The sequence below is a fragment of the Heloderma suspectum genome, chromosome 6, assembly GCF_057233095.1.
Source record: "Heloderma suspectum isolate Gila_16-S chromosome 6, 16-S_ref, whole genome shotgun sequence".
Classification (NCBI taxonomy): Eukaryota; Metazoa; Chordata; class Lepidosauria; order Squamata; family Helodermatidae; genus Heloderma; species Heloderma suspectum.
In genome coordinates, this window is record NC_139463.1 from 63,027,995 (window position 1) to 63,082,385 (window position 54,391).

The 54,391-nt window shown below is 45.8% G+C and overlaps 1 protein-coding gene across 1 annotated transcript; it reads left to right on the top strand.

The window, feature by feature from the left end:
- Positions 1–17,146: 17,146 nt before the first annotated feature.
- Positions 17,147–33,184, top strand: CSF3 (colony stimulating factor 3). The gene is made up of 5 exons (XM_084804574.1): positions 17,147–17,283; positions 20,533–20,696; positions 24,419–24,526; positions 29,046–29,192; positions 32,016–33,184. Exons 1-5 carry the CDS (start codon positions 17,268–17,270, stop codon positions 32,172–32,174), a joined length of 594 nt encoding a protein of 197 aa, XP_084660700.1. The 5' UTR covers positions 17,147–17,267; the 3' UTR covers positions 32,175–33,184.
- Positions 33,185–54,391: the final 21,207 nt, after the last annotated feature.

Here is a 54,391-nt window from a genome sequence, read left to right on the forward strand (position 1 = left end):
TGCTGCAAAGCTCTTAATGACTTCTTTTACCTCAGGCCAAATTCCCTAAAATTCCACCCCAGCCAAATACACTCAGAACCAGGTCCAGCTCTTGGGTGCAGTCTTCCTCTGGCTCCCAAAGCCCTCCTGTTGTGTCTCTGGCTGTTTGGATAGTCTGTCTGAGTTTTTACTGCCTACTGTATAACCTTCTTCTGGCAAGCTTTTAGGGGAGCCTCCTGGCATAACTCAGCCATCTGCTCATCACACTTGATCTTCACCAGCCACATATGGTTATCCCACTGAGAAGGAATAGCTTAACAACCAGACCTTAGCTATTCACTTTCCCCTCGGCTTTCTCCTAGTCCTTCTACTATACCATACACCAGCCAACAGACCTTCTCACTCCCTGACTACCACAGACTCACTCTCAACTGTCAACTCCTTCACCATCATTTCCCAACTGCTCTTTTCCACCTAGCCAGAATCCCCAGCCAATCAAAATTGAATTTACCTGATACAGGCCCCATCTAACAATATTCAAAGAGACTGTCGCTGTCTCTCCCTTCAGAACATCACTAAGCAAGTACTACACAGGCCTTTGAAAGTAACAAAGCAAGGCCTCAGGCCTACTCAGATACATTATAGCCTCACAGAAGCCACACAAAGTAAAAATTACAGAACAACAGTTATAGACGTCACATTTCTTCACATCTCCCCCACCCCACCCCTTATAAACAAGTGGAACAAAGTCTTCCACTCTAGGATACTGTGTGGAGTGTTCTAATGGTTGAAGGCTAAAAAGACTCTTTCCTAGATATTGCCTCTGCTATTACATTCTGTTTACCTGCTCTATGTTCTGCCTTAAAATTAAACTCTTGCAGAATCCATGACTATCTCTGCAATTTTGTATTTGTGTTACTCATGGTCTGGAACCATTCTAATGTATAATGTGTTAGTACTACCAACACTTGTCCCCACACATAGGATTTTAACTTGCATAGTGCCCATGCAATTGCTCCCAATCTGAAAAACATATACAACCGTGTTGCTACAAGTACAACGTTTCCCATTGAAACCAATGTAACTGTTTCAGGATACCTGGTCATATAAGAAAGGTCAGTCCAACCTTTTTCCTCATTCCTCCTACATTTAGATAAAGGACCTCAGCCAATTCCCCTGTGATTAAACTGGGAAGATATGTCATGAAATCCACCTCCTGCATTCCATTTCTTGGCTGCCTTCTCAAATGTAGACAAACGGCTTCTTCACACAGAGCTTTTATTTGGCTTTTGATATTGGTTACTCACAGAAATTTGCAGGTCCTTTAGATGTCGTCGTTAACCACACCACCATCTAGCAGCCATATAATGAAACATATGGAAGACTCAGACAAGGGGGGAAAGGAGGGTGAAAATGAGGGAAGCATGTGTAAAAGGAGTCCGTTGTGATACTGCATTTTAAACAGAAGCAGAAAGCCCCATTTTAAATGCGGGATTTTAGGCTGGCGTAGAGATGCTCAAAAACTGCTGTAGATCCTGTCTTGCTACAAAGGAAGTGAAGTCCTTTCAGGGTCACTCTGTTGGGCTGCTGCCACGATGCTCCAACTCCAAGCTGAGACTCTTTTCCTCCAACTGTAGCTGCCTTTCCTCGAGATGTTGTTACTCCTTACGTTGCTCAGCCTCAAGCTGATGCTACTCCTCATGCTGTTGTGCCTCCAGCTGCATCTGCCTTTCCTCCGGTGGCCTCTGTTTCTCACAATCCTCAAACGCCAACTGTAAGTGCCTTGCTTCTATCTCCATCTCTTTCTGCAACCGCTTCTCCTCCAGTTGGATCTGTTCGGTACTCTGCTGTATAACTGGGCAACACTGGACTGACATTTGTCACTGTCAGATCATCACATCTAATAAGCATAACTCTGAAATCTTTTACTAATTTTCCATCATACAAAAGGTTCTCCTCTTCGCAAGCTTGGATCATAGCTTCTTTATCTATACGTAAATAGTTTGCCATTTCTATCTTCAGCTGCGGGGTGTTGGCTCTATAAACACAAGCCCCTTCTTTTCTCTTTAAAACTAGAATCTAAAATCCCTTTTTGCTCTCTCTTTCTGATTTTCTTCACACGGAGCTTTTATCCTGCGGTTGAGATGGCTCCTTCACAGACGTTTGTGGGCTCTTTACATGACACGTGACCTTCCAAGGCATCTCCTGCACTAAATGCCAGTGTTTAAATAGATTGCAGATAATGAGCTATGAAATTACCCCGTTGTGTTCCGCTTGAGTTTCCTCCTTGAAAAGAGGAAAAGTGGCAAGAAGAGGAGCGAGATCAACGAAAGATAATGGAAGACTCGGATATGGGGAGAAGGAGCGGGGAAGGATGGGGGATTTCACTCTATTGTCACCCTCTGTCTCAGTGTGGTTCCAATAACTTTAATCCCATTGCAAGTGCCACCACATATGGGGGATTTCCTCTCCCCAGCACTGCCACCACCTGTGGGGTTTCTGCTCCTTCACTGGCCAATCCCACCTATGGGGTTTTTTATTTATAACAAATGCTTCTCTTTCAGGGCCTAAAGAACTCTCTGCCACAGTAACTCAGAATTCCACAATCTCACCCTTTTGTGCTGCCACCAGTTCTGCTAGAATACCTCCTAGTAGCTGGTATAAGAGGCTTAGGCATGAGATGGGCACCTAGAGACAAGACGAACTGTTAAACAATTTATTAAAGGGATATTTTGTACATAAGGAAATACTAATATTTACTTTGGGCTTTTCACAAAACAGCTTAATGGCACTTCTTGAGGACTCAGAAGACACTGTTACTGCTACAAATCTCTTAATGACTTCATTTACCTCAGGGCAAACTCGCTCCGGGAGAGAGCGCAGGACAGGAAGGCCTGGCGTGCTATGGTCCATGGGGTCACGAAGAGTCGGACACGACTGAACAACAACAACAAAACTCCCTAAACTTCTGCTCCAGCCAAATACACTCACAGCCAGGCCCAGCTCTTGCATACAGTGTTCCTCTGACACAGAAGCTCCTCCTGTTGTGCTTCTGGCTGCTTGGACAGTTTATCTGGGTTTTTACTGCCTGCTTGTATAACCTTCTTCTAGCATGATCTTAGGGCAGCCTCCTGACATAACATAGCCACCTGCTCCCTACACTTGACCTTCACCAGCCACGTATGGTTATCCCACAGGGAAGGAATAGCATGACATCCAGGCCTTGGCTATTCACTCTCCCCTCAGCTTTCCCCAGTCCTTTTTTATATAATTAACTTTTATTGATTTTTTAAACTCCTAGTCCTTCTAGGACACCACAGGTCAACCAGCAGACTTTCTCCTTCCCAGACTAACACAGACCCACTCCCAACTGTCTTCTCAGTAACTGTCATTTCCCAGCTGCTCTTTTCTACCCAGCTAGAATCCCCAGCCAATCAAAATTGAATTCACCTGATCCTGGCCCCATTTAAGAAAATTCAAAGCATTGTATCTCTCTCCCCCTTCAGAACATCAGTAAGCAATTACCACACAGGCCTTGGGCAGTAACAAAGCAAGGCCTCATGCCTGCTCAGATATGTTATAGCTTCACAGAGGCCACACAAAAATATTACAGAACAACAGTTCTATGCATGGCAGTTCTTCACGTGGCTTCTTTCTGGTTGAAAGTCAATGCCCGCATAAGTTTTGTTCCTGAAAATCTGTGATAATTGTGGGTGCTCACACACTTTCAAATTATATTCCTGTGATGTAGGGATTACTAGCCAAACAGCAAAAGTGGACTTTGAGAACCCACAGGGCATTTCTACACCAACCTAAATCCTGCATTTAAAACGGGGCTTTCTGCTTCCGTTTTAAATGCAGGATCACCACTGACTCCCTTGACATGTGCTTCCTCCCCCCTCGCTCACCCCCCATATATGAGTCTTCCATTATCTTTCATTGATCTCGCTCCTCTTCTTGCTGCTTTAACTCTTTTCACGGAGGAAACTTAAGTGGAACACAACGGGGTAATTTGATAGCTCATGATCTGCAATCTATTTAAAAACGGAGCAAAGGGCATTTAGTGCAGGAGACGCCTTGAATGATCATGGCATCATGTGAAGAGCCCGCAAACTTCCGTGAAGGAGCAATCTCAATCGCAGGATAAAAGCGCTGTATGATTAAGCCCTTAGAGTTGCAAAGAGACTCATACTTCAGTCCTGGAAGGATAAACACACATCACTTATCATGCAATAGTCTGAAGGTCTTACTGCTCTTGGGACATTTGAATGTTGGGAATTTAATTTGGATGCTTATTTAGATATATGGACTGCTTATGTTAATGTATATATTGGAAACAGAAGTGTTGAATCTTTTTTCTTTTCTTTCTATTAATGATGTTGTCAATGATTATTGTGAATGGATATGCGTTTATGTCATGTTCTTTCTCCCCGCATCCCTTATTTCCCTCCCACCTGTCTCTCTCATTGCTGTTCCCCCTCATTTCTCCTTTTTGCTTTTGTTATATTTGCAATTTTTAAAAAAAAAATGCTGATCGTGATGACATCATGACCAGTGTTACTCTTACCAGGATTTGGGGGCGGGGGGAAAGACATGGGTTGTCAGCAGCCACATATCCCCTGTAACATCTAGGCTGTTTCTACATTAAGCAAAAAAATCTGCATCCTTATGGGGAGCTTTCTGCTTTTGGTTTCTTTGCAGGATTAGGAGAGGCTCCTTTACCCAACAGACACATGGTTTGAATCAAGGGAGCACCTCCCCTCCCTGGCATGTGTGCAAAGGGGGGGGGGCATCTTGTTTTCCTTGCTTAACTTGTGCCATACTGTTTCCTCGCAGCCCCCAGGGAAGCTACGACTTACTTCTGAGTAGACATAAGATTGTGCTGTAAGTCTGCAACCCTCAGCACACTTACTTGGGAGTAAGCCCCATTGAACTTAATAGGTGCTCTGAATCAACAGAGGATGCTGACTCTGAGCTTGGTGGGGTGGGGGATCAGATCTGTCTCCCTTCATTGCAGGGAGGCATATTTCCCTCTTCTCCCTCCAATCGGCCTGCAATGAAGAAATATGCTCAAGTCTTTACATGGCAGACACGTGGTTTGAGTCAAAGAAATGCCTTCCTCTGCAAGTTCATTGCGCCACGCCAGCATTCCACACTGCCGGTAATGGCGCCATTAACTTTTATTACCAGCTTATCTCCGATCATTTTGAAAGCAGGATAAAGGGGGAAATGCGGGAGGTTGATGATGCTGTGTAAAAGACCTGCAAACGTCTGTGAGTGACTGGTCACGAGCGTGCAATAAATCGCTCACGTAGTCATTCCCACTATAGCAGGGGCACAGAACCTCTTTCAGCCCGAGGACTGAATTCAGTTTCAGAGAAGCTCTTAGAGGCTGCATTCCAGTGCTGGGCGGGGCCAAAGGCAAAAGAGGCGGGGCCAAAAATACCAGCAGGATAAAATCAGATAAAACATACGTTACACGTTTTTAATCAGTTTGGAAAATCAAAAAATGTACTCTATAGCTCTGGGCTGCAAAGGCAAAATTGGCCAGTGACAGGAGAATTGTCTTATTATGAAATGTAAATAAAAGATTTATTCTGTCCGAGTCGGACGAGATGGACTTTTTCTAAAAAATGTGTCTAAATACTTGGTACAAATTTGGGAAAAGATAGAACCATAGAAAAGAGGCAGGTCTTCCACTTTGCCACTACGACAAGGGCAGGTCTGGAGGCACAAGGCGTTTATTAAAATGCCCTTCCAAAACTGCCATTTGCATCTGCTGCATCCTTAGTCGTGTTAGAGCTGATCTGAGATGAGGATTAGAAATAAGAATCAAATATCTTTCACGTTCAGAATTGTTATTGGTCTTAGCAAACCAGGGTGCTATGCTGTTACTGGAAACTGCACAAAGGTCCTATCTATCTATCTATCTATCTATTCTTTTTCTTTCATTTCTATACCGCCCAATAGCTGAAGCTCTCTGGGCGGTTCACAAAAATTAAAACCAAAAAGCACACAGTAAAACAATATAAAAACATTATAACCACAATATAACAATACAACCAGAATAAAACCTAGCAGCAATGCAGAGATTTAAAATACAGATTTAAAACACCAGAGCTAAAAGATTAGGAAGCTAACATACTAAAATGCCTGGGAGAATAAAAAGGTCTCCACCAGGCGCCAGAAGGGATACAATGTAGGGGCCAGGCGAACCTCAGTAGGGTGCTCATTCCACAGCCGGGGTGCCATAGGAGAAAAGGCCCTCTTCCTAGTAGTCACCCACCTCACTTCCTTCCAATTGGATAGTAACACTATAAACCCTCTAAAAATACCAACGTATTTTAACTTAAAGCTCTTAGAGCTCATAACTAGGCCTTAGGAGAGGCATTTCAACCTATTAGAATAGGCGGGGGGACTGCACAAAAGCCGGGAGACCACCAATCATTTGCATTTGGGGGGAAGGGGTAGGGGCCAAGAAAAGCATATATGGCCATCTGGGGAATCCCAGGAGGGCCAGATTTGGCCCCCTGGGCTGAGGTTCCCCACCCCTGATATAAAGCGAGGTGCTGCCCTCCCTGAGCATTCCACTATAGTAACCAATGTAGATCAAATAATCCTCCCTTCCTTAGAAGCAAAGAGATTTGTGCCTTTGATGTGTATGCTTAGTACGTGTGCCTGCATCATTGTTTATAGTCAAACATCTTATTGTACATGACTAATGGCCTTTACAGCGTCATTGTTTATTGCAGTCACCACTCAGGACCAAACCAAATGTCACACAAAATGCACAGCTGCTCGTGAAAATGATCGCTGTTCTCCCCCACCCTCCATCTAGTGCCTAGCAGACCTTTGTCCTGATGTTTAAGGGAGGCAGTGGGACTGCACCCACCAGCATGAAGATGCGCGTGCATAGGGTCCCTCCACATAAAGGGGAATCATCAACATGTGAGAGGAAGTAGCGACACCTCCTTAACGTTTCGTGTTTCCCCCCGGACACCACCCCACATGACTTCACATCAGCTGCCACTGGTAGGGGGCAAAGGAACACTGAATGCCATAACATCCCAGGACATGGGTAAGTAAATCAGCCTTCCCCAGATGTGTTGGACTACAACTCCCAGCATCCCCCAACCAGTCATGCTGGAGGGCACGAGGCTGGGGAAGGCTTTACTAGACATTCTCCCAATGCACAGCTGTCACAACTTTTACATGAGCCTACAGCATGTTGAACCAGTGACTGGCTGTAGACATAGGTGTTCCTGCAGAATCATCACATACACTCTGAAACGGGGGGGGGGGGATCCTGCTCTATCCTGACCACTCCTTCCTAAAGAGTACCCTTGAGTATGTGTGCAGAAGTCTTCTGAGGAGAGTAAGGGAGGGACATATCCAACAATGTGTAGTACGTGTGCAATTTTTAAAATCCCATATACTACACATTGTACTGCACAAATTTTGTACTTTATATTTTTTGACCATGGCAACAGCAGAAGACATTGCAGCCTCAGACTACTTCCATGGCTCTCTGGATTCAGGAAAGGCCTTTTAAAAATCCAGCCAGTACTTAAATCCCACTGAGTCCAGATTGTGCTTCTTGTATTACATCAGATTGTTATTTTCTCTTACTCACTAGCCTATGGTGTCCGACTTTTTTGTAATCTGCTTCCGTCATATCCTCTTACAACTGTGTCCTCTTGAAAGGAACAGGTTAGAACAGGAGTAAGTGGAACTTGACAGGAGAGTGGTTTGACTTCCAACAAAGTGCAAGATAGTTTCCAGGAACTACAGGACTGCAGGAAACCCCTCAAGTGTGTTACACTGAAAAGGTGTTCTTTAAGTTATTTCACCAAGAAAGGAGCTCTCTGATGCCTACTTTGGGGCTTTCTATTTGGAGGGGAAAGCAGGTGGTAAATTCTCTTATAAATACAACAGAATTAAAATATAAGTACAACATAAAAAATATAAAATAATTAAAATAAAACAGAAAACTTTCGCAAGTGCTTCATATTATTTCATGTTCCTCCTTTCTAATGCAGTAGTTCTCAAATTGTGTTCCAGGTTTTCTGTGGATTTCTCAGAAGCTTATGAGAGCTTATTCAGTGAGGGGTTCAGTCACTGCAGACGAGCTTCTCAAGAAGACCCACCACCAGTGCATGTCCTTTGCAATGTGCAGCCGCAGGAGAGTATGGGCCAACCATGGGGTCCAGCAGACCTGGTCAGTGCCTAAGGGAAATTGGGCATGCACTCTAGAACGTGGACCAGAATCCTTTGCAATGTGCAGTAGTTCTAGGTAGACACACAGGGGTTCTTCAGGGAAAGCATTCCCTGGAAGTAGAAAGTTTGATAATGGGATCAGTGTCTAGTAAAGAGAGATTGCTGTTCCCTATCTGTTGGTATGTCAGCCACAACTTTATATAGGAAAAGTGGACTGACCTCAGTTACCTCAGGATGCTACTTACATCCAGACTACTGTAATGCACTCTACGTGGGGCTGCCTTTCAGATGACTTGAAAACCAGCTGGTACAGAAAACAGACACTCAAGGCTGCTTCTAGTCAGCCAACTGCAAAACTTGGGCTTCTCTCTCATGTTTATTGCAGCCCTGCGCAAGCTGGTTAAGTTGAGAACACAAATTCCAGTGGGATGAAGTAGTCACCGGCCATCAAAGGCCATTAAACAAGCACCAGTTGCTAGGGAACGTGGGCAGGGGGGTGCTGTTGCACTCATGTCCTGCTGGTGGTTTCCTGGCTGACAGCTGGTCAGCCAGTGTGTGAACAGAATGCTGGACGAGATGGACCCTTGGTCTGATCCAGCAGGGCTCCTCTTATGTTCGCCTTTCACCATCAAGCTGTACCAAAGAGCAGAGAAAAGATCACTCTGCAAGACAAAGCGGTATGTACCACAGCATTGTGCCACGTAGAAGTTGCACTCCTCATTCCCCTAGTTGCAAACATGCAAAGTGGGCTACATAGATATCTCCTTCAGTTAGACCCCTGAACCCCAGATGACACCTGGAGCTCAGAGGGACACTGGGCAACAACATCCTCTAGCTGTCCTTGCCCCCACCCCCAACCGCCCCCCTGCAAAGTTCTTGTTGTGCCTGAATGAACTCACCTTTTTAGGATGTAAATCCCAATTAATCCCTCTACCAGGCATTTTGCTTGTCCCTTTTACTTTCGTTTTCTCTTTCTTTTTTAAATAAATAAATCATTTTCCTCTACTGGAAATGGCTGTTCCTTTCTTCCCCTTTGAGGCATGTTTATGGGGTGACCACTTACACATCACCAAAACTGAGGACAAAAGAGGAGACAGATTTGCATAAGCCAATTTATCTGTTGGATCTCGATTTACTCCTACTTAGAGTAGACCAATGGCAATGAAATGGCTAACTTAAGTCCCATTTACTTTAATGGCTCTTCTCTAAGTATGACTAAATCTGGATCAAACCCATAGATGCCGATTTAGAAATAATTACTATAATTTCAATAGAAATACAATACATCTCCCGTAGCGGCCTGTGAGCTCACAGGTAACCTGTGTACCTGCTGTCAACTGGCCAGGTGCAAACTGCTGATGGGCAACTTCAAGGCCCTTGCTCTGCCTCTCTGTTCTCATGGCTCTAGACCTTTAAGGACTTTGTCTGGACAGCCCTTCAAACAGAGGACTGCCTTCTGTAAAACAGGACACATGGCCACCCCAGAGTTCAAACAAGGGGGGGGGGAATGCCAACAGCCTACCTCTTAAGTCCCTAGTGGGTGCTGTTTGTTGGAAGAGGGAGTCTACTGAATCCTTGCTTCCTTCCACTTGAAGGGAAGCTGTCTGGTGCAAATAATGATAAGATTATTAAGTAAGGTAACAACAACAATTTAGGGCTGGAATACCTCAGAGACTACCTCTCCCTATATCATCTGGTCCGTTCCCTGTGGTAGGTTAAGGGCAGGCAAATTTCAGGCCTATCAAATCTACCTTCCTTCCTTCCTTTCTTTCCTAGATCCCCAAAATCCACTAACCAGAGCCAGGTGCAAAAGACATACACTTAGGCCGCAATCCTATGCAGGTTTAGGCAGAAAAACATCCTGCAACTCTGAGAGCTCCCCAGCCAGCGGCTGGGGAGCTCTCAGAGTTGCGGGACTTCTTTCTGCCTAAACCTGCATAGGATTGCGCCCTTGGAAAGAAAGACCAGGGTGCCTATTTGCACATTCAGAACCAAGGAATCTGTTGTCCTAAACTGAACTCAGCTCACAATCTTTTTACATCAGGGTAAGTGACTTGTGGCCTTCCAGATGTTTTGGCCTACAGCTCCCAGGAGCCCTAGCCAGCATAGCCAATGGTGAGGGGACTTGTAGGCCAAGCATCTGGCGGGCCACAAGTCCCCCCTGCCCCGGTTTTACACAAAAGGGCAGCCTGTCCTTGCTCCCCAAGCTTTCTTCATTTAGGAGGCCAAAGTCATTGTGGAGTTGCTATTGCCGTTAAACAAGTGGGAGTCAGAAATTCTTGCCAGGCTCCTGGCGTAGATCAGATTCAGCTTCTGTCCACCACCGCTGAGTAGAGAAGCCTTCTACAGATCCCACTACCACCAGCTGAGACGCGGTTGGGGGGAACAAGGCCTCACTCAGATTATAAAACTCCTCTCATGGCCTCTCACGTGTGATATTTCACTGCCAGCTGGGGCAAACCTATCGAACCGGCAACCACAACTTTTTGGATAGCTACTAAGGCCAGCCAAAATTTGTGGATCTTTGACAATAACAGTTATAGTGCAATCCTATGCGTGTCTGCTCAGAAGTAAGTCTCACTGAATCCAGTCAGGCTTACTCTCAGATAACTGGGTAGAGGATGGTAGTCTTAATTCTTTTCTCTTTTTTTTTTGTAATTAATATAAGTATCAAACCTGTCAATGATTAAAATATCCTTGCTTTTACAATACTTGACTATTGTAACTTGACTAAAAGTTAATGCTTTTAAAATACTTCACTATTATTTGATGATATTTGGCTGATCAATTGACCAAACTTTTCTTGACCAGGCAAATGTCTAAACTCTATGCAAGAGAGCCCTGATCAGCTATGGACCTTTTCCATGGCCATTTATTTATGTACTGCATTTCTATACCACCTAATAGACAACATTCTCTGTTGGGGTGATGATAGGTAATAATATTTAGGGAGCAATCCTACTGGAATAGTTGGCCACCTCCAGACTCGGAGGCGACCGCCTATCCAATGCAGGGCATTGTTTGTTTAGGCAAGCATGTGTTCTGCCTTCTGCCTGACTTCTTGAGGCTGCAGTCCTATACCCATTTACCTGGAAATAAGGCCCATTGAAGTCAGTGGGGCTTACTTCTGAGTAGGCACATATAGGATTGCATTGTTAGTCTCCCTGATCGCTTTGCTCTGCTGTGGCTGAGTTACTTGATTATATTGTTTCAGTTTTCAGCATATTCTCTTTGTATTGTTTGTAACAAGCTGCCTTGAGCATTCTCATAGAGTGGGAAGGCCAGGTAACAAAAAAAATATTCCTGTAAATCAATAAATTCATAATAAAGCCATTAAAAAAGATTCCCCGTGTAAAAAAAATCCCTGGACAAAGCAACCCAACAGGGCCACCACTTCCTGTGTGATGTGGTTTGCACCCCCAGGGTTGAAAGAGGGGAGGAACAGCCTTTCCAACATCAAGTAGCAGCAATTTTCATAGGGAAGTGTGAACCAATTTGTTACACAATTCAAAATGTGATCATCAACATGTCAAAATTCTAACATTTGAAACTCAAAGCCCTTGATCAAATCTCTTAACTATAAAACAAAAAACCCTGCTCAAATGCTTGTCAATGTTCCCAGTGCCTATGCAGTCATTCATTCATTCATTCATTCATTTATTTTATTGTCATTGTCTAGAAAAATGGAAAGGGAAGGAAGGTTTATTCCCTGCTGGGGCAAAGTTATGTGCCTATCGAACTGGCAACCACAACTTTTTGGATAGCTACTTGGGCCAGCCAAAATTTGTGGATCTTTGACAATAACAGATATAGTGCAATCCTATGCGTGTCTGCTCAGAAGTAAGTCTCATTGAATCCAGTCAGGCTTACTCTCAGGTAACTGGGTAGAGGATGGTAGTCTTAATTCTTTTCTCTCTTTTTTTGTAATTAATATAAGTATCAAGCCTGTCAATGATTAAAATATCCTTGCTTTTACAATACTTGACTATTGTAACTTGACTAAAAGTTAATGCTTTTAAAATACTTCACTAGTGTTTGATGATATTTGGCTATCAATTGACCAAACTTTTCTTGACCAGGCAAATGTCTAAACTCTATGCAAGAGAGCCCTGATCAGCTATGGACCTTTTCCATGGCCATTTATTTATGTACTGCATTTCTATACCACCTAATAGACAACATTCTCTGTTGGGGTGATGATAGGTAATAATATTTAGGGAGCAATCCTACGGGGATAGTTGGCCACCTCCAGACTCGGAGGCGACCGCCTATCCAATGCAGGGCAGGAGGAGCACGGAGGGGATCGTCCCCTCCGCGCTTCAGCCACCCTGCATTTGCGGCTAGACAGCCGATTTCGGGAAGGCGGATTGGGGGAAGCGGTGGCCGGACAACACATTGGATGTGTTGTACTGGATTTCCAACTTCCCCGCCCCAGAGCACGCCCAGGAACGCCCTGTTTTCTCCACTCCATGCTCCTCTTCCGAGTGTGGAGCACGGGGCCGTTCTGCACTGCCTATGAGGTAGCGAGGGGGGGGGGAAGGTTGGTTCTCAGGGAACCAACATATCCTATGGCTGTCTAGCTGCTGACTAGCGGCATAGGATTGCACCCTTAGAGACTGAAATTTTACTTTTGATTTTACTCTTGATGACCAGGGAACAAGCAATAGGGGATAACAAAAGCAGCAAATAAAACCTCTGACAGACTAAAACATACTTGCGTGTATCAATAAAATATGTTAATAAAATAGGGGCGCAATCCTATGCAGGTTTAGACAGAAAAAAGTCCTACAACTCCTAACATTCCCCAGCCAGCCATGCTGGTGGGGGAATCCTGGGAACTGTAGGACTTTTTTAATCTAAACTTGCATAGGATTGTGCCCTAGGTAAATAAAAATGGGTTTGCTTGGTGCCTAAATGATAGCAGTGTTGGCACCATACAAACGTCTTTGGGGAGACCATTCTGCAAGCAGGCCATCACTACCAAGGCTTGTAAATTATCTTTGTACTTCTAATGCCTGGATGTGGAACCTTTTCTGGCCCAAGGGCTGGATTGCCACCCAGGAAACCACCTGGGGGCTGCATGCCAGCAATGAGCATGGCCAGAGGCCAAAGTAGGGATGGTCACCCCTCTCTCACTCACCATTCACACAGACATGAATGCACCATTCATTCACGTTCTCTCTCACAATCTCTGCTTTCCAGCCCTACCTCCTCAGATAATCCAAGCAGATCAGATGGGCAGAGGACATTTTCCCTGTTCAGCATTGATCAGCAGCTAATTAAAGGGATCTGCTGTCAGTGCTGGTTAGGGGGAAAGTTGTATTTCTGATCAGCTGCGGGGAAAGGAGCAGGACTAAGGAGAGTGGGTGGGGAGCTGGATAGGGACTGTAGGTTGCCCATGCCTGCTCTGATTGAAGAGGTACGTTGAGAAAGGCCTCAGCAGTTGGTCTTAAAATACCCTTTCCCCAACTGATCCAGATCTTGTTGCCAAGGCATGCTGCCAGATGAGGTTTTCCTCATGCCATTGCCCTGCCTCATTCACAGAATTTTACAGGAGGTCCAGATAACATTGACCTTGTCCGCACATAACAAGCTAAAGTACAAGTTGTCAGTGAATCGTAGGTTGTCATTACGTGCAAACCCTACACTATGGTTTAACTCTGGGTTGTTAATCAGGAACAATCCAGAGTTCACAACCTAAAAAGAAACCATGGGTTCTCTTCCTGGGCTGTTCATGGTTAATAACCCATAGTTAAACCATAGTGCAGGTGTTTGCATGTAATGACAACCCACGATTCAACAACAACCCATACTTAACCCATACTCTGGGTGTCATTACATACAAACCAGATCTTCCCCGCTCAACCCTCCCATGTTGCCCACCATTTCTTCCATCTTTTTTCTTACCACAAAAAACCTGTTAAGGAAAAAAGGATGGAATAACTGTATAACGCCTTCTGATTGATAGGACCTCTCTGTTTGGAAGCACCCTACAACTCTTACTATCCCTGATTGGCAGAGCTGGGTGGGGATGATGGGAGAGGTAGGCAGGTTGGGGAAGGATTCTGCCTTAGAGAATCAGCAGGTTGATAGGAGAGTAGGTGCTCCTTCAGGTATTTGTGCCTCAAGTCATTTAGGGCTTTAAAGGTAAGTATTAACATCTTGAATTGGTTTTATCCAGTAAAGTAGTTCATATGTTCTCATGAACTTTCCCCAGCATTGCAGAGTTCTAGTCTTATATCATTTAGGGAGCAATCCTATGGCCCTTAGACATTGTCTGAGATCGGAGACAGTGCGCCAAGGGGAAGGGGGAGTTAGAGATCTGCCCCCTCGCAGCTGGCACAGAAAGAACGGCACCAGCTGGTCGCAGAGGTCAGAATATCAACCTTGGAGAGGAGGGGAGGGGAGGGAAGAGGCCAGGATACGAACTATGCCAGCCTCCTTCCCTGAAGCACTGTCACTAGATGGGCAAAAAACCCCATCTAGCGAAAAATGCAATGAAGGATGGAGAGGCGAAGATCACCTCCACTGCTCCTCCTGCCCTGCCGACTTCAACCCAGCAGGGCACCGGATACATGGAGACCTCCAGGTTCGGAGGCTTCCATCCGGCGAGGGTGCCGCCCATAGGACTGCACCCTTGATCTCACAAGGTGGCTGTGAAGCTGATATGAGAAAAGAACAAATCCTAAACTGCCCTATGCCTTTGACACAGGGTGGGCGCAAGCTCAGTATAGCTATCCCATTTTACAGATGGGAGGGCTGGGAGCATGACTAGCCCAAGGCAGAGCTTACTCATTCAACCCTACAAGAACAAGCAGTTTAGCACATGCCACTGAAAATGAAATCTGAGCTCCAGGCACATAGTTGGTCTGCATGTGTTGCTCATGCAGGATACAAAGGGAAAGAGGCAAGTTCTCTTTGGTTTGAATATTTTCAATGAAGATCAGGAGCATCTCTACACCAGCCTAGAATCCCACATTTAAAACAGGACTTTCTGCATCTGTTTTAAATGCAGGATCACGACGGACTCCTTTTACATGCGCTTCCTTTCCCCCCTCCTTTCCCCCCTCCTTTCCCCCCTTATTTGAACCTCCCGTACATTTCATTATACAGCTGCTAAATGGCACTGTGGTCTAGCTCCTCTTATTGTGGGTTTTTCTCTTTTCAGGAGGGAATTCAAGCAGTGTAATTTGGTAACTCGTTATCTCTGATCTTTGGGCTTCTTCACACAGAGCCTTTATCCTGCTATTGAGATTGGTCACTCACAGAAGTTTGTGGGTCCTTTAGATGACACTGTCAACCTCCAGGGTGTCTCCCACACAAAATTATCTTTATTCCGTTTTTAAGAAGATCGGAGGTAATGAGCTATCAAATTACAGTGCTTGAGGTCCTCTTGAGTTCCCTTGTGAAAAAGGAAAAACCACAATAAGAGGAGTAGACCACAGTGCCATCTAGCAGCTGTATAATGAAACATATGGAAGACTCAGATAAGGGGGGAAAGGAAGCACGTGTAAAGGGAGTCTATCGTGAGCCTGCATTTAAAATGGAAGCAGAAAGCCCATTTTTAAATGCGGAATCTTAGGCTGGTGTAGAGATGCTCTTTTTAAAAATGGACTAAAGGTCATTTAGTGCAGAAGACACCCTGGAGACTGATGATGTCATCTAAAGGGCCCGCAAACTTCTGTGCATGAGCAATCTCAACAGCAGGATAAAACCTCCATGTGAAGAAGCCCCATGCTTAAATACCTACAAACCAACAATCATATCAAAAAGGGAACAATTTCTGAGAAAATGGGATGGGTTCAGACTAAATCATGCTTAGAGTAGACCCATTGAAATCAATGAGACGTACGTTAGTTCACTCACATCCCACTGATTTCAGTGAGTCTGCTGCAAGTATGACTAAAAAACCCAATTCTTTACATGTCTTCTCAGAAGTAAGAAGAAGTAAGTATTGAGCTCAACAGGGCTTACTCCCAGGTAATGGGACTTGCAACCTAAGTCTGGATCCAAGTTATTTTGGCTAAAATATATAAATTACTCCCAAATTACGACTCCAAAATAGAGTAAGTAAAGAAGTTTATGATAAAATGGGCAAAGACATAGTACATAATATTCCTCTGCAAGTTTGGGAAAATGTATGACCTACCAATCATAATTTCTCTTTCAATTCACCCATGAGAGAGAGAGAGAACTGTTTTAAAATAGTGACTACGTGCTATGTAACCCCGTTTATTATCTATAAAATAAATAATTTTTATAACCCAGCCTGTTAGAAATGCCATAAGAAATGTGAATATCATTTTCATCTATGGTGGAGGTGTCTTTTAGTGAATAGATTTGGGAGGTGTGTTTTTTTTTTAATATTCTGCTCCCTTAGATCAATTTCTTTTTAATTGACCTATACAAAGAAGCAAATTTGATCTAAAGTAATTTCATGATAAATTATTGCAGCAGTCAGGATATTATATGCAAAATATTGGAGACAACCCTTTGTACCTTCTTTGAGAGAGTGTTTGGGAGGAATGGGGGGGTTCACACTAATGCCAGAATGAACCAGCTGTATAAGAGTGAGAGCAAAGACACAACTTTGAGATTCTGCCTTTTGTTAATTGTTTCATTAATCATTTGCTTCCGAAGGCTGACGTTTGCTTTACCTTGTTACAATGTGGGTGGTTTAAAAAAAACAAGCCAATTGTAATTATTGTCGCTCCAATAAAGATTTTAAAGAAGAAGAAAAGAGAAGACCCCCAAATCAAATGTACATTTTAACCAGTGTCGGTATTGCACCTCCGTTACAGAACCAGGAAATGCAAATCAATCAATCAATCCACTTAACCATAAACAGCCTAGGTCACTGCAAACCCCATTCATAAATTAGGAATTTAAGGCATTGCCCATTACACGGAAATTCCCCTATAAATACCCCTAATGGTGAAGGGAACCTTTCACATCTCTTTTGGACAAAGCAGCTGCTAAATCTCTCCTCCTGTTCGTCTTCTATTCTCGTCATCAGGCAACTTCTAAAAAGTGGGAGGAGATCCGAAGCTCGGTTCCCGGGTCGTAGAAGAATGAACTCGGCACGAAGTAAGTAGAACTTTGGTCAGTTCCGTCTTGTCGCCGCCGAGTCCGAGAGAGGGCTGGTAAGTTTCACGCCGACTGCTCCTTCGCAGGGCGGGTTTTCTGGCTGCTTTGGGACAAGCGCGCACCTGGATTTCTTTATGGGTACGGCAGAGAGGTCTGTTTTTCTTATCCGCTGCTGAAAGCCCGCCTCATAAACGTGTCGTGGAAAGGCAGGGAGAGTTTTCCGGTTAAATAGAGGGATCTATTTTCTGTTCTCTCAAACCGAGTAGCAAAAAAAAACACAGGCTTTATCGTGGAAAGACAGGGCGGGTCGAGATAACCATCTCTCCTGACTGGTGTTAAGGATTTAAGAGCAGTGAACGATGGTCCCGTTCGTTTGTTTAGTTTTTCTGAGCAAGGTGCTAGTCCCTGTCAGTTTAAACGCGTGGGTAGGGAAAACGTTCTTCGTTCGGAATTCCCAGCCTTCGTACGCCACACAAGCCGGGGTAGAAAAGCGCGTTCCTTCGGGGCCACGTACTCTGCGGTATGTCCTTTCTCCAAACGAGCTCGGAGAGGCTTGGGGACACTTTGCCGGTGCGTATCTACTCCGCAGTAAGCCGCACGGAGGTCAAACGGGGCTTTCTCCCAGGGTACCGGATTGCAGCCTCACCGCAAGGCGGAGACCATTAGACGGGCCTGCCCAAGGCAAGCGAGAGCCAGCACAACCACTCCCTTAACCTCTGGGGCTTACTGCCGCGTGATAGGGACGCCGCTGAAGGAGGTCTCTCACAGGTCTACTTGGGAGTAAGCCCCATTGAGTCCAACGAGGCTTCCACCCAGGTGAGTATCTAAGGGTGCAATCCTACGCACGTTGAGACAGGGGAAAAAAGTCCTCCAGCACCCAGCATCCCCCAACCGACATGGCTGGCGAGGGACTGCTGGGGATGGTAAGGTTTTTCTTCTGTCCAAACATGGATAGGATCGCGCCCTAAGCCCCCTCGACGATCGTTGCTCCGGTATATTTGCCAGGGTCCTGAAGCACTCGCGTTCTCATTGACCCTCAGGCCGGGTGGGCTCGATCCCACGCACGTTCCGGCGCTTTTCGCTCCCCTTCTTCCCCCCCCCCCCCCGCCGTTCGAGGATACCCAGATGCGCGTAGCTCCCAAGGGCGGCGACGGTGCGCGCCTGGAAGGGCGCTGCGCGGCGGGCTCGCTTCGCGAGAGTGGGACGCGCCTCCGCTCTTCGGACAGGGGAGGGGTCCTCGCTGTCGGATCCCGTTGATTTCCCCGAAGTTGGAATTCCCGGCCACGAGGCGGGACAGTCTGTGCCTACATCGCCCCAGAGAGCTGCCTGGAGAGGAGATCCTACAGCCCTGGGGGCAACTTAGTCCGGGGCAGGGCCGGATGCTCCCGATCTCGGAAGCTAAGCAGGGTCAGCCCCGGTTAGAACCTGGATGGGACACTGCCTGGGAATCGGGCTTCCTGCGTTGAGCAGGGGGTTGGACTCGATGGTCTTGCAGGCCCCTTCCCACCCTATGATTCTAGGATGTCTCTCATCCGATCTCGGAAGCTAAGCAGGGTCAGCCCCGGTTAGAACTTGGATGGGACACTGCCTGGGAATCGGGCTTCCTGCGTTGAGCACGGGGTTGGACTCGATGGTCTTGCAGGCCCCTTCCCACCCTATGATTCTAGGATGTCTCTCATCCGATCTCGGAAGCTAAGCAGGGTCAGCCCCGGTTAGAACTTGGATGGGACACTGCCTGGGAATCGGGCTTCCTGCGTTGAGTACGGGGTTGGACTTGATGGTCTTGCAGGCCCCTTCCCACCCTATGATTCTAGGATGTCTCTCATCCGATCTCGGAAGCTAAGCAGGGTCAGCCCCGGTTAGAACTTGGATGGGACACCGCCTGGGAATCGGGCTTCCTGCGATGAGCAGGGGGTTGGACTCGATGGTCTTGCAGGCCCCTTCCCACCCTATGATTCTAGGATGTCTCTCATCCGATCTCGGAAGCTAAGCAGCGTCAGCCCCGGTTAGAACTTGGATGGGACACCGCCTGGGAATCGGGCTTCCTGCGATGAGCAGGGGGTTGGACTCGATGGTCTTGCAGGCCCCTTCCCACCCTATGATTCTATGAGCTGGCCCTCAACATTGAACGTGTTCCTCCACCCCACACCCCCCATGTCTATCTGTGAATCTGTCTCCCGCAACTTGGAATGAGTTCTTCCCTTTATAGACTCGACTTTCATAGTGTCTGAGAAGTCCTGTGCAGATTTGGGAGCAACTGGACACAGAGCATCTGGATGTGGGGGGTGGGGGCATTAGTACATCTGACTTGTCCCACCTGAAAGCGGGGATCCTTGTGTGAGAATGTTGTAGCTCACTAGAAGCGAAAAGGGAGCCGCTTGGTCAGTCATGTGTGGCGGTGTGCTTCTACCACGCAGGGGTGGGGAACCTCTTTCCGAGGGTGGGCTGGATTCAGTCTTGGAGCAACTCTCTGGGGCTGCCTTCCAGGGGTGGGCCGGGTGACGGCAAAGGGGGCATGGCCAAAAATACAAAAGATACCAGGGTATTGCAGCTTAACGCTCTTCCTGCCAGCAGCTAAGCCTTAGGAGAGGCATTTTGACCTATTAGGATAGAAGGGAAGCTGCACAAAAGCCAGGACACCACCAAAGGAGTGGTGGCTGGGGGGAGGCAGGGGAAGGGGGCGTGGCCATCTGGTGAATCCCAGGAGGGCCAGATTTGGCCCCCAGAACTGAGGTTCCTCACCCCTGATGTAAAGGGAAGTGCTGCCCCCCCTGAGCTTTCCTCAAAGGTGTCCCTTCCATTGTAACATTGTAAGATCTGACCCGTGGGGTGCGTTGCACTGGGCAGCCCCCTTGTACAAGCCCATTGACCGAATGGCAGTCACGTTATAGTTCAGTTAATATAAATGAAGTTGTTCCTATGTTGTTTGTTCTTATGGGTAGGATTCAGGCTTGATCATGCTTGGAGCTGACCCATCAATGGATCTGCTCAAAGTATATCTAATTCTGGATCCAACCCATGCTTTTTGAGGCTTTGCCTTAAAAGGTGGGATAGAAATAAACATAGAATACACAGAATAATAAGCAGAACTTCCAGGGGGCTGGACCTAATATCAGTTAGCACCAGTGGATAGTTCAGTGCTCCAGCATGGCTGGAGCAGGTCTCTGTTGATGGGGCAGGCTAATTATTTTTAAGTTTTTGGTTTGACTATTATTTTTTTAAAAGTCACTATTCTCTTTCTGCTCCCAGGTGGTATTCTTTCTCTGATCAGTGTCGTGCTGTGGTCGTGGTTCTGCTCAGCTGTACCCCTGACAGAGTTTTCTGGGGACCTGGGATTCCAGCAGTTTATCCAGAAAAACCGGGAATTTGTCTTCAAGATCAAGAGTGATGTCACTGCACTGAAGAATCTTGTGGTGAGTTGCAGGCAAAGGAGCACGTGTTGGACAAAGGCTGCTGCAGAGAAGGGCAGACCGTTTGTCTGGAGTGGTTCTAAGGCTGCAACTTCTGCAGACTTGGGAATAAGCTCCCTTGAACTTGCTTCTGAATTAAACGTGCATAAGATTGGGCTGTGCATAAATTCCCTAGGTGGCTACAGAAGAAGGAAGCGACGCCTACTGCTTTCCTGGAAGCAACCTGGGGTAATGGTGGGTGCCATCTGCACCACGCAACCCCCTCACTGACCCACGCAACCCCCTCACTTTCGCAAGGAATAAAGCAGAGTAAAATATATAGCTGGCCAGATGTGGCATTTTCTGGTTCCCCTCCATTGTTGTGAAGTTTTAACTGTCTCTGTCTTGCCCGACTCCTGTCCAAATTAAGCTAAACTGGAATGAAACACAAATTGATTATTTTTTATGAAAATGTTTCTTTGTGCTGCCCTTCAGTTTCACAAATGCTTCAGAACAGCTCATGGAATCATAAAACATATATGAAAGATGCTAACGTGACATAGCAGAGCGTCAAAGCCACTGAAAATGATGAAACCAGTAGGTTGGGTGAGCCTCCATGGACAGGCTATCTCACCTGCAGGTTGCCACAGCTGAGAAGGACTTTTCTTGAGTCACCACCTGCCAAACTTCAGATGGTAGTGGGACTTGGAGAAGAGCCTGTGACTAGCATGACAGCAGTCTCATGGAGGAGGAGGTAGTCCTTGAGATGCCCCAGTCCCAAGCCTTCGGGCTTTTAAAAGTGAGCGCCAGCGTTTCAAAGTCTGCTCAATAAGGCAGGTGTCCTGTTCAAGAATGGACCAGATGCTTCATTTAGCCAGGTTAGTAGCTTAGCAGCTGTGTTCTGCAGCTTCTGAACAAAACCAACCCAAAGCATAATGCACTGTAGTCTAATTGGGTGACCAGAGAATAACTGTGGCCAGGCTATTTTACCTGCCATGTTGGGCTCTCCCACACTGGAGGCATTCAAAATCAAGACAAGGCTGGACAGCCATCTGGCAGGGATGCTCTGACCTGGATTCCTGCATTGAGCAGGGGGTTGGACTCGATGGCCTTGTAGGCTCCTTCCAGCCCTACTATTCTATGATTCTATCTTTGTTGAAGAGGGTCATAGCTGGCACGCCAGTCTTAGCTTTGGGGTCACAAAAGCCGCACAAGCCTCCAATGCTAGTGCTGGTTCTATGGGCACATATACCCCAAACCATGCATCTGATGCTGAGTTTAAGGGACGTGCAACCCCATCCAGAGCTGGTTGAGAATCACCTTCCCAGACACAGGAACCACCTACCAGTAGAGCCTCTGCCATGTCAGGACTGAGCTTGAGTTTATTGGCCCTCATCTAGTCCCTCTTAATCCCAGTTACCAATTCAGCACTTCACTGCCTCACCTGAACTGGATGAAAAGGGGAAGCAGAATAAGGTTCATTAGTGTACTTATGGCACCTCACTCCAGATCTTGAGATGACCTCATGCAGATGGTTAAAAAAACACACAAAAAGAACAATTAAGGATTTTGAGAAGCAGCTTAAATACTAATTACGGTGTAAGCATAGACTCTAGTCCATGAGTGCCATAATAAATGTGTTGGTCTTTATGATGTTACAAGACTCTTCAGATTGGTTCCAAATTTAGCCATACTTGGAGCAGACCCACTGAAATCAGTGGGGCTTAAGTTAATCACTACTAACTTAGGTGTAGTTGATTTCAGTGGGTTTACTCTTGGTACGACTAGATCTGGATCCAACCCTCTGTTTTTCTGCAACAGACTAATATGGCTACCCCTCTGGAAGTTGTTACCATGGGGGTACAAGAGGGAAACTCATGAGACCCTGTAGCATAAAAACCACAGGGCTGAATGGTGGTTGCCCAGACCATCTCCTGAAATACTCTGTCCTGGTAGGAATGTAAATACTGAAAGCCAGTAACACCAGTCTCCAACTCAGGTGGCCTATCCAGAAGGTTGCCAAAGCTAATGGTATCCAAAACCTGCTAAGAGGTCCAGGAGACCAACTCTCAGTATTCATAGCCTACTTGCACAACTTTAAAATGTGTCGACTCTTTGAGGCACGCGTGGTGTATCCCAAGGGACAAATAACAGTTGGAGATCATTCCAATATAGGGTTAGAACAGTCCTAAAAAACCCTCCATCCTCCTAAGTTATCCTGTAATAACATTTCCCCAGTAACAACTGAGAAAACAATTATATCCTGAAAAGTACTTCTATGCCACTCTGGACCATGTGCCTTGGCAAGGTCAAGTTAAAATAACTTATTCCCATCAGGCTGAGTTCTCAGATAAACAAAATAGTTGGCAAGTCATTCTGACTGGGGACTCCCTTTCCAGCATTTCTTATAAATTACAGCATGCCCTTCCAAGGAGTCTTAACCCCATACGGAGTGGATCTTTCTTTCCTAGCACTGTGAACTCAGTCAACGCCCCATTTTTAATCTGCACAAATGCATTAGTCTCACATTTCCCAGCATCTGCGAGGTTGTGCCAACCTGGAAAGGTCATCACTCGGTGACAAAAGGAGAAAATGTGTTTGCTAAACCTTTGCTTAATTGTTTGTATTCTCCTTAGCTTCCTCCTGGGGCCCAGTTTGTCCAGATCTGTCATATTAAAATGAACTGCATTTCCTCCTGCTCCTATCCAAGCTTCACTTAAATCGGAGGAAAAAAACACACTGCGACGCAAGCCACAGCTTGCTCCTCCTTCGCAACCTCTGAACTAGAATCAAATTCTGTAGTCTGTCTGGATTGTGCGGGTCAATCAAGGGGTGGCGGTGGATAAGTATTGGTGCCTTGTAGTGAACAGGGAGGATATGTAAGCAAGGAACTATGAATTCAGTGCTTAAAAATCTGACTTCTAGTGATGTTAAGGCTCCGCTCACAAAATGTGCCTCTGCCTGATTTGGGGGAACCCCCCACACTAGCTTTCACCCCATTCAGCAAGGTCCCCCAACTTTGTGTAGCATTTTCAGGGGGCTTGAGGGGCTGCTGTGGGCAGCATTGGGTGGGAAGATTGCTTGTGCCAGCCCAGTTGCCCACGCCTAAATCTGGATCCAATAATTCTTTGCCCTGACAATCCAAATTCCGTAGCCAGAAAGCTAAATCCTGCAACCGATATAAACTCTTGAAATGGAATAAACTTGCGTTAGTGCAGCATAATTCTGGTGTTAAGTCATCAGGAAGGCAAGGAGCTATGCATGGTGCTAGACCACTGGAAATAGTATTAATCAGTCCTCTCTGGCTTCTGAGATTTCAGTAGGCATTGCCCACCTTAAAGCAACACTTCCTGTCATGAGGACTAGGAAACTGGTAGCTGGTGTTTTTGCATTGCATAGACAGAGCCAGTCACTTGGCAAACACTTCTTCATTATGAACCCCTAGTTCCAGTGGAGGGTACTAAATAAGCGGGGGTGGATAGGTTCTGGGAAGGGTGCAGTGCTCTGTGTTAACAGAAAATGCAAAAATCTCATCTGCTCATCTGACTGGGGCATGCTGGGAGTTGTAGGACTTTTTTCTGTCTAAACATGCAGAGGATTATGCCCTTAAAGTATTGTAGAAGGTGCATAGTTGGGGTGGAGGAGATAATTTGTGGATTACTACTGGTGGAGGGAAGTAAGCTATATATACTGTACCAAGGAACGGTCTGTCCGGACTACATTTCCTTATTTCTCCCCACCCACAGCATAAAGACTTCAAGCTTGGCGGTGATGAGGAGCTGCTGCTGGTGCAGGGCATCTTGGGTATTGAGCAAGTCGATTTCTCCCATTGCCCGAAAGACCCCTGTGACACAGTGAGTAGCAGCCGCCATCCCTTTACACCAGAGGTGCAGAACTTTAGGCCCGGGGGCCCATTCTGGCCTGCTGGGCCCCCCTTACCCTGGCCCCACCACTTTTCTCCAACGGTTTGGTTTCCCGGCTTCTGTGCCGCTTTTTTCCTCGTGCTAAAAGGTTGAAATGACTCTCCTAAAGCTGAGTTACTTAAAGAGATTTAAGCTGCAACATGCTGGTATTTTCAGCCCCGCCCCTTTGCCTTTGGCCATGCCCCCTTTGCCTTCAGTCCCACCCATCACAGGAATGCCACCCCCAAGACCCCCTCCAAAGTGAAATTCATCCCTCGGGCTGAAAGAGGTTCTGCACCCCTGATTTATACACGAAGGTTATTTTTCCCATTACCCCCAAAGTTCCAGGGTAACCATTTCCAAGGTAACCCTCCCTTGTATGGAGAGACTCTCCAGCCGTTGTAATAGCTGTTTACAAATAGTACCAGTACAGGACGGCAAGCAAGCGGAAACCAAGCAGTGCTAGTCCCAAGCCAGCAACTGTGCCCCCCCCCCCCCCAGCTGACTTCCAAAACTGCTGCCTTTGGACTGGCACACTGCAGAAACCCTCTTGCCAGACTCTTCTTTTTTTCATCTCCTTCCCATGCTAACTTTCACACCCACAATGACAAGAGATTGCGAGCTGCATGTTAGGTTCTGGGAACATCAGCTGACCATCCTTGCTCATTCAGCAGATATCTTTTAGCGATAAAGCTATGCAATACCCTACTGAATTCAGGCATTCAAAGACAAAATAATGGCACAGCTGTAACATTAATAATGGCCAGTCCAGTTAGGTTCCTCTACTGCTGGTCATTTTAAACTTCAAAGGTGTGCTCCCCCCTCACATACATCATAGACTCATAGAATAGTAGGGTTGGAAGGGGCCTACAAGGCCATCGAATCCAACCCCCTGCTCAATGCAGGAATCCAAGTCAGAGCATCCCTGACAGGTGGCTGTCCAGCCTCGTCTTGAATGCCTCCAGTGTGGGAGAGCCCCCCCATCTCCCTAAGTCATGGGTTCCATTGTCGTATTGCTCTAACAGTCAGGAAGTTTTTCCTGATGTTCAGCCGGAATCTGGCTTCCTGTGACTTGAGCCCATTATTCCATGTCCTGCACTCTGGGATGATCGAGAAGAGATCCTGGCCTTCCTCTCTGTGATGACCTTTCAAGTCCTTGAAGAGCTCTATCATCTCTCCCCTCAGTCTTCTCTTCTCAAGGCTAAACAGGCCCAGTTCTTTCAGTCTCTCTTCATAGGGCTTTGTTTCCAGTCCCCTGATCATGCACACGCCCCTACTGAAGAATTGCACAGTGCAGTTTTAGTGTGTGTGTGTGTGTGTGTGTGTCTACCTGGGGGTGGGTTGTCCAGTGCAATGCCCCCAAAAGCATTGCACGAGACCCCTTGATAAGAGTGTCATTTACATGTTGGGAACTGGTGGCCATTGGGCCAAATCCAGTCCCAGATCTCTTTACCTTCTCCCCACCTCCACCCACTGCAAATCTCCAAGGCAGGTGGATGTCCAGCAACTGTGGCAATAGGCTGTGGCAGCCGCTTATTTGGTGCAGGGGGGGACCATGGTGCTTTGGCATGCCACGCCTCTCCTCTCCATCAGCAGAAGCACCACTGCTGGCCAGGAGCTTAACAAGATGGAGCAGGAGCAAAGGCAACCATTGATCTTTGGCTACATGGGTCCCTTGGGGTTGAACACACACATCACAGCTCCACGTTATGGGCGCTTTTAAAACTGTCCCCAGGCTGTAGCAGGGCAAACCCACCCACCTTCCCAAACAGATGCCATGCTCTTGCTAGCTGGCCAGTCACAGACTCTCAGCCCAACCTACCTCACAGGGTTGTTGTTGTTGTGAGGATACAGCGGAGAGGAGGAGGATAATGTAAGCCATCTTGGGTTCCTTGCAAGAGGAAAAAAGGTGGGATATAAATGCAATAATAAAATAAAAAACATAAGTGCACCTTATTGCAAATTATTGGGTCTTGCTTCCCTGAAAATTATTGGGTCTTGCTTGCTCCCCTACCAATAGGTGCGTCACAGTAAAAGCTGGGATGGGATTGGGGCGGGGAGAGGATCTCAGGTTCTGTTTTTGCAAGCCTTCATTCACATCCAAAAAGCTTTGGTTATATCAGGCAGTTTCCTGAGCACCCAGCTTAGCTGCTAAAAGCAGGCTTCTTGGTAGCTGAACTGAATGAAAACAAATCATTTGTTTCCCTGACTTTTAAATCCTGGCTCAGCACTTTTGAAAGTTAAGCAATGAGTGAGCAAGGTAAAGGTGAAAAGAATTTGAGTGGATAAGGTGAGGTATGTAAACAGAAGAGCTTTGTCATGAGGCAGGAAGGATCTGGATCTGCCTTTGCCTTTTCTACCTTGCTCTGGTTACAAGGGGTGGGGTGGGAACAAAACTTTAGAAGACTATAATATCTAAGGGTTCATCTAACAGGGCCAAAAACTAGGAGCTTCCCTTTTTCCAGAGGGACAGCTGTGATAGCTGGTAGCAGCAAAAACACCTTTAAAGCAATGGTGCAGTTAGGTAATCTCAGACTCAGCGGTCTTGCATTCCAAATTTGGTAAGGCAGCCCTGCTGAGAGTCCTCATTCTGCTCTGTGAGGCCCTCAACCTCTGCCCCAAAGTCGTGCTCCGATGATTCCACTGCTTTAAAGACTATCATGGAATACACTTTTATGGACTAGAGCCCATCGGATGCGTTTGATGAAGTGAACTCTGAAGCCTTACTATGTTAATTGATATTTTAGGTTGACCTAATATAAACCTATTTATCAACTAGGAACGACTTTTTAACTGGGCAGCTGACTTGTAGTGATTACCTTTTTGGAAGTACTTAAGCCAGTCGCTGGTGGTAGGGGGCTCCATCGCCCTATTCAGGTGTGCAAGGGGACAAGTGAGGGCTTAACCTGGAGAGGGGCAAGGGGTGTACACACAGCTCTTCCCCAGTGCCCCTGCTGGCACGGGCTCCCCTTCAGGCCTCCTTGTGTTCAGTGCTTAGGTCGGAGGGGGACTTCCAAGTGTGTTTGTCTGAGTGCCTCCCCGCAACCATTATAGCCCAATTCAGAACTACCCGCTGAATGAACGGAGGTCTGAAATGGAGCCAGTGCCAGAGGGGGGCTTGCATACGTGCCTCATCTCTTTCCACCCCCCAGTTTTAGGTCCTCACACAGTTGCTTGGTCACCTGAATAAGGCTTCTCATAGAAGGGAATGCCTCTTCCAAAGCGAATCCCTCTGTGGCACATGTATACCTTCCGTTAAGAACTAGTTTTACTCCTATGCTTGTGTAATTTATTCATTTAACATATTTCTTGGCCACCTTTCAGGGCAGAAGCCCTCCCAAGGCAGCTAACAGCGATAAAATACATAAATCGAGTGTGTACGATGGCTGTCACCAGATTAAAACTACCCTACCCCACTTTAAGGACAGGAAGGCCTGGCGTGCTATGGTCCATGGGGTCATGAAGAGTCGGACACGACTGAACGACTGAACAACAACAACAACAACAACCCCACTTTAAGGCTGACTTTTAAAAGATGTTAGGGCTCAAATATGTCTAACCTAAAAGCCCCCATCCATTCATTCCAGAGGCCGGTCATAAGTAATGAGTAGCGAAGGAATAAGACTCAACACATGTTCAAATGCTACCTCTCGTGTGTCCCTTGGCCTAATCCTAGCAATCAAAATGTGCTCTGAGGCTGGGCCTTGGTCTAAACTGGCATTTGTGAAGCTTTGCCTTATTTCCAGCGGATGTTTGACCATACCGTCAACATTGCAGTCACTTGTACTCCGACTCTCGAGGGGAGAGGAATATTACCAAATAGCTAAATACAACTGATAACAGTGTGCAAAGAAATTTCCCCTTCATGCATTTTCCCAGCAAATACTTCTTAACCTAGCTACTAACAGCCTAAAAAGTGGGTGCAGGGAGAACTGAGGAGATCCTTTAATCCACACCTGTCCAAACTGAGCCCCTGAGATATTGCATCCTAGGTACTAAGTGTGGTTGGTTAACTACTCATCCATTAACTCAGTTGCACTGTGTGTGTGTGTGAGACAGACAGAGACAGAGGCGAATGGTTTGAGAGATATTGCTTTCCATGGTATATTGCATGCGTCCGCACGCTCACATACACACACTCACACTCTTTTCTTACGGTCATCATCTCTGGTCAAAGTTGTGGTGTTTTTGAAACAACAAAAGCCTGTTCAGCGGACAAAGTGGGATATATGTATGTTAGCTGTCCTAGGAATTTTACAGAAGTGTGGAATATTAAAGCCCTAAATAAATATATTAAGTAATCCCTCTTTCAAACCATTAACACTCTGGAAAGAGGGAACACTCTGATCTCCAACCTAAATAACCCCCAAACTGGAGAAAAGTAAGTGTGTGTGTGTGTGTGTGTGCGTGTGTTCTAGCCAGATAACAAATTAACCTTTCTTCCTTCCCCTTTTAAATTTTTTTCTTGCAGGAAGGTTGCTTTAACCAGATACAGGCAGGCCTCCACACCTACAATGTCTATCTCTCGTACATTGGCCAGATCCTACCAAGATACGCTCGCCAAGTGGCCTCTCTCCAGCTGGACAGCTCAAACCTGTCCACCAACATCCAACACCAGGTGAGAAGCTGTCCTACAACTTGCTCAGATTGGGATGGGAAGTGGCTGAACAGATGGTGAACGTGTCATGAGTAATGAGGCAAAGTGGAGAGACTCTGGATCTAGTTAGGGAACAGGAAGTGTTGGGGCAGGAAGTCTGGAGGAGTGGCTTTTTCTTAAAGCAGCTTGCTAAGAACAGACTTGTATAGGCACGCCTATGCTGAGTTACACCCTAGCATCTGGTTAGGCCTCATCTGGAGTCCTGTGTCCAGTTTTGGGCGCCACACTTTAAGAAGGATGCAGACACGCTGGAGAGGGTTCAGAGGAGGCCAACAAGGATGATCAGGGGACTGGAAACAAAACCCTGTGAGGAGAGACTGAAAGAACTGGGCATGTTTAGCTTTGAGAAGAGAAGACTGAGGGGAGATAGGATAGCGCTGTTCAAGGACTTGAAAGGCTGCCACAGAGAGGAAGGCCAGGATCTCTTCTCCATCACCCCAGAGTGCAGGACACGGAATAATGGGCTCAAGTTACAGGAAGCCAGATTCTGGCTGAACATCAGGAGAAACATCCTGACTGAGCAATACGACAAGGGAACTGGTTCCCTAGGGAGGTGGTGGGCTCTCCCACACTGGAGGCATTCAAGACGAGGTTGAACAGCCATTTGTCAGGGATGCTTTGACTTAGACTCCTGCATTGAGCAGGGGGCTGGACTCGATGGTCTTATAGGCCCCTTCCAACCCTACTGTTCTATGATTCTATGATCTCCTGCCATGGCACAGGAAACCCATAGGTCAAAGAAACAGGGTGCAACTTTTAAAGAATAATAAAATAAACACCAAATGCTCAGTTTGCATGTGGTGGTGGCAATGCTGGCTGCAGTACTTTCCCATAAAAGGAACTCCCATAAAGTTAATTTAGCATGAGAATATGGATCAAACTGCAGCTGACGAGGCATCACATTCCAAATCTCTATCCCTTAAATTGTTAGTGGAGCCATTCCTTTCTTCTTAATGTAACTAGATCTTAACACCATCCAGCCAAAAAGAGGTGCCAAATGCTTTGATTCCAAAACAACTTATGGAGGAGTATTAAAAGAAAAGGTTGTTTTCCAATCGTTAGTGCGGGTTAACAAATAAGCTTTATGATATAAATTAATATCTGGAAAATTATATCCCCCATCCTTAATTGACAACTGCATCCTCTAGAGTGAAATTGCTGCGTAAAGTTTTTGAAAATATGTTTGTGGACTGTATAAAGGAATGCTACTCAATACACAAATTACCCGTGGCAGGACATTCATCTTAAATATGTTAATCTTGCCCCAAGTACTTAAATTAAATAATGCCCATCTTTCCAAGTGAAGAGATATTTCTTCCAGTAATACATTTATGTTCAGTTAACTCTAGGCACCAATATACCAAGATACTTAATCACTTCTGGGCACCAATGAAATGTCCTTTTAGTAACTACTTTGAGTGTCTTGATACTACCTACAGGATTTTGACCAATTAATAGTATAACCTGAAAGTATACCAACAGTATCAATTAATCTTATTAACTTTGGTATAGAAGACTCTAACCTACTGATGAATAACAAGAAGTCATCAGCATATAAAGCTGTTTTATATTCAACCTGCTCATGCACAAAACCATAAATGTCTCTATTCTGCCTAAGTGCCCATGCGAAGGATACCAAGCACAAATCAAATATCAAGGGAGACAGAAGACAGTCCTAGCTTGTGCCGTGCTTCAGTCCAAAGCAACTCGAAGGAATTCTATTTGTCAACCCTCATGACACATGGGGGGGGGGGAGAGAGAGAGAGAGAGAATTCTAATCCATCTTTATAATTCCTGTGGAAATCCATATTTTTCCAAGGTCACAAATATAAACTGCCAATATAACTTGTGAAACACTTTCTCTGCATTGAGTGAAATAATTGCAACCCAGTCTGTTTTTTAGAATTCAAAGCAATCAGATTTACTGCAAGCCTTAAATTATCTGCTTCCTGTCTCTGGCAAATAAATCCCACTTGATCAGGATGCACTGAAGTATATATCACATGCTGAAGTCTATTAGCCTGAATTGCCGTTAATATTTTAGCATCCACATCAGTTATGGAAATTGGCCTATAATTTGCAGTTGGTATGGTTTTTGCTAGGTTTAGGGATAACTGGCCTATAAGCATCATATAAAGGGACTGGCAATGTTCCTGATTCAAGAGCCTTACAATAAAGACAGAAAAGCTTAGGAGTCAAAAAGTGAGCCTTATACTAGTCTATCTATTCCATCTAGTCCCGGAGCTTTCTCATTCTAACTTTTTTTATTGTAACTGTTCGGGTAACAAAGTGTTTCTTATTAGGACCATTCCTGCTTATGGAAATTAATGGATTGGATCCAGATTTAGTTATGCCTGGAGTAGACCCACTGAAATTGAAACTTCAGTTGAAGTCCCACTGATTTCAGTCGGTCAACTTCTAAGGATGACTAAATCTGGATCCACCCCAGTGATCCGTGATCCATACTCCCCTTCCTTCCATGGAATAGACACTCCTTTGAAACCTCTGTTCTTCTCCCCTTTCCAGTGACTCCCTCACGTTGTGCAAATGTTTATAGTTCCCTATATTACTTCATTTTCTTAAAATAGAAGATCAATATTTAAGGTGTGTTTGACCCCTCTTTAGAGAGCTGTTTATCAAACTTCAACAGTTCTGGGGTTGATAGGTATGGCTAGGTAGGATAAAAGATAAAGTTAAACTTGTTTCCAGCCTTCAGGTAAGATGGGCCGTCCTCAGCCTCCTGTTGTTAAGTTGAACTTTTCTCTTTCTACCCCCCTCCCTTAGATGGAAGAAAGCGGGCTGGCCGTTGTTACCTACCCACAGGCAGAAAACCAGCTTTCCTTTGTGCAAACTCAAAGAGAAATTGGAAGCTACCTTGTTCTCCGCAATCTCCAGAAATTCATGGAAATAACTTTCCGGGCACTAAGGCACTGCAGTGCATAATACAAATAGTAGCATGGAAGATTCTCCCACAAGGAAACATCTGCTGCCCCCTATGAGGGTGCAGTTGGCTGCTCTGTTCTCTAAGATAGATGGAATGAGGGAAGATACTCTCTTCCTGATGGAACTGTTTCAACTGACATAATTCCAGCGTCTTAATTTTCATTATTTATTTTAACTATTTTATTTTAACTATTTTAACTATTTTAATATTTATAAGCCACTCATTGTTGAAAGTGGAATATAATAAAAACTTAAAAAACAACAACACAGTAGTGGAATGCAACATTCCCCATCCGAAAGAGTTCGATAAAAGGGCCAGTATTGTCCTTTGGTAGTGCTCTGCTACTTCCCATCAGTGGGAAATATTTTGGATGATACGCTTGTCACTGAACTAATCTGGCTTTGTATAATCTCAGTCAAACTTTGGTACTGAATCTTACCCCCAAGTTGTGAGGTTCTTCTACATACCTGTTGTAAATTTCCATAAACTTGGCGAAAATGCTCAATGGACGAAACCGAACTTCCTGGGATTTTCTAAACCCTGATATTTTCCTGGAACTCTGTAGCAACTGGTCTTTAATCAAAGAATGTTGGCTTGAGTCTTCCTGTAAATGCTCCAGTAATGATCAACTGATCAACATGTCAAGTACTTGGAACTGGCTCATCTCCAAACATTAAGAAATTACCTCTTAAAATATTTTATAAAATGGCAACTTTGGATATGAGTTTTCTGAAAATGCACTCTGCTTGTGATGGCAACTAAACAGTTGCACAGAAAAAGCTTACTTTAATTGCCAGATGTCTAGTGAAATATCCTTGTGGTTCATTCCTAATGGGTTGTTGTTGGGTGCTTCCAGATAACACTTTTACTGTGCAATCAGCTTGTCTTAATCATGGAATTTTAAGGGCGGGGGTGGGGCAGATGATGTCTTTCATTTATAACCCTCCTGTATTTTCCCAATGCTCCTTCTAGGGAAAAAAAAAAAAATCTATGGAGAGAGCAATCCTTAGAGTGTCCCAGGGAACATAGGATTGTGTGGAGTCCCTCTCCTGAGACCGTAGATCCTGCCTTGGTCTTGAGAGGTGGACACCCCCTTCTCCGCCCCTTCACAGCCACAGCAGAAGGAACCGCACTGGCTTGTTCCCAAGGTCTCAGATGGGGCCTCGGAGGGAGGGAATAGGGGTGTTCTGCGGGGCAGGGAGGGGAGAGGCTGGGATATGAGAAATCCTATGGCCTCTCCAGACCCCGCCCAGATCCCAGCAGTGTGCCTTCTCTGAACGGGCTCAAAGGCCCATCTAGAGGAACATTTTGTAGAAGGAGGACAAAGAGGTGAAAATCACCTCTGTCACTGCTCCTCCCTGCCAACAGCAGCCCAGCAGCACGTTGGCTACTTGGAAGTCTCCAAGCTCAGGAACTTCCTTCTAAGGGGCGTATGTTGCACTCTTAAGTTAGACAAGAGAGGACAGCTGCACAATGCTTTGTTGTGGCTGCTGGGAATCCTCCATCTGGAAGCACCCATTGTTCAGTTTTTTGTGTTTTTATTTATTGGGCTTATTTATTTTTATTTATTTTTTGGCTCCAGATTTAGCCATACTTGGAGCAGACCTATTGAAACCAATGGGACTCAAGTGACTTGAGTCCCATTGATTTTAATGGGTCTACTCGAAGTATGACTAAATCTGAATCCAACACATAGTGCCTAAAAAAAAAAAAAAACCCACTTTGAATTTTAAATTTGGCCTTTACAACTTTAATTTTGTTGGAACTAGGTTAGCTATCACTTATTTAATATTTATACCAGCACTGTCAGATTACATGTGTTATGGAACCTTTGTTTAAAGTGATTATCAAAGACAGTGGGGTCTCGGCAAGCATGCAACAGACACCTGCACCCTTGCTGTGGGCACATATGTTGAGATATGTACAAAGTTAAACTTCTGTTTAATATTTAAACACCAGAGTACTGGCTGTTGGTAGCTGAACGAAACTGCGGGGAGGTGAACAAGGACAGTTTCTACTTCCTACCTCTAGAAATCTCTTGGGCACACTGTGCAGTAAGATTTTGTCATAATTTGTAGTAGACCCAATAAAATGAATGGGACTTAACTTCATCATGATTAACTTAAGTCCTGTTGCTTTCAATTATTAACTTAAAGGCCTATTGCTCTAAGTATAATGAAATCTGGATCTAGTGAATGGACTGCGAGTTTGCATAGGGCTTCTCTCAGGCTTATTAGAACAGGGTCAGTAGATAAGAATTCTGAAACTCTGCCAACATTTGCAGCAATCAACAGATCCATTTACACAGTTTTGGCCCAAAACATTTTACTGCCTGAAGCCAAGCACCAAATGGTGCCCCACCCCTCCTGCTGGGGGCCAACACTTAAAAGTCTTGCTGCATCATTCATATATCAGTTCCAGCCCTCTAAATTATGCTGCTTAGGGTCTGCTCAAGCCCTGGGCAAATTGCCCTCCGGTGGGCCCTCTCCTCAGCTGAAGGGTCCTGGCAAGCTTACCTAGCAGTGGGGGCAGGCCACACCACACTGGTACAAGGTACAAGGTGCCTGGATGCTGCCTGTAAATTTCTCAGAATGGTACTCTGGGAGTTGTATTTCTTAAATAGCTCTTAAAGGGCACAATACATCCACTGCGTGAATAAATAGGGATATTCTGTCTCAAGCTGCTGCATTTTACACAAACCTACAAAAATAACTAGAATACGTGGTCTAAGTGAAAGTTCAACACAGATGTATTTGTACTGTATATTTATACTGTACATCCATGTCCAGTATAAGCCCTGATACTGGGCTTCCTGGATCCATGCTAAGGCAGGAAGTGGATGTTCTGCAAATTGGTCTGATAATTTACTACTGAAAAAGACTTCATGGTTGAAATGTATCTGGCAATTGGCAAACAGCAACATTGCTTTAAAAGCAGATTTATTATTTGATGTTGACATATTGTAATAGTCTCTCAGTACTTTTTGTACATTGTGTATGACTTATTTTGAAGTAATTCATCTCACATTTATCAAGTTTTACATGAATGTACCCTTTGTGATTTTTTGTGTGTTATAACTTCGGGTGTAAAATTTGACAAGTTTTCCTGAGTTGTTCTTGGTTCTAACTGGTCAGGAAACTATTTGTCCTGTTTTTCTTTTCAGTATAAATACACCTCCATCATGGCTAACTTATTTATTACATTTCTATACTGCCTGTTGGCTGAAGCTCTCTGGCCAGTTTATAAGACAAAGCTTAAAACCATGAAATACAATAGCATAGTAAAAGAGGTTGTGTTTTGCTGGAGAGAAACAGTGCTACTCGTAGATTTCAGTCCACCAAGGGTAACTGTTCTTCTGTTCATAGTTTGCACAAAACGCTGTTAGCTTTAGATTCTCCTGCTCCAAGTGCCTGCAATAGAAGCCTGCTAGAATGATACCAGTTATTGCAATGCGGGAATTGCGAAATATCTGGAAATCTTGCTCCAAACAGCAGCTCAGCTGAAGCATTTCACAACCTTTTTCCTGCATGCTGTTTAGTTTTTGTGCTGAAATACTGTATGAATAGTTTCATTTTGCATCAGATTTAGATTCTAGACCTGTCTAATTCAGTGCTAATACCAATCAGACCTCTTAATTTTCTTTTTGTTTTTAATGTTTGTGTCTTTTTAGAAAATGGATTTGATTTAACATGTGTTTGTATGTATAAATCTACTACTTGTATATTTTTAACAGTGGAAATAAAATTTGTCCTCTATATTAAACGTGGTCTTGAAGCTTATTGATGAGTCAGGATCAAGCTGAAGCAAGAATGAGAAGCAACCAATTAGTAACCAATTAAGAAAAAGTGGATGTTTTGTGAATTGGTCTGATAATTTACTACTGAAGAAGACTTCATGTGATTATGAGTGTCAGCTAGAAGTCCCAAGCTGGCCACAAACTTAGGAGAGCTTCTCTGTCTCATTTCTCCAATCTATAATACAAGGACAATAGTGGGAAAGCTTTGCTGGATTTCATTGGGGAGACATGATAACGGGATCCAACCCGTTATCTCAGGCTCCAATGAAATCCATGTGAAAAGTTAATCATGGCTACCTTAAGTCCCATTGATTTCAGTGGAAACAAAGTATGGTGACCAGCACAATTCTATACATGTCTACTCAGAAGTAAGTCCCACTGAGTTAAATGGGTCTTCCTAGGTAAGTGGGTTTAGCATGGCAAGGTTACTGAAGATGGATCCAACTCAGTGTATGTAGGGCTCTTTAAATGCTATGTTACTGAGCTATGGGTTTATTTTTTTACCTCTGCTTAATACAGCTCCTTAAGCACTGATCAGAAGATGGAATGGAGACAATAAGGCATTTCTACACCAGCCTAAAATCCCGCATTTAAAACGGGGCTTTCTGCTTTTGTTTTAAATGCAGGATCACCACTGACTCCCTTTTTCGCCCACTGCCTTTCCCCCTCCCCTTCCCCCTCCTTCTCCCCGTATCTGAGTCTTCCATTCTCTTTCATTGATCTCGATCCTCTTCTTGCAGCTTTTACTCTTTTCACAGAGGGAACTGAAGCGGAACACAACAGGGTAATTTGATAACAGGTGGAAATGGAGATAAGGCAGAGCTGCAGTGGCATTTTCTAAAGCAGCAGCCTTGGAAAGGTCCCTCAGACAAAAGGGTGATGTAGCCTGAAAGGGTAGGGGAATGCGGGAGGCCCTCACCAAGAGAGAAGCGGCAGAGATGGGATTACTGGGAGGCGGGATGGGCAGCGTGCGCAAGAGCAGAAGAGCTTGTCTAGAGTGGACCGGGGAAGCGCTGACGGAGGAGGGCCGCAGGTCACCTGTGTATCAGTGTTTCAAGCGGGTGGGTACGTTTTAGCACTTAGCACAGTGCTAACATCACACACAGTTCTTCGGTTGGCCAAGTCATGGCTCTGTTTTCTCTCTAGTTTGCAGTGGTACATATAGTTTATATTGGACTCGAGCCTAATTCTTTAAGTTGGGGGGGCATACCTGTCATGGAGGGCTCAGAGGACACACCAGTCAGAAGACACTACAAAAGCTTAATTGTCTCTTCCCCAAAGAACAGCAACAGGAGATTTCTGACTCCACTCAGATACAGCCACGTCCAGTGCCACCTCGTGTGACTAGACGACACAATGATGCTATGCGCACCAGACCAATGCAGGACCACCCCAAGTAGCTCCACCACTGATAGCAGATGTACTGAGTAGCGCCACCACAGCAGCCATGGATACAACATGAATGGCTGTGGAGTCAGAGTCTTTGCCTGTGCAAGTGTACACGTGAAGGCTTCTGTGCGGTCTGGACTCTGTGTGACTGGCATTCCGGATGGCATGGGAGCCTTCCCATGTATAACTGTGCCTGCAAAGGTGCCATCCATGAAAGCACTCATGCTGAGCGGATGTCAGAGGCTGTGACTAAGTCGCCACATGCGCCGTCATGGGCAGCGCTAATCGGTGCCGCCCCACGCGTGCTGGGAAGAGCGCCCAGGCTGTGGCGCCGCAACCTGGATTCCTGAAGCTGCTCGTTTGCATGACACATGGTGGATGCTGGGACAGGGCCTGGGGAGGGGACTTGTTCTTCCCCATTTTAAAGTGGACCCTTCTTATTGCACTTATTGCACTTATTGCTGGTGCAATATATGATATATACATGAATATATGGTTGAGGGTAGGGTCTCCTTTTGCTGACTGGCCTGACACAGTCAAAATTGGTTCTCCCGTGCTCTGGTCAGGGTGAGAAAAAGCCATTTGCCACTTATGAACCCAGCTCTTAGGTAGCCCAAGGTTTACACAGGCATATGTGAATAGGCCCAAAGTAAAGTCAGAGACGGAGAGCTCTGAAAACGAGGGCTAGATGGTTGTAGAATCACCAGATGTTAGAGCTGGGGTTGAATCCAGGATTTGCCTTCCATTGATGGGATGGCTCTGCTCACAGAAAGTGCCTCTGCCCAGTTTGGGGGGATCTCCCCACACCATGGGTCACCCCATTTGGCAGGGTCCCCTGATTCTCCTTTCAGGGTGTTGGAGGGGCTGCTTTGGGGAGGGGAGGGGTGGGGAAGTCCACTTCTGCCAGCCCAGCTGCACATGCCTAGGACTGGATGCAATCCCTAGAATGGATATTGGAGGCCATCTAAGTTCAACCCCTGCCAGTGGAGGCTGGTGGCTCCAATGTCGGTGGGGTGATAAATCCGCTCCGGGTTTCAGTCACATCCAGCCAGAACTCTAAGGGAGCTCTCCAAGGTGCTTCCTGCCCAATGCAGGAAACTTGCAACTGCAGCATCCATGACAAATGGCCATCAAACCTCTACTTATATACTTCTAGCGAGGAAGAGCCTACCACCCGAGGCAGCCTGTTCAATTACTGAACAGAGGTTCCTCCTAGGATTTAGCCAAAATCTGCTTCCTTGCTATTTCCACCTATTTGTTCTAGTCCTATCCTCTGAAGCAACAGAAAATAAGTCTGCTCCATCTTCTCCATGATGGGCCTTCAGATATATGAAGACAGTTATCATGTCTCCCCTTAACCACCTCTACTCCAGGCTAAATATACCTCCAGTTGATGTGAAGCATGATAGGCAGTCAATGGGAGGCTAGGAGAAGAAGGAAATGACAGCATTCAGAACAGCTTCATGTACTGCATGGTTCGACAGACTTGTCCTCCATCAATATTTCTAATCTTTTTAAAAGCAATCTAAAGGGGTGGCCATCACCACACCTTTGGTCAGGGAATTCCATAACTGAATTGTGCATTGTGGTGGTAAGCCCATGGTTACTTTGAGAGGTTGCCTGGATTTGTTTTCCTTTTTGTTTCCGCAACCACGGGAAATCAGAGCATGGTATACCATAGAGCAGGAGTAGGCAGAAGGCTGATCTCCATTTACTGGGTGATGTCCAGTAGATCAGCAAGGAGCCTTTTCACTGAGATTGAGACGACAGAACCAGAACGGTTACTGTCATTCTGGGTTCCAAGATGCACCTCAATGAGTAAAGCTGAGCAAGGTCCGCAGACTCAGGATTGTAACTGGAACTGATTAGACAGCTTACTGAGATACAATGACAAAATAAATAAATTATAGTGCAAACTTAAATGGCCATCTAAGAACATAAAGGAAACTCGATTAAGGCAGTACAATATAATAAGCACGGAAGAGCAATATGAATTAAAAATAACAGCAATTGGAAGAGAAATATTTGACAAAGCAACTACTAATAAACCATTTTGATATTTTTGTTGGAGACTTTAAGTAGGATTGCCCAGTACATGCAAACATTTTCATGGTCACAACATATATATTGCCAGGCCCTGCACTGGATCCTCCCAACACTTCCTGCCTCTTCAGTCTGGAAGCATCATGTTTCCTAGCTGTCCTAACTGCATAGCAAGTTAGCACTGAATTCATGACAAAGGCATAGCTGCCTGCCAAGCCATTGTAGTGAGTCTAATGATCCCTGTTGCCAATGTTGTTCAGTCATTAAGTCGTGTCCGACTCTTCGTGACCCCATGGACCAGAGCACGCCAGGCCTTGCTGTCCTCCGCTCTCTCCCGGAGTGTGCTCAAGTTCATATTCATTGCATCGGTGATGCTGTCTAGCCATCTCATCCTCTGCCGTCCCCTTCTCCTTTTGCCTTCAGTCTTTCCCAGCATCAGGGTCTTTTCCAGGGAGTTTTCTCTTCGCATTAGGTGGCCAAAATATTTGAGCTTCAGCTTCAGTATCTGTCCTTCCAATGAGCAGTCAGGGTTGATTTCCTTCAGGATTGACTGATTTGACCTCCTTGCAGTCCAGGGGACTCGTAAGAGTCTTCTCCAGCACCACAGTTCGAAAGCATCAATTCTTCGGCGCTCAGCCTTCCTTACAGTCCAACTCTCACAGCCATATGTCCGGTTGCCAATAGACCAAAGTAAAAGCAGGAACAACAGAAAGAAAGAAGGGAAGAAAAAGGAAGGAATCAGGGAAAAGGAAACAAAAGGAACTCCAGTGTCTTAAATTAGGGCCTGGTGCACTCAGGCCCACACTAACCAGACTCGAGGACACCTGCTTGTGTGAAAGAATGATCAAATTTATTGATGGCAAACAGATGCAGAGAATAAAGAAAACAAAGAAAGCTTACACACATCCTTAACTCTCAGTTCAGTCACTCTGGTTCCCAGGTGAGTGACGGGCGCTGTCCTGTGGGGCTGGTTATCTGAGCAGGTGGCGCGCCTTCCCCCTCTCAGACGAGAACAGGTAGCAGACCAATCTGCTCAGGATTTTATACGGCCTGGTCTCATCATCTAGTTCAGACTGTCAGAAAACACACTCAACCCGCTCTTCACACAGAAAAGGGGGGGCCTTTCTCTCTTGTCAGAAAAATAAGTTTCTCACCATACAGAAAGAGCATCCCTTATCAGTTAGGAGGTACACAGTGTGAAAAGTAGGGATGTTGGAGAATTCCGCCACGGATTCCAGTGAGCCCATGGCACGGATTCCCCTGGAGCCCGTGGCGGAATGGAGCAATCCCTCCCGCCACCCCGCAGAATCCCCCTGGGATGGAGCCTGCCGGGCGGCGGATGCGGCGGCAGGAGCTCCGGCAGCGGAGCCACATTTGTGTGGCTGCCTTTTGCCGCGATAGGCTACGTAAATACTTACGTAGCCTATCACGGCAAAGAGCAGGGGCACAAATGGCGGCCACAGCAGCCCGGCAGCGGCTGGAAGTCCAGCTGCGGCCAGCCCTGGCCGGCGGCTCCGCAGAGTTGCCGCAGAGCAGAGCCGGCCAGGGAGGATTCCAGGGGGAGGGATGGAGCGCCTCCCCACCACTGCGGATGCCCCAGAATGGAGCCAGGTAAGGGATTCATACATCCCTAGTGAAGGACAACTGTTTGTTTGTTTGTTTATTAAATTTCTTAATCGCCCATCTGGCCAGTCAGCCGGCCACTCTGGGTGATGTACAATAATACAAACAGTTTAAAAACAATAAAATTACACATTAAAACATTGTTTTCTAAAATTTCCCTAACCCACCCCAAATGCCTGCCTGAACAACCAAGTTTTCAACACGTGGCAGAAGCTCATTAAAGAGGGGAGGGGAGGGAGGGAGGGAGTTCCACAGAGTGGAGGCCAACACAGAGAATGCCCTCTCCCTTGTCCTCACCAGCCTAGCTGTCCCGGTTGATGGGACAGAGAGAAGGCCATCCAAGTCTGATCTTGTTGAACAGATCAACAAGTGTCGCTGTCTGGTGTTGCTGGAGGCGCTCCTTGAGATAGGCTGGGCTGGAACCGTATAGAATTTTAAAAGTCAAAACCAACACCTTGAATTTGGCCTGGAAAACAACTGGTAGCCAGTGCAATGTGATCATGCCAGCTGCTGCCTTTAATCAGGCAAACCACCGCTTTCTGCACCAGCTGCAGCTTCCGAACTGTCTTCAAGGGTAACCCCACATAGAGCGCATTGCAGTAGTCTAGATGAGAGGAGACCAGGGCATGTACTACCGATGGGAGCAGATGGTCGGGAAGGAAGGGGCGCAGCTGCCATATCAGATGGAGTTGGTACAACGCTGTCCAGCTCACGGCTGACACCTGAGCCTCCATGGACAGCGGGAGTCCAAAATGACCCCCAGGCTGCGGACCTAGTCTTTCAAGGGTAGCCGTACCCCATTCAACACCAGGTCAGCATCCCCCAACCTCCTCTTGTCTCCCACCAAAAGTACCTCAGTCTTGTCAGGGTTCAGCTTCAGCTTATTCCTCCCCATCCAGCCACTCGCTGTCTCCAGACATTTAGACAGGAATTCTATAGCCAACCCTGGTGAAGATTTGAACGAGAGGTAGAGCGGCGTGTCATGCGCATATTGATGACACCGCACCCCAAACCTCCTGATGATAGCATTGTTTTAGCTTCTGTTAGTAGCACAAAGAATGGCCTTCACTGCTTGTGACTACAGCTATGAGAACCAACTCTAAAATCATGGAAATTGCCGACTGCTCAATCAAATTAGTGTACTTATGCCACTGTACATTGCATATGACTCTGAGCAAATTCACACCTGGCTGCCCACCATTCTTCTGAAACCAAATCCAATACATCCAGAAAGACTGGTTTTTACTAGTATGAAAACAGAGGGAAAAGGTAACAGGGAACAAAACCTCAATGCATAGTGGCTGTGTTCGGACAATTGCAATGGGGAAAGAAGCCACTGTGGCTTCTTCCCCCACCCGCATGCATGCCACGGGTGTGGCCATCATTTGCATAATCCCCCATGATGCAACATGGGCTGGGGTGTTGTCTGAACCTGGCACGTGCCACAGTGGGGGGTCGCTTCGTACCCACCATATAACTTCTACTGCATGTCTTGGGTTGTAGGGTAGATACGAAGCCACCCCTGCCATGCTGCAGGCCCAGTTCGGATCATACACCAACCAGCACTGCATTGTGGGGGATTATGGAAATGGAGGTCGCCCGCACAAGGGGCGGGAGAGCCATGATGGCTTCTTTCCCCATCGCGATCGTCTGAACCCAGTCAGTGAGTAGAACCCTCCATAGAGTGAGATGAGACCAGAGCTTTACGTCAAATTGTAGTTGAACCCAGAGGTGGACAATAGAACTTCTCTACCCTTTATACACAGTTACAGTTTCTCAGAGGAAGATGTAAAATCCCTGCAGTAGCGATATGGCCACTCAAGTCACGTCAACATATTTTACATCAGCATCTTTTCAAAACAAAAGCGAGAACATTGTGGTTTCTCCAGCTACTGTGCTGCCTGACAATATTCTTCTCAGCCTCTTATCGAGCATGATGCTGTTTCTCATCCTTCCAGTTGCCAAGGTCTCATGCCGGGAGGCTACCACCTCATTTTGGCAACCTTAGCAAGCAGCTGGTGCGGAGCTGGATATTTCCACTGCTGTCACCCATTTTAGTCCACCTGGTGTTTGCTGAATTCAGGGATTCCTTGGGCCTAGCAGGGCCAGATCAGAGGTTTAGAAATTAAGGGCACAATCATATCGATTGAGCCTTTGATGATCATAAGCCTCCGAACTCAGAAGCTTATGATCCTCCAGCGCAGGGCGGGAGGAGCAGCAGAGGCTATCTTCGCCTCCCCGTCCTCTGATGGCCGAATGTTTGGCTAGGCTGGCTTTTTTGCTTCAGAGGGGGAGGGAAGGAGGCTGGGAGAGGCTCAGGATCGCTTGTATTCTGCCCTCTCCGGTTTCCTCCCCTCCCCACCCACCAAAACACCCCCTTTCCACCCTCTCCAAGGTTGCGTTTCTGACCCTGGAAAGCAACTGGCTGTAGCCCAATGCATTTGGCCAGCACGAGGTTGAGGAAGTCTGGGTTAGGAAGTTATACAGAGGTGACTCCAACATACTAAGTGCTTCAGGCAGGGGATTTGGGGGGCCATTAACAGCGGCAGAATAGGAGGTACTTCTGCCCCATAGGGGCACCTGCAAATAGGCCAGATAGTTCCTGGAACAATGGTCTTAAATTAAAAGCTGATTAACTTGGTTGATAGGGAGGGCCCATGGTTCCATGGCAGCAGGGCACATGCTTTGCATGCACAAGAGCCCAGCGTCAGTCTCTGGCCTGAGGCCTGTGTGTAGTCAAAAGGATCTCAAGTAGTAAGGCTGGCAAAGACCTTTGCTGGAGGCCTTGGAACAGGGCTATCTCCAGGGGTTGGTGAAGGCAGGCAGGCAGGCAGGCAGGCAGGCAGAGGTCTTGGCACTAACAGCACTTACTCACTGCCAAAGATGACCAGAGACAGCGTGCTTGAATTCCAGGTGGCACGCCCAGCGGTATGTACTAAACTAAAAGACAAGGATGTCCACTGGAAGCCATGGGAGGAAGAGCCATCCAAAAGCCCATACGAAGCAATGGGAGCGGACTATTGACTGGGCTCCCTGAAATCAATGCAAGACACAAATAAGATACTGATAAAGCAAGGAATAGATCCTGAGAGGAAACAGTTAGTTTCACAGAATCATAAACTCATAGTAGGGTTGGAAGAGGCCTACAAGGCCATCGAGTCCAACCCCTTGCTCAATGCAGGAATCCACGTCAGAGCATCCCTGACAGATGGCTGTCCAGCCTCGTCTTGACTGCCTCCAGTGTGGGAGAGCCCAGCGCCTCCCTAGGTCATTGGTACCTAGGGTCACAGGGATAGAAACGTCACAGGGTCACAGGGATAGAAACAAAATGAGGTGGTTTGCATTGCCCTTTCTGTTTTTTTATTTTAAATGTTAATTTTGATGACTGCTGATGTCCAGAAACTTGCCCACCTTCCTGGTTAAGGCCTACCCCTGCCCCCCAAAAAACTCTTGGAGCTGGCACTGCCTTGCGGGGTGTTTCCACACTATCACCTTCACTTCTTTTCCAACTTTGTTACGCTGTTTCCCCAAGTGAATTTTCTCTCATGCGTGTTTCCATGTCCCAAACGGACCCGGCCTATCATCCTTGTACCCTGGCAGGCTGCGATGTTTCCACAGAGCCTGAATCACGTTATTCTCTTGATGGCTGGGTGGAGCCTTTTTGGAGTGGGCTGGGTCTGCTTGCCCTGTCTGTTTTCCCGCCTCCTCCTGTTTCCGATTCCCCCCTCCCTTGCCCCCTCTGCCCCGCTGAAGTTTCCCGCTCTGGCCAGTTTCCTCCTTGTATTCCCAGCCCTTTTGTTTTGCTTTAGAGAAGGAGCGAAAAATCAAAGCGCTGTGTCTGGAGCATCCCGGCCCCCTTTAAACCTTCCTTGTTGCCCCTAAAACGGAGATTGAAACCACAATTGTGCATTAACAAAGGGGCAAAAAATCGAAGCCCTGTGTCTGGAGCATTCCCCCTCCCCTTTAAACCTTCCTTGTTGCCCCTGAAATGGGGATTTAAAGTGCAATTGTGCATTAATGAAGTGGCGAAAAATCAAAGCGCTGTGTCTGGAGCATCCCACACCCCTTTAAACGTTCTTTTTCGCCCCTAAAATGGGTGCTTGTGTGTGCATCTTTTCATCTCTGCCTGACTGCTCCCTCCAGGATCATCTCCCCCTCTCCTTCACACGACTTTGGTGTTCCCACCTTCCGGGGCGTGTTTCCAGGACAACAGAAGGAGAAGCTAATGGAGGGGGGCGGGGTAAAAAGGTCTTCCCCTTCTCCCCCACTTTCTCCTTTCCCCTGAAAGTCCAGATGCACCTGCATTTCAGGAGCAAGCCTCATTGAGCACAGTGGGAGTTACTTCCAAGTAGACACTGCCTGTCAGAGTAGACACAACTGGGTTAGATGACTCAATGGTCCATATAACCAGGGTGATGCTTTCCTGCCCAAGCCCTGCTGAAATGGCCAGGACCTGTGGACAAGCGCAGCAGTTTATTCAGCTCCGATTCATTCCAGCAAGGCTGGCACAGACAAACTTATGGTGGATCAGGTGTCCGCCGCGTTAAGTAGTAAGAAGGTGAGGGATGCCATTTGAATTTCTACTTTCCAGCATGAAAAACGTAATGGTCTGGGCAGGCCCAGACACGTCTTGAAAGCTGGGGGGGCAGGTTAACCAGAAGGGATTACATTCATCCACAGGGACCATCCTCACTTCCTGGGCCAAGGTGGAGTGGCAGAGGGTAGCAGGTTGTGCTAAGGAAGCAGGGATATATTGGCTAGAAACGGGGCAGAAGGTGACAAAGATGGTGTTAAAAAGTCCTTTCAAAGTGGGATACTTTGTGTGTGGTCCCTGAAGCCAAAAAATATTCACACTGAGGGTTGGATCCAGGATCTGCCTTCCGCAAGAGGAAGGGCTCCACTCCTGGAAAGTCCTTCTACCCAATTTTGGGGGATCCCCCTCCCCTTCACACCTCCCACGTTCAGTAGAGTCTCCTAACGGTGGCCCTTTTGAAGGGGTGGAGGCGCTGCTCTGGGAAGACGCGGAGTGGGGAAGTCCGCTTCCATCAGTACAGTTGATTCAGATCTAGATCCAATCATGCGATTTCCCAAACCAGCCGTGGTTGCTCGGTCACAGGGGTCAGGGCTCTGTCGAGGCATGCTGGTTCATATCTGCTTTTCCACTTCCCAGGCACCTTGCCATGACGCATGAGCCCTTCACAGGAAACATTCCCAAAATTGCCACGTTATTTTGTAGAAATTATTGTTCCTGTTCGTGGTCTTCCTGGGTGGCAGGCCAAAGGCATGCAGAAAAAGAGAGGTTAAAAAACTGGTGTTGCAATGAGGATATAGGCAGGGCAAAGTACTGGGAAAACAGATTAAAAGGTGTCTATAAAAGAGAGTGTTAGCAAGAAAGAAAAGACGAAAATTGCAAAGCAGAGAGAAGGGAAATGAAAAAATCAGACATCCTGTTTTCAAACATCAGAGATTATTCAGAAGTTTGAACATGCTAAAAAAATGTAATCCAGGGTCCACAGAGTTTATTCAGAGGTTTGAACATGCCCAAAAATGAAATCCAGGACATTTTGGTGTCTCAGGAGGAAAATCCAAATGGTACCAGCACTTCCAATAATTATCAGAAACAATCTACCAGAAAGATCTTTTCTGCAAGCTTCATTTTTAAATAAGTGGGAGCTGTGCTCACGAGTTACTCATTGCATATGAAAATAAATCAAAGATATTCAAAAATGGGATGGGGAATTTAATCTATTAACATGATTCTCAAATAATTCTTTGCAAGTCTCTCTCTACTTCTGTACAGATGGTCAAAACTTTCCAAGTTTAGACCATTCTATTAATCCAAAATATGTAATAAACCCAAAAATGTGTAAAACAAATATACAGGTAATTTTTGAATGTTTCCCAAACCATTAGAAAGCTGTGCTTTAACAGAGGTTCTTTCTGGTGCCAGTTAGCAAGATTTTAGCAGCTGATAAATAACATATAACTTCTGCCAGGGATCTATTTCATATCCTCATCTGGAATCCAATCAAAATCATCACAGGATCTAAGGGTAAGATAATGTCTCATGCTTTCCAAATAGTCTTGAGAGTTTCCTTCTAGATTTTTTCAATCATAGGGCAAGCCTGCCATAAAGGTCAGGTATCACCCATAGAGCCCAATCCTGTGCTTGTTTACATGGAACGGAACCAGACTGAGTTCAATGAGACCTTCAGTGCAATCCTATACATTTCTGCTCAGAAGTAAGACCTGTTGAGTTCAATGAGGCTTATTCCCAGGTAAGTGTATAAAGAATTGCTGCCTACTCTCCTCAGGAAATATCTGCATACAATTGCAGCCTCAACGTTGTCACACTTCCAGCACTTCCTATCTGCCTGTGCATCTTCCTAATTTTCCAGAGAGTATTATACCGTTGGGTGAAGGTGTCTCAGCTCCGAAGATTTCTGGATATTATCTGGATCCATTTCAACCTGGTTTCCAACCCTGTTTTGGGACCAAGTTGGCTTTGGGTGGCTTGGTCTAAACCAGGTAGGAGGCACTTCCAGATGAGGCTCTTATTGTGCAAACACATTGCCTCATTCATGGAATTTTGCAGGGTGTGTGTCCAGATGACGACGTCTTCAGTTCGTAGCCCTCCCATGTTTTCCTACTGCTTCTCCCATCTTTTTTTTTTTACAAGAAAAAAAATACAGAGGAAAATACAGAATAGCTGCACAATGCCTTTTAGTTTTTAGTGATAGGAGCCCTCCATCTGGATGCACCCTAGCAATATGTCCCTGTCAGTTCTGCTTGGTGGTCATTTAATTAAACATTCCAAGCTGTCCCAATAGTTATCTCATTTTCAAAGAATGTAGGTGCCACCCAGTTTTTCTAGGAGCCAGATTAAAGGGAGAGAGACAGGGAGACCTGGATGTGTCAGATGTGAGATCCAGAAAATACCAGCAAGAACAGATTTATTTTCCCACCTCCCCCCTACCCACAGAGATGCCAAGGCTCCAAGATGTCCGATTGGAGGGTCCATATTAGCGCAATATCTTTATTAAGCCAAACAAAATGTCACAAAATAGTGTGCAAGCTTTCATCTTCACTGGAACTTCATCAGGCTAGATGCTTAAACAAAGCACACTTACTTGGGAGTAAGCCCCATTGAACTTAATGCGGTGCTCTGAATCAACAGAGGACATTGCTTCTGAGCTTGGTGGGGTGGGGGATCAGATGTGTCTCCCTTTGTTGCAGGGAGGCATTTTACCCTCTTCTCCCTCCAACTGAGAAATGTGCTCAAGCATTTACATGGCAGACACCTGGGAATCGAGAAAAGTCCTTCCTCCGCAAGGCTTGAGCAGAGGCAAGAGTTGCAGTCGGCAGGCGATTCTTGCCCTCGCGCCTGTCAAATCTGCTCCTGCACGCCCCGCTCCATCCTCAATGCCTTCGCCATCCTGACCGCGCTTGCCCCCAGCAACTGAAAACAAATGCCCACAGCAGGCAGGCAGAGCGGTTTCTCCCGCTATTGGAGAATTTGACGGGGAGGTCATGGCGCTCCTGTTCCGTGGGCTGGAAAAGATACCACATTTATTGCATTTGGGGAAAACACGGGATAGGCTGGGTGAAATTGCGGGAGACACCCTGGAGGGTAACGGCATCATCTAAAGAGCTGGCAAACGTCCGTGACAGAGCCATCTCAATAGCAGGATAAAAGCTCTGAGTGATGAACCCCTTAAAATGGAATGTGGGAGAAGGTAGCAGATATTCAAATGAGGCTCCACTCCGTGCTGTTATGGTTTCAGGTTGCACCAAGGGCTGTTCTAGGATATTAGATATTGCACCTAGGACTGTGCAAGGCTATTGACTTTTTTTTTTTTTTTAACCTAGTACAACACCTAAAATTAAATCCGTCTAGTTTCTCTCTCATTCTGTTTTCCGCCTACCATAGAACCTGTGTTTCACCCATCTCAAGGTTGGAGATGAATCTGCATAACAGCCTGGATTTTGTATTTTTTAAAATGGGGGGATCAACCAGTGCATGATTCTTCATCCCAGCAGGCAACTTTAAAGGCCCACAGTTCCAAGACAACTTCATTTTTAAGGCAGTGGTGTTATCTCGGGCAAAAAAGCCTCTATCAGTTTGAAGAAACTGGGAGAAAACTAACAATTACAGGTGTGCATCAGATTCAGCCAGATCTGAATGAAATCAGGCTGGTTCACACTGGGGAGATGGAACCAAAGCAGGGCTCCACTGAAGCAACTGAATCTGATTCTGAAATCTCCAGAAGATTCAGGATTTGGAGGGACCCAGTGCGTCGCCCCAAACTGATATATTTCTCCCCAAGCTCTCCATATAAAAAAAAAAAAAAATGCCAAGGGCGAGAGCAGGGAGGAAGAGGGTGTGTGTGTAGCTTTGTGACCAGCAGCTCGAGTTTCTGAGCAAGGAATAGTTTTACACTCCTGCACTCCAGTCCTGAGAGGGGTGAACTTGCAGGGGCTTCAGCACTTACTCAGACTTCAGTTACCTGGAAGGAGGGCACTGGAGACTTGTGGTGTTTCTTTTATAAAGGTTTATTTACACTGTGCTCAGGATGAAGGCCTGCAAAGACAGAACTCCAAGCAAACCTCGCTTCCTTTCAGCTGCCCAGCGGATCTTCACCTGAAAGACAAAGCTTCTCTCCCTTTGTCTACGATTCAGCCTTCCCCCAGATTCATTTCCTCCTACCCCCTCAGGCCTTGTAGGACAAAGGGTACCACTTCAAGAGGCAGAGGTGTTGGGGGGAAATCCTCAGTCTCTTTGTACTCAGCAGCACTGAATTGTAAGGGATCCCCAGAGGTAATTTAAACTGACCCTGAACATATAACACTAGTTTTACAAGAGCTCTTCAAGCCAAGTACTTTGGGGGAGGGATGCTGAAGTAATATATTGCAGGACTGATCTAGTGTTCAGTGCGAGCTTGCTGGTTCCCTCTCTCGCAGGAGCAGGAATAGTAAAAGAGGTTTGGTGGAGTCTGTGGAATCTGGAAGGGTGTAGCAAATAGGTGCTTGCTTGGAAAATGCTGGATGTTCAAATCCACCTGCCACTGCCACTATATACTCCACATCCATAATCCATCCCTGTCCAATTGTACTTTCTCAACTGGTGTTAACTGAGCAGAAAACAAAAACAAAATCTTAAACTGTTTTTCATTCATCATAACTCCCTGGCCCTTGCACCTAATGGCTGCAGATTTCTTGCCTCGAGACACCTTTGTAACACATGCCATTTTCATACAGATTGCCTCCCCGCAAAAAAAACATGTGGTAAGGGGAAGCGAATAACCTCCCTGCCCCCCATTTGAACACTCCCTTTCCACAAAATGCTGTACATATCTTTCTGAAATTTTGCATTTGTTTTTTAACTAGGTCCACCTCTATGCAGAAGTTTCATTTTCATAATTGCCTACAAAAAAACCCATAGTGGGATAAGAACATCCTTTTTTGGAAACCCCCAAACTGTAAAAAGGCTGCTCTTGCACAAAACCTCCTGAACCTATCCTTCTGAAATTTGGCAGGTTTTGATTCCTTCAGAAGGGGCAACTAACCCAGCAAATGTAATCCATTTCTGCCAAGAAATGAATTTATTGACAGTTCCTGTAAGAAAAAATTCAAAGGCATAAAGCACACAAACCCCTTCACCTATTTATCTGAAATTTGGTAGACATGTTCTACCTTACCTACAAATTTCATCCAATTCTGACAAACTGAGGAAACCATGTACAGAGTGGCCCAAAAGTAGGTATACAGTTGTTTAGAATGTTGATGGGAGGGGGAGAAATTTTCAGTCTTCCAGTACTGCTTTAGAATCCACGTTCTTTGTTCTTGACTCAAGTTCGCTGCCATCATTCACAATATCAGTAAAAAAACAACAACTAAACAACTGTATACCTACTTAAGGGCCTCACTCCCCTCACTCTCTATACTTAACTGATTTAACTGTCACTCCCTCTTCCCAACTGTCATTCTGACTCCACCCACACATCTTCTACTCACACATTCTCTCCCCCTCCCATCAACATTCTAAACAACTATATACCTACTTTTGGGCCACTTGGTATATGGTTATAAAGATTTGATTTCCCATTACAGTCAGTGGGAGATGTGGAGAACCTGTCTTGGTGGGACCCTGTACACCAGGGCAATCCCTCCTCTAACACCAAATATGGAGGATCACCCCTCACCATTGGGCAATCCCTCCCCACTTCACTTCCACTGCCACCATTAAAATACACCACTTTATTTAAAAATACACACACACACACACACACACACAAGGTAGCTGGTCATTAGATGTGACACAAAACTGGTCAGAGGTACCAGGAAAGTAAATAAAGATATACAGTATTTTATTGAAAAGGAATTAAACAAGAACGCGTATTAAGATTGCTGTTGTATAGGGTTTCTTTGCAGTTACTTTTACCACTAATCAGATGTGACTGAACACTAACCAGTTCCTAACCCTAGCCAAACGTACGCCAATTCCCCAAGCAAACTCCACCCCAGTTGCCTCACAGGCCTTGCAAGGCAGGGTTGGACTTCCTCCTGGAACCTTTAAAGCAGTTCGCCAGGCTTCCCCGGAAGTCTCCACTTTGGTCCAGCAGCTGCTCAGTCTTCAGACCACCACCAGCGGTCACTCGGGCTTCCGCTCCTTTCCTCCAACAGCTACTCCAAGAGCGTTCCTCTCTCCTCACTGGCAGACCTCCTTCACCTTCTGCCTCACGTGCTCTCAGTTGGCTTCCCAGTCTTGCAGCTGCTCTTCTTCCTGGCCAATGTCTCCCTCCTCCTGATGACCCTTCCTAAGGCGAAACTGCCCAGGCAAACTCTCTCAGAAAAACTCCCCCTGATGCCTCTCAACAGCTCCTTATATTTGCTCCGGTCCAAACCCTCCAGCCAATCAGCTTTTGTGTGGCCAACCTCTGTTCAAACTCAGGAGCAATGGGCGTCTTTAGAACGTTCAGCTGTTCTCCAATCAGGAACCAAGTTCGATCCTACCTTCCCACATATAAAGGCGGTAGTTCTGTAACATGGCACACTATTTACTTGATTGTCACCTATACTCAAGTTGTAGGGAACACTATTTAGCCCTATTCCTGACCCACATGAGAGATTGGTCAGTGAAGGATAAATTTTATATCTCTTATGAAGCTCTAATTTCTTTGTGTCCCAGAGGGTTGCCCTTTTATCAGTCAAGGCAGCCAGTATAAGGGAAAAGGAATTGGAAAATGGTCTGGTTGATAGATTCAAACGAATGTGTGGGCCTCATGTATTGTTGGTTTTATCCTGTGTTCGTTTTGTCTTTCAGGGCTTTTTGGCATAATGTAATAATGTTAATATAATGTATTAATGTTTAACGTAATGTTTAATTCTAAGGTAATGTTTTTAAATTTAAGATTTTCAATTTAAAAGCATTAAATTTAAATTCTTAAATCTAATGTAAAGTCTTTTTTCCTATTTTTATTGTCATGCTTGAAATGGTCAGACGACTTGGTCTATAAAGTTTATGCAATTCAATTTATATATATAAAGGCAGAAACTAGGCTTCAGTTCCCATTTCGTGGTAGCTGTGACTGCCACTTTACTCTCCTCAGGCACAAGCCTTCAGGAAAGGGCACACATTTTCCTTCTCCTGTAACACATTCAGTCCTTCAGTGATGGAAATAAAACACAACAGTTACATTTTTTCCTCAGTTTTACCTCAGGTTCTTTACGGAGGCATGAAGATGTGGATTTCCGAACCAAGATTTGGATTCGGACCAGAGTCGGAGCAGGTGGCATCTGAATCAGTCTGAGCCAAATCAGGCTGTTTTCTGTATCACCAAACTGGGGTCATATTTGAATCTACACACTCCAACTAGTAATGATGGCAGACCTTGGAGGGCACTCCAGTTTGGCTTTCTCCACAATAGGATGCAGGTTCATGTGGACCATCATCATCCAGAGAACAGTCAGGAAATGGGATTTGCAGCAATGTTGCTCCCCCTGGAGCTCACAATCAGGGACATGGCCGCAATAACAGCTTCCAAATTTGCTATCAAATCTTAGGCCCAAAGACTCCTGGGCATGGTCCTATGCCTCTATTTCAACAGCCGCCACAAAGATTTGAGAGATTCCAGGCCCCCTCCTCTTCTTGCTTGGAACCACGTACCCCATTCCCAGGAGCCACCAGATCAGCAAATACCAAGGTCCAGGTGGACCCATTAATTAATTACCCAGAAACATCCAATGATCAGAGGGAACAAGGCAGGCAGGGTTATGGAAAACCTTACCCATTGCCACCCTCTTCTGGAAGATACAGTTGGACTAGTTTTCAGATGATAAGCTTGGTTTTAAACTGTGTACATTTTTACTGAGAAGGTTTGATATAACGTTTATGTTGCTTTCCAACTTTACCGCAGGGTACGAGTGAATACTTATTGGCTTGTGTGAAATATCTAATGAAACAGGAATATTGCTCTGTCTTTACTGTGTGTGAGTTTATTGCATTACGTTGTTCCTGGTGTTCTGTCTTAAGACTGTGACTATATGCAAACTCCATGGTTTCAACATCAGTCAGCTCCCTCCCCACCCCTCCACTGCTTTGTTGAATCATCTAGCCTGATTAAGAGTTATCGAGACCTCAAAAGCTTGTGTACTATTTTGTTACATTTGGTTTGTCTAATAAAGGTTGATCAGGATCTAGTTGCAGCACTTTGAGTAATTTCAAGTAGATAAGGGGTTCAAACCCCCTATTGTTTAACAACAGCAACCAGCACCACAAACTGGGTGCCCCCCCCCAATTAGGCTGCTGAAATGAAGAAAGCTTTAGAGGCGGGCATCATGAGCCCCCTGGCCTTTTTTGCGGCCCACCCTCAGCCTGGTACCACCAAATTTGCTGCAGAGTCAGCAGCACAGCAGCCAAAATAGGGCTTGTATTAAGGAAAAGCAAGGTTTGCTGCCAAAACTTGGTGGCATGGCAGCAGAACAGGGAAAGATCAGCCCTTTTTTGCTCCCCTGCTCCTTGTACCTCCCCATAACTAGCAAAATCAGACTTAGGCAAACAGTAAAAATTAGTTATACAAAATACGGTGTATTACGTATGCTATTTTCTTTTCCTTTTAATAAATTGATGGCATATCTGCACAATTCTGATCTAACAAAAGTATTGCATTTTATTTTAAATGGGGCTGTTTAGCACTCTGAGTGTCCGGGGGGAGCACCAAGGCTTTCCGTTAAAAATGAGTTTCACAGCCAACTAACAGCAGAGAAAATCAAGCCTGCAAGTTTTCAAGCTGAGTTGTGAAACTTGACTAGATCATGTTGTAGACCAGAGATCAGGCATTCTTAGGGTGCTTCCAGACATGGCTT

Bases quoted from the DNA above. Each gene is read 5' to 3' on its own strand.
- CSF3 (XM_084804574.1), top strand. The intron at 20,697-24,418 runs GTGAGTTGCAGG...CCCCACCCACAG, and splicing joins CTGCACTGAAGAATCTTGTG to CATAAAGACTTCAAGCTTGG. The intron at 24,527-29,045 runs GTGAGTAGCAGC...TTTTTCTTGCAG, and splicing joins CGAAAGACCCCTGTGACACA to GAAGGTTGCTTTAACCAGAT.